Below are 72,089 nucleotides of genomic sequence, written 5' to 3'. Positions count from 1 at the left end.
CCAAATGACAAAAAAAAATCTACTTCTGATCGTACCCAAATAGGACTGTGCTGTATCCCCACAAATGTAGGTATCAATTCTCAAACACTCTAGACCTGTATATATAAAGAAATACCCCACCCCCTTCAACATATCAAACAAAAAAACATTCTGCCAAATGACAAAACCTTTCTGCTTCTGATCATACCCAAATAGGACTGTGCTGTATCCCCACAAATGTAGGTATCAATTCTCAAGCACTCTAGCCCTGTATATATATGAAGAAATACCCCTTACCCCCCTCAACATATCAAACAAAAAAACATTCTGCCAAATGACACGAACAAAATTTACCAAATGAAAAAAAAAATTCTGCTTCTCATCATACCCAAATAGGACTGTGCTGTATCCCCTCTAATGTAGGTATCGATTCTCAAGCACTCTAGCCCTGTATATAGGAATACCCCCCCCCCTTCTTCAACATATATCAAACAAAAAACATTCTACCAAATTACCAAAACTTTCTACTCCTGATCATACCCAAATAGGACTGTGCTGTATCCCCACAAATGTAGGTATCAATTCTCAAGCACTCTAGCCCTGTATATAGGAATACCCCTCCCCCTTCTTCAACATATAACAAACAAAAAAGATTCTGCCAAATGACAAAAACTTTCTGCTTCTGATTATACCAAAATAAGACTGTGCTGTATTCCCACAAATGTAGGTATCACTTCTCAAGTACTCTAGCCCTGTATATAGGAATACCCCCCCCCCTTAACATATCAAACAAAAAAACATTCTGCGAAATGACAAAAACTTTCTGCTTCTGATCATACCCAAATAGGACTGTGCTGTATCCCCACAAATGTAGGTATCAATTCTCAAGCACTCTAGCCCTGTACATATGAAGAAATACCCCTCATCCCCCCCCCCCCACTTCAACATATAAAACAAAACAAAAAACTTTCTCCAAAATGACAAACTTTCTGCTTCTGATCATACCCAAATAGGACTGTTCTGTATCCCCTCAAATGTAGATATAAATTCTCAAGCACTCTAGCCCTGTATATAGGAATACCCCTCCCCCTTCTTCAACATATATCAAACAAAAAACATTCTGCCAAATGACAAAAACTTTCTGCTTCTGATCATACCCAAACAGGACTGTGCTGTATCCCCACAAATGTAGGTATCAATTCTCAAGCACTCTAGCCCTGTATATATATGAAGAAATACCCCTTACCCCCCTCAACATATCAAACAAAAAAACATTCTGCCAAATGACACGAACAAAATTTACCAAATGAAAAAAAAACTTTCTGCTTCTCATCATACCCAAATAGGACTGTGCTGTATCCCCTCTAATGTAGGTATCGATTCTCAAGCACTCTAGCCCTGTATATAGGAATACCCCCCCCCCCTTCTTCAACATATATCAAACAAAAAACATTCTGCCAAATTAAAACTTTCTGCTTCTGATCATACCCAAATAAGACTATGCTGTATCCCCACAAATGTAGGTATCAATTCTCAAGCACTCTAGCCCTGTATATATGAAGAAATACCCCTCCCCACCCCCTTCAACATATCAAACAAAAAAAGCATTCTGCCAAATGACAAAACCTTTCTGCTTCTGATCATACCCAAATAGGATTGTGCTGTATCCCCACAAATGTAGGTATCAATTCTCAAGCACTCTAGCCCTGTAATTATAAAGAAATACCCCACCCCCTTCAACATATCAAACAAAAAAACATTCTGCCAAATGACAAAACCTTTCTGCTTCTGATCATACCCAAATAGGACTGTGCTGTATCCCCACAAATGTAGGTATCAATTCTCAAGCACTCTAGCCCTGTATATATGAAGAACTACCCCACCCTCTTCAACCTATCAAACAAAAAAACATTCTGCCAAATGACAAAACCTTTCTGCTTCTGATCATACCCAAATAGGACTGTGCTGTATCCCCACAAATGTAGGTATCAATTCTCAAGCACTCTAGCCCTGTATATATGAAGAAATACCCCACCCCTCCCCACCCCCACCCCCTTCAACATATCAAACAAAAAAACATTCTGCCAAATGACAAAACCTTTCTGCTTCTGATCATACCCAAATAGGACTGCTGTATCCCCACAAATGTAGGTATCAATTCTCAAGCACTCTAGCCCCGTATATAGGAATACCCCCCCCCCCCTTCAACATATCAAACAAATCAAAAAACCTTCTCCAAAATGACAAAAACCTGCTTCTCATCATACCCAAATAGGACTGTGCTGTATCCCCACAAATGTAGGTATCAATTCTCAAGCACTCTAGCCCTGTATATATAAAGAAATACCCCTTACCCCCCTCAACATATCAAACAAAAAAACATTCTGCCAAATGACACGAACAAAATTTACCAAATGAAAAAAAACTTTCTGCTTCTCATCATACCCAAATAGGACTGTGCTGTATCCCCTCTAATGTAGGTATCACTTCTCAAGCACTCTAGCCCTGTATATAGGAATACCCCCCCCCCCTTCTTCAACATATATCAAACAAAAAACATTCTGCCAAATTAAAACTTTCTGCTTCTTATCATACCAAAATCAGACTGTGCTGTATCCCCACAAATGTAGGTATCAATTCTCATGCACTCTAGCCCTGTATATAGGAATACTCCCCACCCCTCCCCCTTCAACATATCAACAACAAAAAAACATTCTGCCAAATGACAAAAAATTTCTGCTTCTGATCATACCAAAACAGGACTGTGCTGTATCCCCACAAATGTAGGTATCAATCCTCAAGCACTCTAGCCCTGTATATAAAGATACCCCCCCCCCCTAAAAAAAAAAACCTTTATGAAACAATAAATATTTCACACACAAAAAAAATCTCTCTGAGAAGAGGACTGTGCTGAATCCCGACAAATGTAGGTATTAATTCTCATGCTCTCTAGCCCTGCATAAATTATGAAGACACACCCCACCCAAAAAAACCTTTATAAAACAATGACGATTCGGCAAAAAAAAATCTGCCTTTGAAAACAGGAGAGTGTTTCATCAACATTTCCATCCGACAAGTTGTCAGATCTGACAACTTTCCTTGATTTTGATTAGATGAGGTGCACTGTTACTATGGTAACTGCCGTATAAAACGTCTGACAAGTCCTTTCATGAAACACTCCCCAGGACTGTGACAAATGTAGGTATTAATTCTCGTGCAGTCCAGCCCTGTGCGTAAAGATACCCCCCCCCCAACATATCAAACTTTAAGCATCCTGCCAAAAGTAAAAAACTTTCTGCCTCTGATCGTACCCAAACAGGACTGCGTTGTATCCCCACAACCGTAGGTATCAATTCTCAAGCACTTTAGCCCAGCATATGAAGGTTCCCCTCCCCACATATCATACTGCAATACGATAAAAAAATTGATGCCTCTGACCATACCTACATAGGACTGTGTATTTCCCACTAAAGTATATATGCTTAGTCATTATAGCTCTGTATAATTATGAAGGAATACCCCCCCAAAAAAAAAAAAAAAAAAATTATAATGAAGAAACTATATCAAAATCTGGGTGTTGGGGTCGCAATTTGACACATGGAGAAAGGGGTCTGTTCAGGGACATCACGTTGTGGTAATGCATTTAAGTGTGGTATGCAAGCATGGTACCAAGTCATGTATTAGTTGCTCCCCCAACCGAGCATATACATGTATTGCACTGGAATATTCTGATTTTATTCAGAGAAGAAATAACAGAACTCTATCGCGCAATGGCCAATTTCTTTGTATATCATCACAAACATTCCTTTTTTGGAATAGTTTGAAGATGATATACATGTAGCTCAGGAAGAGTAAGGTTCAATACACAAATGTTTATACATATGGTGCATGACAGGAATATTGGAGAAGGGATAGTGGAACGATACTGTCTGAACTGCAATCATTTCCTTTCCACTTCCATGGTACTAATGATTTTGAGGGGATTGTCATGTCCAAAGCCTACTCAGGACAGAAAGGAAACTTATGGGACATTGAGACATTCTCTGATCTTCCACTTATAAGACTTTGTCGTGATAAGAATTTCAATAACTCTGACCAAAAAATTTTAACTCCGAGTAGAAAATTACATGTGAACAAGACTTATAAGTGGTACTTTGCCATTATGGTAACAACCGAAGTATTCAGCAGCCAATCAAAAGCAAGGTTTCTGTGACAGTTACCAGATCTGTAAGTCCTAAATTCATGAGCCCTGGATGTATCAAGTGCTACAAAAGGAAAAAAAAACATCTTACATGTATTTCTTCCATATTCCATAATCTTAATTTTAAAAGCAATTCTTGATAGGTAATTCTCTTTTTATAATCAATCAAACTGTACGAAGTTTATCTTCCATGTGTAGCTGCTATTTTTTCATTCCTTTTCATCCCACATTCATAAGCTTTGAAAGTTTAAGAGTTTCTCTCCATTCTGCTCGCTCCCTTTTTCTTTTACAAATTTTAGAAGCTCATGAATATTTACTGCTTACCTCAGTAATTCCCTGGAGATGTTGTCTGGCGCTACCACATCAATGAAACAGGTCCACCCTCTCTTCATTCAGCTGGTGGTGATAGGACAGCATTCCCTTCAGGGAGCTCCTTCCGCGAGAACAGATGGGATGACGAATTTTGGAGCTGTAAAAATGATGAATATGAAATGATCTCCATGGTTTTGGCTGTTGCATGCACTGAATATATATTACATGGTCTACTGAGAAAGACGGGGAGGTGTCCGATGGTCATACTGAGAATTTAATGTCCTCCTTGTTCTAACACAAGAAAACATGTGTATCGTATTACTATTTAGTAACTACTGCCCTCTTTACGTTTTCAATATTTAAGCTTCTTCTGAGACAATTTCTTATTTCAGCCTGTTTAATGTTTCACATAATTTACAAGCTGTAATGATGAAAGTAACTAGGTTCTGCCTTTCCTTCCTCTCTTGCTGCAAAAGATACAATATTCTTCATGCACATCGAACACCTATTCACTTTCTTAATGAGTAAAAAATATTTATCAATAATTGAATGTATCAGAATTGTGCTGTAATGTCTTTTTAAATTTGAAAAGTAAAATACATGTAGTGCTTGGAAGGATTTTAAAAAATGATTACTTGACTTGAGAAAATTCACAGGAATAGATGGAAGCTTTAGTGCCTGTAGATAGAAAAATTTGGTTGGAAGATACTTGGAAATTTTATTTTACTTTAAAATGCATTGGTTCAGATCTAAATAAAAAAATCAGGACATGGTTCTAAAAAAAGGAAAAGAAAGTATGGAAAGACAAATGAAATGTGAACAGTTTAAAATAGATGAGCAGGTGTGATGTTGTGATGATTTCTTTCACTCGTTACAGGGAAAGGAAACATAATTTTCTCTCTAAGGATAGCCTTTTGACAAACTAATTTACAAATCAAAGAGTTGTGCAAGAAGGGCAACGCTAAAGCCTCAAGATAAAGGAAATTGCAGCCTAAGTGAAGAGTAATCGAGGACATTTTTCTGAAACAAGTTGAAGATCATTTTGTATATAATAGCCAAAATAGGGCACTATCGTATCATAATTGTTGAATTCACACAATTTCCTCAGCATGAATGAAACTGACAGATTGCGTAAATATTTCTTTAATAATCAATAGTTGAATTTAGAGTATTAAAAAAAAAACGGACTTAAAACAGTGAGCTAATAATGGCATGCAAAGATGAGATAGTGTCCTGGGCATGGCTTTACTGGAGGGGGAGGCAATATCAAAAGAATCAAATTACCCAGTATTAGGAATAGGAATAGGTGTGATTTCAGAAATTTTCCAGCCTCAGATTCTTTTGAAGATTACCATTAGGTAAATAAAAAAAAATCTCTGTCATAGCATGGACCTACAATGTTGTTGTAGGTCCATGGTCATAGAGGCCTAGCCTGTGTGTAACTTTCAATTTCATAACACCAAATCAATTCCTTAAAAATGGATACCAAATAATCTGGTGAAATATATACACTGCAAAGAAACTTTTTCTGTACTCTTCCTATCAATTATCATAATAATAAGCTGAGAAACTTGCAATGTCATGACACCAAATTGCCTTCTTTTTCAAGACTGGAAACCATAAATCTATTGAAATATACACTGCTAACAGCAGAGCTAAAGTAAAGCATGGCATGGACAATTGGTACATGTACATATAAATCAATTAATTAATATTGCACTCTCATTTACATAATTTTTATAGAGACACTAAATTCCTTTGATGATTAGTCAATAGGGTGAACAAACTCTGAACATTAATACACTGCATCACTTTCGTTCTTATGCTGTACAATCAGCCCTTCATACGCAGTTAGGATAGAAGTTTAGTTTAAATGTGAGGCTTCAGATCAAAATCAAAAGCACATCTTTAGCTTCAATCCCCCAAATACATCTATCACTATTTTCATGATTGCTAGATTACATGAATGTGTATGCCCCAAAACAATTAAGATGTGGAGGATATGAAATTGAATACTATATTAAATTTTTAAAAAGATTAATTTTGTGATTTTACATGAATGAAATATCTGTATTTTCTTTTTGAAATGAAATCTAATTGAAAACATGAAACAGGCTGGAATTATTAAGCAAGAGAGGGCACTAGATATATAAGACTGTATGTTTGAACGATCACAGAGAATCAGCACTGAGCAGTTTTAAAAAAATTCAACAACTACTATGCTTTGTACAATTGGCATGTTTATGATACTTGATTATAATTCACATTATTGAACTTTACCAAAAAAAGATTTAGCCAGGCTTTAAATGGGGTATTCCAAGCACTTGAGTAATAATCTGAAAGTCTTTGAATTCACGATTGATATATCATCATAAATATATCATTAATATCAATACATCATTATAACTCCTAAGTTATGACATAATCTCTTTTCATAATTCAAGTATCATCTCAATATCTTTCCTTATCATTCTTTTCTTTTACTTTTTGTTTTGTTTAGTTTTTGTTTATTCAAATATTATCTATGTACACCTGTCTTGATGTATCCTTTATGGACTTCTGCATATATGCAAGCTGTTTGGAATACAGTCTTGAATTATACTGAATTGTTTGTATTAATTATTGAACTCATAATTTGCTCAAGCTGTATTTTTTTCAAGTGGAGCTTGTGAAATATTGTTATTTCACCAGCTTAAAATTTTTAGTCAACTTATATCAGAAAAGGAAATTTTGCCAGGAACCAACAAGTTGCTAAAACAACATCCATCATAAGTTCACTTTATTGTACACAAGTATTAATGGCCATATGTTGAAATGAATATATACTTTGAAATGACTGTTGGATTGACTCAAGTATTCAGTATTAAAGCAAACATCCTCGTATAAAGTCATGATACATACTTAAATTATAAATTATAAATCTCTATTTCTTTTACATTTCCATATTGTTCTAACTGGTGAAGCCTGAAAGGTTGATAATAGTGATAGAACAATTGCCAATTCACTCATCAAAACACTTTAAGATCACTAATTGTGGAAGGAAGGCTCTATTGCCTTCAATAATACGGGATTGTCTCACATGGCCTTCTGGGAAGAATGTTCTGACTTGTAACAGTTGCCATTGGTAATTAGGTTTACAATATAACAGGACACTGATAGTGATGATGATGATGATTTGAGGGCTCCAGATGTTTGGTTCTGAATGTATAAGTTGTGTTCAAACAACACTTTTTTACTATAGAGATGCATTTTTCAAATACGTTTTTGCTAAAGCAAACTTCCGTTGATTGCAAAAATAAAATTCTTTCGAAATGTAAGCACAAATGGTGAAAAGGTGATTAGAATACAAGATGGTATCACTTGGTCAATCTAAATCTGCATCTAAACCTGACCTGCATCTGAAAAGGGGGCTTACATGCTTAAATAATACAAAGCAAAGCTAGCTAACGATAGAATAACTGGAGGGGTTGGCACTTGCCATTTATCAAGTAATCATCTATCTAGCTGTAATAACCAACTGCCCCAGCAAAATGACATCTTTCATCTGACTTTAATATCAACAAAATAAAAAAATATCCTTAAGAGATTAAGGAGATGCAAAGAGAATGCCATACAGGTCTTATCATTTCTAACTATTAAAGGGCGTCAATATTTCGAAGGCAGTAGTCTGTCTAGCTAGCTGACTGCACTAGCAAAATCACAGATTTCCATTTGAACTCTAAAGATTCTTCTATTACCGAACATTGCCATGACATGCGATACAAAGGGGTTAAGAACATTTCCTTAGTGCCTGAAAGCATCAAAAGTGGTTTTACTAATACCAGTTTTTCAGGAAAGGATCTTATTCAAACTGATCTAGCTTTCAAACTCTTCTGGATCACATGGCATTGGGGAAAATGGGTTACGGATATTCCCCTTTTTTCATCCAATTCTTTCATGTGAGGATCAATAGCAGGATTAACAGATATTTTTTATCCAATGCTTTAATGAGAAAATCACCAAAAATTATTAATCATGTTAACTATAAAAACTTGAAGAGATTGTGTATTTACTTTAAAAGCTAGTCTTCAAATACTTCTTCTCCTACTAATACTATAGCATTAAGGATCCACACTGAGTAGCAAAAGGTCTTAAGATGTTATGGTCTCATGGATGAACATTTTAGGGTGACCATAAACAATCTTAAAAGAAAAAAAATCTTCTGTCACACACAAACATTGGGAAAAGATCAACATGCTCTGAAATGTATAATTTTATAAACTCTACTTTTTAAAGACTATTTGACATACAAAATGGAAAAGGGTAACTTTGGAGCATTCAAATACCCAGGTTTTTAATCAATTGTTATATTGAGCATGGAGGTTCATAGAAATCGTGAAATCAAGTTTACATGTCATTAAATTAAGTGAGTGAAGCAAGTGAGCCAAAAATTCAACATAATCAAAATTAATTCTTTTATAGATTTGGCAGGTATACTAATATCTTTCAAACTTCATGTATGTTGTCAATGAAATAAACCAATTGGACATTAAATGACTATAACTTAGTATTGCTTAAAACAATAAAGATTGATAAATCATAGTAACATTTCTGAAATATAGTTATTTGAGAATACATTTTCAAGCAACGATATCAAACTACCCATGACAGTGCAATTGTGAGCCCCTCACTTGAAGCATATGTCTTGACATACACATGCCTTATCTCATTCATCACAGCATGCAGACAGGCAACAGGATTAGGGTAGTCTTTGGGAAAGGGATATGTTTGGGGAAAGTTTATGATTTCCTGTGAAAATCATGGATTATTTCTGTCATTAGACACTAAGGATGAGGTTAACTGGTTAGAAAGAGGATTCTGTAGGCATAATGGGAATTTTTTTAGAGTATACAGGGCATTTTGTCCGCCCCCCCCCCCTTTCCTTTTTTTGTTGCTGTTTTTGTTTCTTTGTTTGTTTTTGTTTCATCAAGATTTACAGTAAAGGGAACTTTCCCATTATGGTGACTACTGTATATAATGGAAACTCTTATTTGATTGGGTGCCCGGTCATTATATGTACTTTGGTAGTTACCACAATGGCAAAGATTTTAAGTAATTAACATTCTTTATGAAATTGGCGGGGCCCCAGATCTTGCATTCATGCTCCAATTCTACAATTCAAATTTTCTTGTGAAGTACAATATCTTTCTTGGTCATATCATGGAAAAGTACATCAACGCATAATAAAACAAATAAATAAACAGGGAATTGGAGAATGGAGAATAAGTCTGTGTAATAGAACTCGTAAAAGAATCCACGTCAACTTGTTATCAAAATGCTATAATTTGTAGAGTGAGAGAATTCTTAACAATGAAGATTTATTTTTCTTTTTTTTTCTGAATAAGCTTTCAAATTAACTTTAGTATAAACAGCTTTTTCATTACATAAATGTGGTGTTTATCCATAAAAAAATTATATCATAGTGTTAGGTTGCAACAGCTGGTATGTGTTTTAATTGATTTGATTTTTAAATCAAATCATGCAAGTAACATGGATATAGATCTGTGCCATTACAAAGCTATAAAAAACATAAAATGACTTAGCTTCATTCATCAACATCAGGAAATGTTTACAGTTAACCATCTTAAATTAAACCTGAACCAAAAACCTAAGAGCAATTTCTTTCTAAAAACATGTATTAATAAATTCACTATCATTGCAACCACTTTCTTTTCTTTGTCTTTTCTATCATCTATTAATTGTCTAATCAATTAATGAAACAGCTTCTGAAATGAAAGTGAAAATAGAAGAGTAAAAGTGAATACTACTACCTAAAATCCATGTTTATGCTCACAGGATGGCTACAGGTGATAATGAACTCCCCCTAAAACAATCAAATTGCAATGTATTTATGGAATTATTAAGCAATCTTTGTCTTCTGAGGCAGAAAAGATTGATGAGTCTGTGAGAATGTTGAATGAGATCAGCACATATGGATAAGCTTTGTTCTAATATATCATTTTAGACCAGTTTACAAAAAGTGAACTGAAAAGTAGCCCTTTAAAGTAAACCTTTATCTGGATAAACGTATGCAGAGTGCAATTCACATTTGCATTTTCTCTTTTCTTTGTATAATCAAATATTTCCTATCCATTATCAACTTTTCATACCATCAGGACTGTATTTTATAAATATTTGGGTTTTTTTTCTTCATTTTCATGGAGTCCTTTTCGATGAGGTGTGTCATAATTAAAGTACAATCATTTTGAATGCAGCATGATTTTGCTTCACACAGCTACATACATGTTCTTTTCCGGCTTGTACCATCACATCGGGTTATCGCGATGGGTCGGGCAATCACGTATACCTGACTATCGAGAAAAGGGCCCCCTAAATTCCCGAAACGTTGGGTCTAGTTTACCCGCCCATTTTATAATTTTGCTATAATTTTTGCAAAACATCGGGTAAACTGGACCTGACCTGTCAGAAAATGAGGAGGCCCGTTTTTCGAAAGATCGGGTTTTGCGATTGCCCGACACGACAACCTGATTGTCGGGCACAAGCCTTTTCCCTTATTTGCTTAAACATTAACCTTGATTACTTAATTGTAACTTATTCAAAAATTGTTTTTCTTGGTACATTTCTGTGCTTTTCTGTTGCTTGTTACTGATATAATTTTAATCCTTTTGGGGCATTTGCCTTGTCTAAACGAGGTTTGACGCAACTGTGCCAAGGTACGCATCTCAATTAAAAGAATATCATACTCATCAACAACCCTGGAAGATACAGTCGAATGATCAGTGAACTCCACCATATCATATCACAAACTAATTACCACTCACTGAGATAAATTATCCAAATTGATATTTGGTTACAAGACAAGGACAAAATGTACAGAAAAGGGGAATCAGAATTGACTACTTTAATAATTGCATGGTATTATATCATTCATAAAATGTGCTCTATACAAGGTGCGTATTGGTTACCTTAACCTGAACAAAACTAATTTACCATTAGTTTTTTTCATTCAGGATTCAGGAATACAGATTGGAATGGATATTTTCTTTCTTATTTGATCAATCCTTCTGGAAGATGATCTCTTTTCACAGAGATCTAAATATGAAAATTAGGGACCAACCTTGAATGTAAATCCATTTCTTAAAATATTTCCTGATTTTTACATTCTCCCCCTAACACAGGCATTCAGTAAATTAATATGGTAGAGCCAGACATGTCTGAGAAACATATTCCTAACTGAGTTAGTATGTATAATGTGAGACCAACCATAAGATATATCATTTTTACTATTACATCATTTACATTTAACATAATTTTTGTCACATTTTACAGATCATTATATTTTTTATCTATTCACAATTTAAACAGTTATGTCAATCTCTAATTTTCCTGTATAAACAAATTATTGACATTGAAGTTATGGAACCTATCATTTCATATCAAGTGAGTAATCTAAATGGATTTCTTTCATGATTACAATGTGTGATTGTCTACATTTAAGAAGTAGATTGAAGTATTTTGATCTTTTTTTTTCACTTAAAGGACTAAAAGGAGACATTCACCCTGACCTAAAGTTAAGGCAGAGAATACTTCTTAATCAATTCATCAAAGAGTTTTGTGGTAATATAATTATATCTGATATTTTATGCCCTACATATAACTTTTAACAAGAACACTATCAATGAAGTCTTATGCAACAATTACTACGCTATAAATTAATCTGAATTTATTTCCAATTACACCTTCCACAAGTAATTTGATGCAAGCAACACACAACAGAAAGGATAAGCGGAGCCCCAAGCTATTCTATTGGAAAGCTAGCTCTCAGTTATTCAAGCAGTATGGTTCCATCATGAACCATTATGTTACGGTCCAATGATTCTAATTAGTCAGCCATTAATTGGTTGGGGGCCAGTGAGCCAGGAAATGAATAAAATGCATATAAATTTGGGTGTTTCCCGCTTTTTTATAAAGCACAATGACAAGTAACAACTTTATCCATGGTCATTATACTTTTCAGATAGGAATCAACACCAAATTAATTCTTAATCCCATAATACAGTGAAGTGTGATTATTATTATTTTACAAATTAGTCAAATACATCCGACATCTGTATTTTTGCATTAGTAGTTGAAATTGATTTATTGGTATATTTCCTATTTCACCTTTATCTGTATTTCTTCATTTTCATTTCACCTTTATTTCATGGGTAAATATATTTTTGTTTGGACATGTCTCTGAAAGCACATGATCAAATGCAGCTCAATTTATTTTTATTTTTTGGTTATTAACTGAAATCTCATTTTAAGTAACAAGTGCAACTGTGGTAGAATTCTAGCATTTATCATCAATTGAAAATGTTATGAAAATAGGCACAGGTATATAATTCTTTGTAATTTTAATTAATCAAATATGTATATTATGAATTAAAGTCATTTTTATATTCAAAAGCAATACATTAATTTACCCAAATCCTTATAATGTAGACACAGAGTTTCCTGTCGCACAGTTCCTTGAAACGCATCTAATTCAGAGCCTTTTCTTCTGAAGAAAAATTGCATGAAAATTTTACAAAACCACAAAAAAACCACAAGTTAAACTCAAACCCCCTGACCAGCGCGGTATTATATTAAACAATGGATCAAATATAGGGCAGCCATTGGATCAGATAATAATATAATTGAAATAAGCAGGTGGAAGTTAAGTGTTTATGCAAACATATTTATTCCCTTATGCCCTGGGACTGGGGAAGGTTAATTATTTTTTACCAAATTCCTTTGCAAGAACGAATGGGGAATAATTAAAGATAAAATGATTGGAATAGAAAAAGTGTTTATCAAGTTAATTAAAAAAATAGAAAATAAAAAAGTAAATGCTGATGTACAAAATAATAAAGCTTAAGTAATTGGCATAGTGGTTAAGACTCTTTAATCGGAGGGTAGTGGGCTCAAATCCTACTAGAGATATCAATTTCCTCCATCAAGGAGGTCAATGGGAACCTGGCAAGCATTCCTTGAAACACAAACACAGTGTGCGTAACAGCTGCTCTGCATAGAACAAACATTGTAAAACGCAATAGGGATTTCTGATAAAATAAAGCACTATATTAGCAACTGTATATCATTATTAATAATTAATAGCTAATACTTCTGGTTTCAGTATATGTTCTCAACTTCTCATAAATTGTAATTTCACATCTGTGTGATCCGGTCACTTCCAGTCCCATCTATGTTTTCTAATACAAATGACGGTGGAATTCATCTACCCCCATATTTTTCTCAGATGATTTTTTAAATACTATTCATAGTTTGAATAATATGCATACTTACAAACTTGTTTCATAAATATAGTTTTTGTGATGTACATTGTATTCTAAAAGGGCTGATAAAATAGGATTAGGAAAATGCAGGAATGAGTTATTTTCACAGATTTGTTCCAAACTTCCAATTATATAATCAGTTAAAATTTATGAGAGGACATCATTCCGGTAAATTATGAAAACAAGTCTTATTAGGAGAACTTGAAGAAGAAGGTTATTTCAAAATCCAAGAAAGATGTATTGGTCATATCATGGATCCTACTAGTTCTAGTAGGATACATGGTCATATTCAAGCTTTCACACGAGGAAAACCAAATATTTTAACTCATTAACATTCTCAACTTTGCAGTCAGTCCAACATAATATTAAGCTACAGTTTCTCCAAAATATATATTTTAAGGGCTAACATGTTGTCAACAAATTATTTTTCTTCTTTTCAGGTTTTTTTTTTTTATTGGCAGTGTTTGGCAAATTATACATAAACACCCCTTAAAAGAGGAGATCAACTAATTTCAGATGACAGGGCTCCGTCTTACAAGGAGTTACGATTGATCCAATCAATCGTAACTGTAGAAATCCATCAGTGTCATAATTTTTTTCTACAGGGAATTCGCACAATCTCCTTAAAACAGAGAGAATCACACTGAATCTTCAAGAGAACGATAAATGTATGAATGTACATCACATCTAGAAAATATTTTGAACAAATTTGCATTTTTTAGATGTTGACGTTGCTGGCCGTCCATAGTTGTGATTGATCGGATCAATCGTAACTCTTTGTAAGACGGGGCCCAGACTTTGTAGAAATCTGTATAAACATTGATTAGCCAAATCATCATTTCAAACAAATTCAAATTACACAAAATAAGGGATTGTCAAGTTTCATGCAAAAAATATTTATATTTTCCTTGAATGATTGCTTTATTAAACTGGCTGTTTATAAAAATTTCTACATAAGAGGAATTTATCAAGAGCAGGGGTCTTTCACACAAAGCTTTACCTCCATACAAAGCTCGTCCATAATAGCAAAGAATAGCAGATCAATGTCCAGAACGGGCAAGATGGCAAATTGTACCCAAACGCCCCTTAAATGAAGAGATCAATTGATTTCCAATGACCAGCCTGTATAGATATCCATACAAGTGCAAAGGCACAAAATGAATACACAATAAAACAAAGAATAGGTTGTGGAATTATTGTATTCATGCCTATGTTGGCAAACAGGTGCATGTCGGATAGAGGCACGCGACAAGCTCCAATCAAAGTGTCGGAATTCTTTATAGACCCTATTCACATCAGCAAATTCACTGTTTATTACTGGTAATCAGTCGATATTTGGAAGTCCAGTTTGATATACAAGATCAAAATTAACATATTTTTCATCTCTTAAGTACAAATTGGCTTCAAAAATTAATTACCAGAGCTAATTATGATTTAAATTGTGTTGTAAGTTAAAAAAATAAAAAAAGTGTCTGCCCATTTTCTGCTTCATTTAAATCTTATATTATTGTTTGCAGCTTTCTCAAATGCAATTTGAGGCAATGTAAGAGTATAAAAGTCTTTTATGAGAGAAAAATAATAAAATTACCCAGAGAGAGTGCTCAATGTCCTAACAATTTAAAATTTTGATTCTCACAAATAATCATCATATAAAAATAGATTCAACAGTCACTACATTTTCTTTTTGTTAAGATTTGAATGTTTGATGACACTTCAATATATTTTGTTATTGGCCTTAACCACTCTGTCCGTTTTATCTTTAGAAATTAGTTTTACAATATTAATAAATCAACAATTAATATTTCAGGAATGGCAACAGTATTAATGGTATGATCCAGTGTATTGATATTTCAATTTACTTTACTAATATTACTTGTACTGGGGGTTATGTTTACTGTTGGGGGGGGGGGGTAAAGTAAAAATATAATAGAGTTAACTTTAAGTTTTATCATAAAGGTGATAAATCTTCTGCTCAGTTGCTTGGTAGGTCACTGCAATAGGCCTATGTGTTATTTCCTAAAAATATAAAATACATTTATACAGAATGGATATCTCAAGTGACAAAACTTGTAATTAAAAAGTTCCTGTGGTGTAAATGGGGCTTGAAGATGAGTAAAGAGTGGGAACTGGTGATCAATACAACTATCAAGAGAGCACCAAAATAGGGGGTTGATGGGCGGGAAATGGGGGGACAAAGAAATGAAATAGAGTGAATGGATGAGGTAGAGTTGAGGCCAGTTTTCTCCCTTATTGAAGTTAGGGGGAACAATAGACACTCGTTGAATCTTGTTTAAACTTCACAACAATCGGGCACGTGTCTCGCACCAAATCAAAAGCTTGTTATTGATCTGACCCCTTTTGCACAAGATACTGTTCTGCGAGAGATGAAACTAATACATACTGTATGAATGAAAATGTACATGTATACTTAATTGTAGAGATTGAATTATACTTAGTAATTCCTACTACAGAAAAAGGCAAGTAATATACCATTTTTACAATTTATGAAGAATATAAAAAGAGAGATCGCCTGTTTTATCCATTTCTGTCAAAGTGAGTACCATTTCAAAATCATCTGCAATGTAACAGCTTTTTATTCTACCTGGTAATTATCTTTGGAAATGTGCCATAAAATAAAATATGTGCAAGTAACAAGAAAAATTGCACTAGAAACATTCATTTGTGAAACCAACCCCAATGCCAAGGTCTGATTTTATCAGTCTACCCACCCACCTGTTCATGTTTTGATTCTAGTGCTATTTTCACTCCTACAATTTCACTGCTAAATCTGGAATATTGTTCATTGTTATCAGAGATTCATGTCCATCATTTTTGTCATTTGTACAAATATTTGAGTGATGGTTGAACCTGTCTTTTCTATTGCCCCACCCCCTTCTCTTTCTTTTTTCTTAATTTTGTCCTTCTTCCTACATTAATAACTACGTGTTCTCCATTTTCCTACCTTCCTCTCTACATCTTTTTTTCTTTCTCTCTCCCATATCTTCCCTTTCTCTCTCTCTTTGTCTCGTTTCCTAATTTCTTCTTTCTGCTCTCTCTCTCTCTCCTTCCTACCTTCCTTCCCTCACCCCTCTTTCTGATCCTTCTCTTTGTCCTTCACTTCCTACCCTTCTTCCTCCCTCTTCCTTTATTTTACTTCCACTTTTTATTTTTTACTTTTTTAAAACTTTTTTTCTTCTCCTCCAGCTCTTTACCCTTCTTTTTCTCCATCTCCTACATCTCTTCTCCTTTTCTCCTCTCCCTTCTCCACTTTCTCCTTCACCTTCCTTTCATTTCTCCTTTTCTCTCTCTCTCTCATCCTTCAAAATCAAGATGCAGATAAAACACAATTTTTCAGGAAGAAATTTAAAAAAAGATGACACACAAAGTTTCCACTGATCATGCAGTACTCAAAAATATGTGTGCCAGTCATGTATTCAGTGCGGGTGAATTATCTTGGCAAATGTGCTGCATGCATGCTTGCATCGATCACCTGAGAAAAATGGAAATCTATACCCCAAAGCCTCGCTTTAAAATTTGGACATGCATGTGAGTAAATCTCGGAGGAAAGACACGAAAAATTAGCAAACAAATTAGAGAACTTGAAGCGGGGGTCCATGTCCCCCAGGCACAGCTGTCGATGTAGCAAGATTTTTTTTGTTGACCCTCCCCCGCTAATAAGTCATGTCCACATTAGGGTTAGTTCTGTTTTCCAGACCTCTGGACTGTTCAGAAAGAATTCTAGAAACGAATCATTTGTTTGACATATATATCAAAGACAAGGTTGCATCCTTTTAAAAAGTTTAGTGAGTGCTTGTAAAGCGCACAGAAATAATTGCCATGAAGGAATTCTCTAATTTGTTTTTTTTTAATGTCATTCAGTACTTTTATTTAACTTTTATCAGAGGAATTTTAGTAAAAATATTTTAGGCATTTTCTAATGTTTAACCTCTCAATTACTCCAATGATTAATAAATTGTTGTTGGCAATTTACAACTCTTTGATATATCCCCATATCTAGACAGATTGATCATATTTGATAGATGAGCAAGAAGCTTACTTGTTCTAATAGTAAAATTTTATAGATAAGGAATAATTAGAAAAGTAACAAAAATGGGGTATGCTGCTCAAAGTATATTTAATTGTCAAAAAGTTGTATCTGGATGATCTGGGTCTGAATGAAAGACTACAGATTCTCAGCCACCATCTTTGCAAATTTGCATTTCTTTGCAGCTGTCTTAAGCAAGCTACTTGTGTGTCAATGTGCGGGACGCTTGATTAATAAGTCATATTTGCATAAAAGATGAAATAATTTAATAAATTTTCCAAGCAGCCAAGGAGATTGATAGAGCAAACACAGGGAAAAGGAGAGAACTTTGCATAATGATAACTCTTTTATTTAGAGCTAAATGGCAGAGCAAATTGCTCTTATTCATCTAGTACAAAGGCATAGTGCTTTGATACGCGATAGCATGTCTTTTATAGAGTTGTATCTGGAAACCATTCTTTTTCCCTCCCACATTACTTATTTGACTTCCAGCATATTTGTGCCAGGACAACTTAGAAAATCTTTCAAGAATATGACTTTTTAAATTACCAATTATAAAATCATTTGTTTACTTTGATCATGATGCACTCAAACTTATTATCATGTATTTAGTAAATGCAAAGTTGTACACAAAAAACAAATAAAAATATCACATTTATTTCAATGTCAATGTCAAAATTTGCTTTATTAATTAAGTTTTGGCATCCCAAAACAGAATATGACGATTCTAAAGGCTACAAAAACATGTTCGATGTTCATGAAAATATACTTAAAATATTTTACCTTTTCAAAAAATTACAAAAAAAAAACATTGCTAGGTGTGGGGTCTAATCTATACAAACACTGGTATCATTACCTAACTCAAATAGTTTGGTACCACAGAAATCTGTTAGAATTAGAACGTTTGCATAATCTGGGCCCATAACACAAAGCTTAGCAACAATCATAGAATATCTTTCTACAATTGATTCCATTGACTACAATGTACAATCAATCATAGCGTGCAATTAATCGCCAACCTTTGTGTTACGGTACCCTGGGTTTTTTTTTTATTGCTTTAACTTATGGATGGACAAATTATGCAAATTTACCGGTACCTGTATCTAAATTTGTCAGGTCAGTTGTGATTGTAAAATTCCATAAGTTCAAACACATTTTGCATACTACTGCCCTCTGCAGTTTAAGTCTGTTTATGATTTGGATATTGAGTTACTCACAGATGGGAAACAGGCCTATTTCAATGCAAAACTATATATTGATAAAGACCAATTACAAGCTACCATACTGTCATAAGGTACTGAAAGTCAACACTCTGATTAGCTGAGAGCAATTCGTTGTAAAATATCACGCATTTCTTTATTATAAAATATGTCAAAGTAATGAAATGTGGCACTTTTTGGTACATTCGCTGCTAGGCAAATATTGCTGGATCTATTCTCTATATGGGCTATTTCTGAAAAGTGACCCCCTTTCCTCAGATTTGAATAATTTATATTACTCTAAAATAGAATGGCTGACTAATTTATAATACATTTAATGCGTTTCTAACAAGAATTTTTAAAGAAAATCAGTTAACTTCGCTCAAATGGATTGCGAAATCAAAATTTGATGGTTAATTTAGGAGGGGTATAGTGTACATACACTTGATAGATGGTGTAGTGTTGGAATTACTTGGGTCATATCAAGTGAAAGGATTCTCACAACATTGCAGAAATGATATCTCATGCATTTGCCATCGATTAAAAGTTCATGAAATTTTGTGAACACCAAAAAATATGCGCCATGTACATATGAACTAGACGGAGATGCCATGATTGAATTGGATATCAAAGTGAAACTTCATTGAAAGGCTTGAGGATATTAATTGGGAAGGGGAATTAAACATAGTTTGAGACTTCAATAAGGTTCATGTCTGGATCTCTAAAGTAGACTGAATTGATGGGGCCCATTGCACCTGTGCGCATCACGGGACCTTCTTCAACAGACACTCCACATTCTTTTAGATGAGCCATCACATCCTCCAGTGATGTATCAGCAATGAAGCACAAATCTGCCGATCCTGGGGTTGGACATGCCGCTTTTGGCTCAAATTCCTTGCCGGATTCATGGAGGTTGATTTTTTGGTTGCCAAATTTGAGAGCCTTGCGGGTGTCTTTGAAGGTGATTTCTGTCATTCCAAGAACTTTGGTATAGAAGTCAACAGTGTGAGAAACATCTCTTACTGTCAGCACAAGATGATCCATATGGTTTATGCATATATGTGTATCTCCTGAAGAACGTGTACTATCAGACATGGTGTTTTCTAGTTTCTTCACTTTAAGCAGAATCCTAAAGCAATCTACCAATGGACAATGACACTTCCACAGTTCACAAGACAACAGACTATAACTTTGAAGCCTGGCTCTGTTCCATGGTTAAGCTCTTTTTGGTGGCAATAAGTGGACGGCGTGTTGCACTCGTTTCAGTTTTGTATGTAACTATACATTACAATTTTTTTTTTTTTTTTTCTTCAACAACATTCATGAAGAAATTTCCTCAAAACATTCACAAAATGATAGAAAAGGAGGCATGCACAAACATAACAAAGCGGTGCAAAAGAATCAACAGAACTGTTACTGTGAACAATGAAGGTGGAAAACTGCTGTGCTGTTAGTGTTTGGTGCAAAAACACTGTTTTATACTCACTCCTTTCTTCCTTTCTGCATTTTCTTCAACACGTCAAGTTGAAACCTAAAAAATTTAAATTAAAAAAAATGTAAATAAGACTAGAACAGGCAGATTGTGAGCCAGATAGACCCTCAATGAATGAGGGACCTCATAGAAAAGTGAGGGAACCGAAGATGTCACAAACTCAAAATTTATTTTATTTCATTAAATGAATCAATTAAAGGAAAAATCAAACTACTATGGTCCGATTGTGAAATTTGTCGTCCCTGTTCTTGTTTATGTGTGCTCACCTTGTACAAAGTCAATGGGAGTAAAAAGATGTCATGCAGCATTGATAAAATGAACGGCACTGGTGAATAGTTAAAGTTGAAGTGTAGTCAAGATCATGCGCCTGACTCAAACTCAGCTCAGCAGGAAGCCTGGGATCATCCCCCCAGCATCTCACTTATGCATATTTACATCTTGCATATATATATCACAAAGAGAATTGTCTTGTGCATGCATGTTCTCTTATCTCAATGCGGCTTATTACAATGTATTATTCACGACAAGCTATTACTTTTTGGGGTTGGAGTGCAGTACCTTCTTGAAATTCAAAATAATGGCCATTATCATGAAATAAGTCACCGTTCACTGCCATTTATTTCGTCAGTGCTGGCGACATCTTTCCATGCACTCCCATTGACTTTGTACACAACAACCACATGCACACACACAAGAGATGAAAAATTTCACAAGGCAAAATAACTTTAAACAGAGTGGAAATGACAACGGGCCCATGCATGGCTATAATATAAGAAATAACCTCGTTCGTAGGTAACCCAGGGTGGCCGATCGAGACTAGGGTAGGAGAGGTATCGCGACCTACACTCTAGGTGGACTCCTTCTACCCCAGTCTCGATCGGCCATTTTGTTATGAATTTTGAAAGGAGAGGTACATCGCGACAGAACTTTTTGTTTTTTTGAGGTTCCAGTCTGTGCCTCGATGTCATAGCAGGATGCTGTCACACGATAGACCTTCATCCATATAATCGTGGTAAGTGCATAATTTCTGTTTTCACATTTTTAAAGTAAGTTATTGAGACCCCAATCTACCCAAGTCCTGTGTCTATGTTTAAATGCACGGTGGACTTCGCGGGCCGGAGCTCCCTGGCCCTGGGTTAGTTCGTATCGTAGGATGAGTGGGCCCACCCTTACAAAAAATTCCTGTAGTACTCTGTGATATGTACTGCAGGAAGTATCGCAGGAAAGTACTGCAGGAATTACGTGCACGTAATTTGGGACGGTACTACAGAAATGTACAACAGGAGTACAACAGGTCCGTGTCCTGTGATACTTCCTGTGGTAATAACCGCATAAGTATGGCAGGAAGTATGACAGGACACGATCACCACAACCGCTACAACCGCTACAACCACTACCACACTACTATTAGTACTACAGGACAGTATCACAGGATAGTATCACAGGATAGTATCACATGATAGTATGACAGGACAGTATGACAGGATAGTATGACAGGACAGTATGACAGGACAGTACTACAGGAATACCGCAGACCAGTATCACAGGGAAGTACTACAGAACAGTATCGCAGGACAGTACTACAGGAGTACCGCAGGCTTCTGGTACTGTGTCCTGTAGTACTGTCCTGTGATACTGGTCTGGTATTCCTGTAGTACTGTCCTGTGATACTGGTCTGGTATTCCTGTAGTACTGTCCTGTGATACTGGTCTGGTATTCCTGTAGTACTGTCCTGTGATACTGGTCTGGTATTCCTGTAGTACTGTCCTGTGATACTATCCTGTGGTGATAAATAGTATCACAGGACAGTATGACAGGACAGTACTTTAGGAATTCCGCAGACCAGTATCACAGGAAAGTACTACAGGACAGTACTGCAGGAATACCAAGAGACCTTACCGCAGGACAATTCCTGCAGTACTGTCCTGTGGTATTCCTGTGATACTGATCTTTGATATCTTCTGTGGCATTATTGGTCTCATCCTGCAGCCTTCTTGTGATACTTTACTGTGGTAATCCTGCAGGGGTATTCTTGTTGATTTCCTGTGACAATCCTATGGTATTGTCCTGTAGTAGTCTGTGCGATTTTCTCACGACACCGTCCTGCACTGGTTTGTTAGGCGTAGTAGTTTGTAAGAATTTCCTGTGATCCAGCACAACAACTTTGACATCTTGACTAATGAAAAGAGGCGTGAAAAAACCCACAAATTTGCAAAGACGTTAAAAGCATATTCACATACCTTTATTATGTATGAGCTGTACTATGCACAGTATAGAACATCTTTGATATCATAAATGACTGCTAGAATAATGCAGTAACATTTCATCTTTAGGATAAGACATGTACAAAGATTTATATCCATGAACATTGAGAAGCCACATGAACTACTTTCACTATTCATACATTGCTGCCATTTTGAGATCACATAAAGAAAGCTAGATTCGACCCAGAGTCCTTCCCTCTAACACAACAATAAGCGATTATTATTAATACCTTGGTCACATTCCTTGACCGGTTGCCTTACGGCGAGACAAAATCAGCAGTTTTAGGTATTCCTGTACAAACCACCCACGTGTAGCTGGTAGTAGCTGGTACAAGGATGATTAAGACTGTTAATTTTGACTCGACGTAAGGCCACGAGCCGGTGAATGTAACCAAGGCTTAACCAGTATTATGGTTGCAAAAAAAACTGTAATAGCTGAGCAATTGCATTTCCCCTTCTTGTCAACACCCGATTGGCTTAATACTAAAAGCAGAACATCCTTTACTCAACCATGTTATGAAACAATGGATAACCACTTCTGCATGTACAGATAATGCATGGTGCACATACAGTAAGGGATGAAATTATGATGTGTTGATCACCAGTATAAACTTAAAGTACATGAACGTAATCATAATCACTTCATTTTGCTCAGAATTCACTTAAGTCCATAAATACTGAAAGATATTTTTGAATGAATTTCACATGATTTAGAACGTTCACCATAGGTTAGAAAAAATATTTACATAAGATTACTTTGCCAAAACGTAGATCAAATCTATTGAGACATTAACCTTTTTGACATTGAATAGGCATATCATTTTACACAGTCTTCTTGTCTAAGAATTGCTCCAACTACGTATTGAAGGGTTATATATGAATGTAAGCATGAGCCCATCATAAACACGAAATTGCGGCATGTAATTTGATTTGCTACATGTCATAATTGATAACTAAATGACGTTCAATACTTGATGTTGCTACATTAAATAATTAAGGTCATGTGGCAATGTGAATTCATACCTACTCGAGTCATTTAGTAATTTCAATTAGTATATGACCTAATTAATTATGACATATAGCTCAAAATTGACTTGAATAATTATGACCAATTTGATTGACCTCAATTATTTGAAGTAGCAACATCAATTATTTAACATAAGCACTCTCAATCGAGGTGGAGTAACTCTTCTTTAGGTCATGTTACTATTCGAATTGGAACATGTCATTGTTTAGGTCATGCAGCAATTCAAATTACTTGCTCAAGTAAACAATTACAATTGTAATATCACGCAAAATGAATTAGCTGTACATGACATAATTCTGTTCTTTGATGGGCTTATGCTTCCATATATTAAGTAAATGGCTTTAATTCTTAATGATTATCCAAAAATTCATATACATAAAATAAACCAATATGAAGAGCATCATATCCAAAGTGATCACCAGTTCACCCAATGTTACAGTACAAAAATAAAAAGCTGATTTTCTTATGTACTTTCACACATGTTATACATGTGCACTGTATGTCACTTGACCCTGGCAGACAATAGAATTGACAAGCAGTGAGTCCTACATGTACATGTAGCTGCCTGGTTTGCATACTTTAATGTTATATGAATTTCAATCATGGCCATGTGCTGTTTATACACTAACTGGAGGGATCTTGTCATAATGTTATGTCAATTAAAAACTGAATAAAATCCCAATTATCCTGAATAGCTAGACTAGCCCCCTTGCAATGGACATTGTAATCTTGTTTTCTTTTACCTTTCATTATTTTTGAAAATTTTCATACAACTAGGGCTGGGACTAAAACCCGGGTACCCGAGTAGAAAAATCAATACCCGATACCCGAAAATTGCTCACCAGTATAATGTACATGTATTTGATTTGTATTGCGTAGTGTAAGACATGATTGTAACTCATTACAAAAGTACACAAGCCTCATTTTGAATTTCACCAATTACCCTCTAAATATCCATAAATATACAAGTTTTCAAGTGATGATGATGTGACCGAGATCGTTCAATCATCGCCATGTTTCTTTTGCAGCGCAGTGACGTCATCCAGCCACTGCGACGCAAACCAATTTATGAATGAAAATATAGTAAGCATGCGCATTGCAAGCCTCAGCCCCACGCAGTATTACGTCAAAACAAGTCTGCAATACTCTGTCACCTCATACCAAAATCGACCTACGAAGCACCAGCCAATCACGTTCTTGTTACCATTTTTAGTTCATCATAAACCGAAAATGGGAACACGATCGTGATTGGCTGGCGCATTTGACGCTCCGAAACCCGGAAATCAATTGACTTTGTTCACGTAGCGATACAAACTCACGAACACGATGTAATATCGATGCTACTTCGTAAGATTTTGACGGAAAAGCAAGAATAAAAATTTGCTTACCTGTGCAGTATCGGTGAGAAAACCTTTTATAATTCATATGATATATAGGAAAGTGGAATTCTAGGTCGATTTTGGTACGAGGTGACAGAGTATTGAAACTTGTTTCGATGGAATACTGCGTGGGGCACGGGAGGCTTGCAATGCGCATGCTTACTATATTTTCATTCATAAATTGGCTTGCATCGCATTGGCTTGATGACGTCACCTATGGGGTGTTTCCACCAGTCATATTTCAAGTGACATGATTTTCAGGTACCCACCCGAAAATTACCACGGGTACCCGAAGAGAAAAAACCCGAAAGTCCCAGGCCTACAAACAACTCTTTGTTTTTTTTTATACTTTATCAAAGCTTTTATGATTATAAATGTAATTAAATAATTTGACTTGATAAATGTATATTACTGGTATACTAATTGTGAATTTTTAGCAAGAAACAGTATTTGTGTTGGATTAATACATAAAAATGTTGCGAAATTTCGGAACAGCGTACCCAGGCATCACAAATTTGGTCTCAAAAGATGTGCAAGACTTGAAAGTAAAAAGGCAGCTAACAGCCTCCCAGTTATTAACCCTTAGTTAAATTGGACCAATTTGACCCCCCCCCCCTTCCAAAAATTTTGTGACCATGCTGTCGCACAATTTTTTTAAAACATGCCTCTTTCTAGTCTTGTGCATCTTTTGAGACCAATCTTGTGTCACCCGGTACGTGGTTCTGTAATAACGTGACATTATGTAAGTACATGTCATACCAAAAATTGCTCAAAAACGTGATTTTGTGTACAAAGTCAATGCAATAGAGGAAAAAGTATGATTTTGTATTCTAATTACGCATAAATTAGTATTATCACTTACTAACAATTTGCGTGAAATAATTTACAATTTAATTTTGTAAATTATGCCCTAGACAACCCATGTGCCAATGTTAGACGCGATTGTGCGGTCAAGATCTCAAGGAAGGGGGGGGGGGGGCCCTGGAAACCCCCCCTCCCCCCTTCCCCGGCCATATCAACTCCCAAAATACCCTGGCTTTAGTTGACTTTCTGGCTCCTCTTGAGTAGTCACCATTCATTGGACAGCTTGTTTTTATCCAAGTCTGTATAGCACGAGGCAGCTTAATCTGTAGAAAAAAAAACACATACCATTACGATAACATGAACAACATAAAAATACAAGAAATAAGGTGTTTTGCCCCCATCTAGATCTCTTTTCACAAGTACATATCTATCGGATAATGAGGTCCTTGCGGCTATCTCTCTTAGCATATTCTTGCTTATAAAAGCAAACTAAGCCGAAGAGTGACAAACAATTTATAATGCAAACAAATTGTCACAAGCACATATTGAAACTCTTTAATAAAACAATGAAGAATAAATCTACATCTTCTAACAAGGATTACACTGTATGCCACTGCATGAATACAATCTGCTTAATTTTGTAATTATAATATCTACTGAAGTGAATGCCTATATAATCACCTTTTATGAACTCCAACCGTGTCTTGTACAAGAACATGGCCTTTTCTGTGTACACCTGTAGTATCTTTCCCACATAATGCTGGACTTGCTGCTCGATCATCCAGAGATCCCTCTTTGAATCTTTAATGAAATGAAATGAATTTGAGTGACATAGTAAAATTTTATTTGCAGGTTAATACAAATACATGATGTAATAAAAATACATGATAAAACTTCTTCATTTCCATATTTCAGTGTTACAATTCAGGTGCAAAGAGTCATATTCTTTAATAATATTCAACATAAAATCAATGAAAACTAGTGCTGTCGATAGGCCTCATATCGACATTGATGTCGACATACGAAGGATTTTCAAAATTCCGACATGTCGACATGCACGCACCCACATCGACATGTAAACATAAAATAAAAAGGGGTCTAGCCTACAATCACGAGTGTAAAGATTAGCTGAAAAGTTAGAAGCATTTATCCACAGTAATTGGCGCGATTAAAAGGTTTATTCAGCTTAGCAGCGCATTAAATGAAAAAAGAATATCTGCGAGCTGTGCGGCAGTAGAAATACGTCAGTGCAGGGCCGGCCTGCCCGATCGAGCCGCCCTCGATATCCCGTTATAGCGAGAGTAGCATTCACCGTACCCATCCACGGAAATATGTACCCATCGCGCGCTATTCACCGTGCTTGATAATACGTTGCTCCTCAATGCATTACTTTTCACATAAACGTGAGCAGCAGCGAACACGTGTTTTTGTCAAAGTTGTGACTGCCGCAATTGAGCGCTTACTTCATATCACGAAGTCACAGAAAACTTCCCTTCATTCGTTTGGAGATCGTTGCACGGATCGCCGCGGAAGTGATACTGAAATTATCGGTCGATTTTCATTACTTTTCATTGTCAAATTGAGGAGCTTGCGTTTGCAGCAATGATCACTGTTGTAATTGGTGATTCTCAAATTGGCTACGAGTGTTATTGAGCAATGCTTTCGAAACCGGATCCTGGTACAAAAACTTGATTCTCCAGAAAAAAAATGTGGATTAAATCGGTGATTTTGGAAGCTCAATTCCCGAACTGAGCCTGTATTATATAGATCTAGTGTGGGGATATCACTCGTGTCAAGGTGAATATATTTGATTGAGAGTGTTGTTCCACGATCGAATGCGTTTTTTTTATGTTAGGGAGCCCAGGCTAAATTACGGTCCCTTTTTCATGTCGACATTGTCGATGTCGGGATTAATTTTTAAGCGACATGTCGACATGGATTTTTGTTCCCGACAACAGCACTAATGAAAACATTAAAAGTAGAGGAGCATTTTAACCTTACTCACAGTCTGTTATTGTCGCTAAAGTCTTTACAATAAGAAGATTGGGCACTTTGCCGACATCGCGTAATGCTTTGCATCGATTTACATGTATAATAGTCTTTGTGCCTAGTCTTTTCTATGTAGTGTCTTTAATATGTAGATAAAACATGCGTCCTTTAGCTAGTTAGACGAACAATTTTGGAAATTAAAGACGGATCCATATTTTATCAACCGGAAGAGAAATTAGTGCTTAAATGAAGCTATTTGAGGGATATTGATGATATTTAGGGTGAATTGACTTCACATCTTTTCGTAAGTTTGTCATGTTCATAGAAGGCCGGACTTGATTTTATAGAAACCTCTTTTAAATTTGTGGGATTGCCTACCTCGAGTGAAGTTTGTGCAGGCTCCACTCCACTTCACTATTGCTACACTACGCTCCACCTACCCAAACTTTGAGACCGTGAACTGGATCTGCCGATCTGATATTCCGAGTGACAAAAAGTGGGATCTTATGGGGGGGGGGGATATCAAATTCATGCAACATCACGCTCTTTAAAAAAATTAAAACTAATATTCTTCCTGCACACAAAGTTTCAGTTCTTCTCCATGCCTCTATCCGTCTCAAAATTGATGATTTAGAGCCAACATGAAGTTTCTCACACGTATCAATATTCAATACATCGCATGCGTGTGAGGTCGGTCGGGTCAGACCAGGCCCGGTATCTCGCGAATATTGCATCCGCATGCAATATTTTGAAATCGGCAGCGAATTATAAATATGTGTGAGGAACTTCATGTTGGCTCTAAATCACCAATTTTGAGACTGATAAAAGCATGGAACTAAATGAAACTTTGTGTAAAGTAAGAATATTAGTTTTAATTCTTTTTAAAAATCAAGATGTTGCATGAATTTTATATTCCCCACCCCCATAAAATCCCACCTCTGTCACTCAGAATATCAGATCGAGTTCATGGTCTCGAAGTTCGCGTCTGTAACGTTGGCGAAGAACAATAGAAAACAAGATGGCGGCGTAAACATCGGGCAAGTCTCTTCCGTCTAATCATGATATTTTTCGCATTTTTTGGAATGAATTTCTTCTTCAAAAATAACGACGAGAGCGTAGAAATGTTGGAAATTAAGTTTTATCCCATGTACATGATTTAGGTCTAACGTTAGGCTAGATCTTTTAGAAGGAAAGTAGAAATCTCGGGGCCGGGGGTGAAAGTTTCAAGTTTTGGCTTCCTCTGTGTGGGTATATGAGAAAGGATCCCTGGCTTCATATGAGAGTGACCTTACGAAGTTACGTTAGTAAATGATTTTCACTCTCTAGAAGCCGCCTGGCTAGGCCTACACTACAGCCATTCCCGATCACGATATTTTGAAAAGTGGTGGATATATTGACTTCAAATGTGACTGAGAGACTTGTCATGACATTTGGGAACAAATATTGGTGATGAGGTATGCTGGTATTAATCGGCCGGTGCGAAACTGCATTAGCGCCCACCCCTGACCTGGCTACAATCATGACAATACAAACATCCTCACCGCCGCCATCAATATACTACTAACTTAGCCAGCCGTTGGCCGTCCCCGGCCGCGCACACCGCAGATCAGCCCCCACCCGATAAGCGATCGGGAACAACGGCAGTGCAGTGGCCGTACGGTAATGATTAAAAAGTCGAAGAAATTTAAGTGCATGCCGCGCCAAACTACGAAAAATTGATCTAACTTACTGTTTAGCCTGTTGTGTGAATGTCTTAAGAAGTCGTTGTCCGAATCTGATCCATATTCTGTTAGTTTTTGTTGAAATATTGACGGCCTTCTTCATCAAGCTTCGGGTTCAGCTGAGCAGTTACGAACGTTTTTTTTTCAAATGGCGGAACCGGAAACACGTATACGGTACAGTCCGTGCGTTTGTACGGGGAGCTCGGAGGGGGGGGGGGGGGGTCTTACTTTTTACTTGGCAACCAGACAATTTGACTATTTTCGCCATCATTTATATATCATATTATTAACGTAAAGGAATTGAATAAAGTAAAATTCAAATATTTATTTCTTCTTCCTTTCTTTTTCTTTTCTATGTCTTTTAATTTTTTTCTTTCTCTTTATTCTTTTTTTTAATATAAGGATAGGATTTAAAAACATGTCTCACAATTTTACTGAAAATATGTTATATAGGCCTACTAGTATGCAAGTAGGATGACAAAGAAAGCAATGAGGAAAATCACAGCTCCAATCCTATGTATTTTTAATTTTATTTCTTTTCAAAAACACACATTTTATCCTTTCTTGCGATCGAAGGAAAGATCCCTTTATAAGGTTCAAGTAGTAAAAGAAAATAATCTTAGATCAAGTGCCGGCAGGGTATTTTGATAAGGGGTGGAGGAGCAAGACAAGCAAATATAAAGATACCATTTTGAAGCGAAACATAAGAAAAGATAATAACTTTGCCAACGAGGTAAAAAATAATATGATATCGGTTGTGACACTTTAAGGATGGAAAATAGTTTGAAAATATATAGATACAAACTTCATACAAATTAGAAAAAAAGAAGCAAAATAAACTGCCATCATATGTGAACAGAGATACAAGATTGTTCTTGCAATTAAAAAACATATTTACAAACTATATATAGCTTCGCATCATAAAAATAGATTGAAAATATCCAAATTTATTTGATTTAAAAAGAAATAGATATAAACCAGCCTGGCTAACATATTGCAAGGTGGCAAAGATATAAACCGGGGATATAAAGCAAAAAATAGGCCTTAAAATGGAAATTAAATATCCTATTTTTAGTTTATCCTATTCCACCTGTAAAAAATATTGTGAATAGGAGAACAAATATTGAAGTAATTTTATTTATAATAATATATTTGTAAGAAAATAGGTCCTTTTTACTAAAAAAAAAATAAATAAAAAAATAGATGGGAAACTTGGAAAAATGTATTTTCTCGCAATAAAAACTTTAAGGGGCCAGAATCGCATTAAAACTTGGTTATGAAACGTGTAAAACAAAATCTTAGATAGCATTTTAACTGAGATTTATTTTTTAATCAACATTCAACGCTGAACTTTCTTATGTTAATTGTTTATCAATATTTTGTGAAAACAGATAGTGTGCACATCGTCATGAATATTCATTTGGTGGGCTGATGATGTGACATTCCCATTTTTCTTTTTTAATGTTAGATATGAAATTATGATTATCTATTTTTTCAATACATGTGTAAATAATGTGTCCCCATTGTAAAGTTGCTGCATTAAATAACTAATACGGTTAATTAGTCGTCATTCCAATTGTTTAAGTTCTTGGTAGAAATATGTTGAATAAATCTAATTTCATATATTGTACAAAAGAACATGGGATATGACATCATCAGCCCACCTAATGAATATTCATGAGACATGCCTAAATAAAACTGTTTCATGGGAATATTGCAAATCCTTAAAATTCAACTTAACTTCGATTATTTGTCATCCGATTTTGAATAAATTTTAAGCATTTTGTTTTGTGAATTTTACTCTATTTATTGATTATCTCTAGCGTTGACCTCCCCTTCAATTATTTTCTTGTATTGTTAGAAAGAGATGGATGAAGTAGAATAATACGTTCATGCTTATATTTTTATTCATTACAATATCTCTTTGAAATTCAACCCGGCTTCCTCACAACCATTAAGCTCTAAGAGTGTTAGGTGTGTCCTGTATATTTCAACACGTACCCTTTTAAATATAGTCATTTTCTTATTATTCATCCTGTTTTTTATGAAAAATAAGTGGCGAACAAACAAAACAAAAATGATAATTGAAATTTAAAAGAGCGCATGAAAAAGAAATAACCCTGAAAACGAACAATAGTCCTCAAAATATAAGTTGCCCATTTTGGGGTCGATAATTTTTCGCATTTTTCAGTTCGCGCTTTGCTCCTAGTTTTGATCTAGTACGTATAGTACCCTTTCTCGTAGAAATAGAAGCTATCAAACTTAAAACCTCTGAGTCTCAGTAGGCATAACCCCCCCCCCCTCGCTGATATAGACCTACACAATGGGACAGGGTGAAATATAATTTTGAAATAGGGCCTATATGTCACAATCTAGCTATCACAAAATTAAATTTTCATATAAAAAATTGTACTTTTTAAAATGAATGGTGCCCTTTTAAGCCATATGGCCTTCTAAAAATATAAGACTCAATACGCTACTGACCTCTCCCGAAACTGAAAAAAAAGATAAATCCCTCACTGGAAATAAAAAAATTAGTCTGTGGTACAAACAGGGCTTCCATACAAGTACTGAAGGAAACTAATTTTTTCATGTACTGTACCACAGAAAATACACCAGTAGCGTCTGTGATACAGTTTCAGTCATATTTCTGGGGTGGCTGCATGAGAAGTACCGCAGGAAATTTTGAAAGTATAGCACTGGGGTTGCCATAGAATTTTAGAAGTGCCTATATTGAGTCCTGCAGGAAATTTCAAAATTTTCATTTACCACAGAAGTATCACAGGGTTTTCATAGAAGTGTCTTTAATAGGATCGAGTACTGCAGGAAATTTCAAAATGTTCATGTACCACAGAAGTATCACAGGGTTTCCATAGAAGTGCTTAGTAATAGGAGTACTGCAGGAAATTAAAAAAATGTTCATATACAACAGAAGTATCGCAGGGTTGTCATAGAAGTACTGCAGGATATTTTAGAATTTTCATGTACAACAGAAGTACGACATAACTATCACAGAGTGATATTGTATACAGTTATGTACAACAGAAGTATTACACAGGTACGACAGAGTACCATTAAGGTATTGCATGAAATTTTTATATTTTTATGTACCACAGAAGTAGAACTATCACAGAGTGATACCACAGGAGTCCTGTAGTAATTCCTTATACAGTTTTGTACAACAGAAGTATCACACAGGTACGACAGAGTACCATTAAGGTATTGCATGAAAATTTCATATTTTTATGTACCACAGAAGTATGACAGAACTATCACAGAGTGATACCACAGAAGTCCTGTTGTAATTCTATATACAGTTTTGTACAACAGCAGTATCACACAGGTACGACAGAGTACCATTAAGGTATTGCATGAAATTTTCATATTTTCCTGTACCACAGAAGTATGACAGAACTATCACAGAGTGATACCACAGAAGTCCTGTTGTAATTCTATATACAGTTTTGTACAACAGAAGTATCACACAGGTACGACAGAGTACCATTAAGGTATTGCAGGAAATTTTCATATTTTCCTGTACCACAGAAGTATGACAGAACTATCACAGAGTGATACCACAGAAGTCCTGTGGTAATTCTGAGGTACCGTCGTGTATGACAGAAGTATCACACAGGTACAACAGAGTACCACTAAAGTACTGCAGGAATTTTTTGTAAGGGCATGTAACGTTAGATTTTGTCTTTTTGTATCCTTTGATCTACTTCAACTTCAAGTTGAAATAAAGTAGGCCTAACGTTAGGCCCAGACCAAAAGCTTCGGTCTCTGTGAAGTGTGATATTGGTTGTTCCGCTGAACTCCGTTGGCTCCACTCACCAAATACGAAGTCGAGGAGAAATTTAAAAATTTATTATTTAATTAAACATGTTTAAAAAACTCCTTGAAACAGACGGCTGCCAGCTGTCTAGCCTAGGCCTACTTTAATTTGGAATGCCATACTTTTTGCAAATATTTCCCCATAATTCTTGACCGCTGACTTAAATTAGGCACTGATTGGTTTGACCATGGAGCTAGCGTTACTTGGTCTGATCTCGATCGACACTGCAAGATCGAGACACATTTGAAAAGTAACACGAATTAATATGAATGGGGCCACTAAATTTCTAAAATGAAAACTCCCTCGCTCCACCAGCGGGCTACCGTTTATCAGAATGAAAACTAAAAGAATTGAGCTAATACGTTACTCTAACATAATTCAAACTTTTCATTCAACATGAAACTAAGCTAAAACAATGAAAAAAATACAATGAAAGCTGTTGGAGAGAGTTTACCAACCAGAAAATTAAGAGGAACAGACGACACACACGACGTTTCAAGGCGAGCACTTTAACTGAGAAGGATCAATAGATGGCGCTCCTCCGTAAACGATCCACAGGCCAGGGATACGATCTTACGTAAGCGCCTAACGGATTGAAAAAAAAGAGGAATTAAAAAAAAATTAGTGAAGAAAAAAATCTGATCAAGCTTTCAAAAAAGTGCAGATCAAAGATTACATATTTTTGGAGGGCACAGATGATGGGTAAATTTCCCAAAATATTTTGAGGAGCAAAATAAAGAGAGAATGAACAGTTAACTGCTATCTAGTATGAGACTTGACACCATTGCCCAAAAATCTGAAACTGCAATATCCACACACACAAAATAATCTGAAAAGCAAGAACAGAAAGATTGTGCAGATCCAGCATTTCAAAAATTAGGGAGGGGTCAAGGAAAAAATGAAAAGGGTAAACATTTCGCCTCGGAAATCAAGACACGCAAAATAAATTTTCTCATCTAAACTGGTGAGTGACTTACTCCTTAAGCATGGACCAAGCAAATATATTTTGGCCATTTGCATCATTTTTTTTTCAATACGTATTAAATATTTTAATTTCGCGTTAAGAGAAATGTGGGTCCGAGTACATACATGTTTCTTTCTCATATGACTTAATGAAGCCTTTACCTCCCCCTTCTTCCATTTCTCTCTTCCTCTTACTCCTCTCCCCTCTTTATCCTATACTTCCCTATTCCCGTCCCCCTCTCTTTGCTCCCCCCTCCCACTTCCTCTTCCCTGTCTAGCCCTTCTTTCCATTCACCCCTCAGTCTTTCATTTTACCAACTCCTTTGAACTCTCTTTTATTTGCAAACAAGCACCAGTCTGCATAATATAATAATAAATATGATTTACATTATTTATTGAAAATACAGATTAGTTTTATTCAATAAACATTATCCAAACATATAAATATATAAAACATACAATACTATAGGCAATTATTATAACCAAAAAATAGTGATACCAATCATTCAATGACTTCAATGTATGATGGGGGACCTAAAGCTACACACTTTGTTTACAAACGATAAAAACTATGCCAATTTCAATACTTGAACAAATTATCGCTCACTAAAAAATTGTGGTAAATATTCTGAAGATCATTAACCAAGAAGAAAATATCACAAAACTCACTAATACAAAAATCCTGCCGTGTTTTCGGAACACCTCTTGATTTTGCCGCCGAATTAGAAGGGGTCCTAAAGGTACGCACTCAATTTATCATGCAAAAAATTAGTATTATCTGTGCCTCAATTTCTAAAATATGTTCATGTAATTATAGGAAAATATGAAGTTTAAGTGAATATAACCCCAAAATTCCAATCAGTTCCTGGTTTCCTCTGCATTTAGTGATTTATTGCAGCCCCTGTAGAAAAATTGAATAGGAATCGTTCGTCGCTCTGTCTGCAGTCACAGTTCTGCATAGAGGGCGCATTTTGCAATTGAAATTGCATGCGCGATGAGTGGTGCGTAGCTTTAGGAACCGCGTAGCTTTAAGACCCCCCTACCATACATCCTAGGTACAGGATGTGCTTTTAAGAAAGTAGGGTTATTGGTATGATGGGGAGGAGAAAAGGAGAGAGGAAGAAATGAAGACAAAGAGGTTAGGTATTCAAGGTGGAAAACTATCTTTTGAAAATGGTAGTTATATTATTAAAACAAAATAAGTTCGGTCCCATTCATGCAGTTGTATGTGCGGTGCATATGACTCGGCACACTTGAGTCAGTTTTTAATCATATTTCAGTGCATTTCAAAGTGATTTTAATCAACTTTTTTCCAATCGCTTTGAGGCAGTTTTTTGCATACACATGTAATTCAATATCATTTTGAGAAGTGAAGTGTATCTTTAAAGTTATCTTGGCCCATGCCTTTCAATAAAGCACATCAATGAGATCAAGCTAAAAGGATTCATCTTATTCAACACCATTCTGACTTGTATCAATATTTTAATTCATTTTTTTAATTTTTATATGAAATATGAGCTTAGTAGAAGAGGTTTGACTGTCCTTCTATATATGAGTAAAATTCATTACACATTACCACATAAATATTATCAAATTGTCCTAACTATTCAGTAATATAAATTGACCATCCCAGTTTAATAATACAATATCACATAATATATACCATAATTTTAATGCAGCAAATCTTGACAAAGATGTGAAAGAAAAATTGCAATACACCCTGTATAGTTAAAAATAAGCATACCAGTATACATATATATATATATAAACGTCTTACATGTAAAATTACATATTCACCAACTTATCAATATAAGAAATCATACATATGGAAAGTGCTGTCAAATATTGCCCATTTGTTAATATGTGTATATCAAAATATAAAATTACATTGCATACAAAATATGAATGATATACAGAAATCACGACCTCAATAATAATTGGGGAATCATTTTATAGTTTAATTCCTGTAGGAGGAGAAAGACACAGATGGGCGATTCCTTTAAGTAATCATTTTCTTTTCTTAGTCAGACCCCATTTTTTTCTTCATTCTTACTTCACTTTATGAGGCACTGCAATCATTAGAATAAGAGAACATTTCAATCTTTCATATAAAATAACATCTTTAGGAAGATCCGATATATAGAGGGAAGGTATACTTTATGGAATCACTTAGATATTGCTGATTTCCAAATCACTAGAATCAGCTCCATCATCTATTTGAGGATACGTCCTTTTGTTTCTATGGGGAGGATGATAGATGTAATGCTAGCTAAGATGGTAAAGCTGCCATACACACATATCGCCATGACCAATGACTGCTTGACCAAAATCTGTATGGTGGATGCAAAAGAAAAAGATAAGAAAATTCAAACATTAATTCAGTTTTGCTTGACAGTTCTGAGAATCTTTTGAGAAACCAACTTGAAAAAACAATCATTCCTTCCAATGACACTGCTCAAGCAGGTTTATGTTCATCTTTTAAGCTGCAGAGCCCCTTGAAGATTACAGGAGACCAGAAAAATTCATTTACTTTTCTTTTCTATTCACAGATAGAATCCTACCTTTTGAAAATGACTTTAAAAATACAAAGGAATGGTAGTACACTGGAATATATTGATTTTTTCCCAATTAAAGTATAAAATATTTTTTTAATATAATGACACAAACAGAATGAATGGGTGATCCCTTGTGCTGTTTAAGTTTATTTATGAAAGAGTTCTTGCAATGACACACACCTGGACTTTTCACATCTAAATAATCTTATGATATATGGTTTCAATATAGGATATATATATATCAGAATAATTTATATCACACAATTATCCTACATCTATAAGACATACGTTTGGATCTGAATGCTCTTATAACCAACCATCATATTAGTAGGGGAGGATTATTCACACTGTGCACTTTCTGTTTATTCTAGACAATTTACCAGTACAACAGGATGTGCAATCCTCAGATTGAGTCTTTCACATGTTCATAACTAAGCTTGAATGAATGGCTCGAAATAATTATCGCATGAGCTGTAGCATCCAAATGGTCATACGTTCACTTAATATCGTATAACCATATTCATAAGAATAAAGGATAACTCAGTGAGTTAAAAGTGCTTTTGGTAAAGTGCTATTTGACATATCAAAGAGTATATTATCATAGTGACACAATAACATGCATAAATTTGTTGTCTTGTTTGAAAAGAATATATACATAAACTAAGATAATAATAATAATAATTATAACATTTGTAGGGCGCTTAATACAGGTGTTTCTAAGCGCTCAGTTTTCTGCCTATCAACTAAATTACCGGGGGGGGGGGGGAAAAAAAAAAAAAAAAAAAAAAAAAAAAAAAAAAAAAAAAAAAAAAAAAAAATTTAAACAAACAATGCAACTTAAGATGTGCACCTCAATATAGACCAACCCACAACTGATACCTATACATTAAAAAGGTGGGTCTTTAGCAAGGTCTTAAATTGATCAAGGGAGTTGGCATTATGGATGTAAGATGGTAATTTATTCCACTGGATTGGAGCGAAAACGGAAAAGGCTCGATCCCCATAACTGGTATTTGTACGTGGTCCTAAAGTAAGCTGCAAGGTTGTTGAAGAACGAAGTGGTCTGAGTGAGCTAGAAGAGCGGAGAGAAATGAGATTAGAGAGGTATTCAGGAGCTAGGCCATTGATTATTTTATACGTCATGAGAAGGACTTTGAAAATGATGCGTTGGCGTATTGGAAGCCAATGAAGTGATTTCAGAATAGGTGTAACATGTTCAGATTTTCTTGAAAGAGTAACAAGCCTTGCAGCACTATTTTGAATTCTTTGAAGTGGGCGTAAATGTGACAGTGGGATACCAGAAAGAGCAGAATTGCAGTAATCAATGTGGGAAGATACAAAAGCATGGGTAAGTTTAGCAGTTGTGGGTTGGTCGAGTAGCCTCCTCATTTTTCCAATCTTAAAAATACCAAAGGAGGCAGACTTACAAATATTCTTAACATGCTGTTGAAATGTGAGATTCTTGTCAATTGTCACCCCAAGATCCCTTACCAACTCATTACACATCAAAATACTATCGCTAGTGCTACTTGTGGTTGAGAGCATTGGGAAGGACTCTGTGTTTCTAAATTTGGAGGAGATGTGGATCATTTCAGACTTGCTTTCGTTAAGACAGAGTTTGTTATCATGTGACCAGGCTTTGATGTCCTCTAAGCAACTATTGAGCTTCTGTGCAGCTTCATGTTTACCAGTGGGTTTCAAAGTGATGTAAATTTGTGTATCATCAGCATACATGGCATGTCGAATGTCCCGGTGAGAGTCAATGAATCTTGACAGAGGACTTGTGTACAAGATGAAGAGGAGCGGGCCAACCACTGAACCCTGCGGAACGCCGCAGACCAAGGGGAATCTCGCCGATAGGGTGCCGTTGATGGTAACTTGTTGACTTCGATTGTGGAGGTAAGAACGGAGCCAATCAAGGACAGTCCCAGTTATACCAAAGTCATTTTGCAGGCGATACAGTAACAGTTCGTGGTCGATGGTGTCGAATGCAGCAGTGTAATCAAGCAGAACGAGCACTGCCTCCTCGCCCCTATCAACAGCCAGGAGAAGATCGTTGAAAACTTTCACCAGGGCAGTCTCTGTAGAATGGTGATTCCGATAAGCTGACTGATTGACTGGAAGCATGCCAAATCCTTCAAGGTGATCCTTTAACTGCGAAGTCACAACCCTCTCCAAGACCTTACCAATGAAGGGCAGATTCGCGATGGGCCTGTAGTTGCCGAGATTATTTGGATCAAGACTCGACTTTTTGAGGAGAGGAAGTAGAAGTGATGTTTTCAGAGCTTCAGGAACAATGCCGGATGACAAAGAGAGATTAATAAACTTTGTGATGACAGGGATAAGTTCCTCGAGAGAGTTCTTCAGAAGCCATGTAGGAATCGGATCTAGATTGCAGTGTTTAGATGGCAATGACTTGATGAGTTTCTGGATATCTAGATCACTGATGAGACGGAATTGTGAGAAGTTGTGTTCTGTAGAAGGTGAAGTTGTTGGACCTGGGATAGCAGGATTGAAGGATGATACTAGTTTCGAGACCTTCTCCCTGAAGAACTCAGCAAACCGGTTGGAGAGGTTCTCTGCAGATGAATGATCTGGGAGAACTGAAGAATGATCTGTTGATGAAAGTGATCTGACGATGTTGAATAACTGCTTCGTGTCCGACTCTGCAATAAGATTTCTGAAGTATGTAGACTGAGCATTGAAAATGCACTCGTAGTAAGACTCACATTCTCGGCGATACAGTTCCCTGTCAGCACCAAGTCCAGACTTAATCATGCGGCGTTCAGCCCGCCGCCTTCGTCTCTTGGCTTCTATGATGTCATCAGTGAACCAAGGTGATTTTGGTCTGACAGTGACAGTTTTTACTTGAAGAGGGGCATGCCTGTCAATCAGAGAGCTCAGGCAGGTGTTGTAATGATCCAAAGCCTCAGATGGACATGTCAGTTCAGAAGGTGAATTTAACATGCCTCTGATGTCATTCCGGAAAATGTCCAAGTCGATGCTGCGAAATTTTCTGAAGGAAACTCTCTTCTTTGGATTCTGCAGGGAAGGAAGCTTCATTGTGGCAACAATAGCAGAATGGTCAGATGGGAGTGAAGACAAAACATTAACATTAACTATGTCGCATGAATCCCTAGTAAATAAAAGGTCGAGTGTATGACCTGCACAATGAGTGGAATCATGTACATGTTGCTTGAATCCAAGGGATTCTACTGCACTTATAAATGATTTAGCAAAATTATCATTAGGGTCATCGACATGAACATTAAAATCCCCTAAAAGTAGAGGAAAGTGGTCACTGATAACAGCACCCTCAAGAAGGGTTACAAACTCCTCTCGAAAGACACTATTACTCGAAGAGGGAGGGTGATATATACAGAACATCCTAACTGCTGATGACGGTGTGAGATTGAATGTTAAATCAAATAATTCAAAGGAAGAGAAATCTCCATTAGGATTAACACTACAACGAGTTGTAGATCTAAATAGAACAAAAATTCCACCACCCCTCGAGGAAATGCGGGGTTGGTGAATAAAGTCATAATTTGGCAAGCTTAACTTTAAACCAGCAAGAACGAGACCATCCCTGTTTCTATCACCAGTAAGCCATGATTCAGTGATTACTAAGACATCAAGGTTATTCTCAATCACAAGATCCGTAACTACATGTGTTTTATTGGTCAAGGATCGCGCGTTCCATAGACCAACTCTAAGGCCAGTGGATGGTGGGAAAGAGTTTTGCGACCTGGAGATCTTGCGCCTTTGTCCGCGATGAGTTCGACATCGACGACCGATACCCAGCTCACACACTCTATGCCACACATGTTGAGGTAACAAAGGATGAAGCTGAGTATTCAGCTGATACAAAGTATTAACATCATAACAAATGCGGCCCGATGCGTTATCATTTGATACCTGTAATGAACAATTGACATCAGATTCAGAGTTACATGAATGGCCATTAGAACATTCAGGGCCTGGGTTTAACTGAACATCACCTGACAGTAAGATACGCAGTTGAAAACTTGCAGTGGTATTACTGTAATATAATATATGTTTACCACAATACTTCACATTGGCTTTAACAAGTGTGTGTATGGGTCTTTTCAGCCACCATTTACTTTTATCACAGGATTGTTCAATGTTAACTCTCAATACAGATGCAACTAGAGTTGCACAAAAGAACAAAAAGAACACTTTTAATAGTTAAGATGAGTTAAGCCAGTCAATCTTTGACACCTACCTGGGCTACAAAAGGGGTCAAAACAGCACCCAACCTTGATGAAGCGACACAAGTTCCCATAGCTACTGACCTCACATGAGTAGGGAAGATCTACAGAAAATAAACATATAAGGGAAGGATGGAATTGATTCATAACACACCGTTGAGGAAGACATTACTTTGAACAATCGGTAGGAGAATGAAGGTACTTCTTGTAGAATCAAGGGAGTGATGTAGTTGATAAGCCGGAGTAAAAGAATATATACCTTCTGTTGAAGGAACTAGGCCAGAAATTCAAAAAAAAAATCTGCAATAAGTTGATCCATAATAACTATCACAAATACATTTATACCTTCTGTTGGAAGAAAATAGCAAGCTTAACTATTACAAATCAAAAGATATCTCCAGTTGCAAGAATTAGACCAGTAATTGATTGCAAATTCACATATCTTCTGTTACGAGAATCAAAATAACAACCCGGAATAGCAATTGATTGCAAATCTACAATTTCTAGATAATTGAAAAATAACTATCACAACTCAATTTACAGCTTCTGTTGGAAGAATCACAGAAACAGTTTGCAATTGCATTGAAGTGTATAAACATTGCTGCCGGTGCTTATCTTAAAGAACTTGTCCGAATTGAAATCTCCATTCTGGTACAAGAAATCCTCACTCTCAACTCTTGAATGCTGCACCAGCATTCATGGCTGGTACGAACAGTGCCCTATGACCTGCTTAAGGTTTGATACAGTACCCCAAGAAACATGCTGAATACATCAAAAGAAAGGCAGAAAACTTATAAACACTCTAGCACATTCTTTATGCATCTTTATCTTTCATTCAATTTTTTTTAAAGATCAAAAGTAATCACTAAAATTCTTATGTTGGCAATGCGACTGATACCTAATAATTGTTTAATTTACATGAACTTGCAAATTCACAAATTTTTTACTTGTAAAAATACTTATTTCTAAACAAAGTAGTAATGAAAGAAACATGTGAATGTTGCCAATTGAAGAACATAAGGTAGTTGAATTGCAAAATATTCATCGCCGTGAAATCAATATTCTCACCTCTGGTGTGTAGACATACAAAGCCTGGTATGCTCCTGAAATCAAGCCACGGATTATAAAGATAAAAACAAGCTGGGGCAAACTGCAAAGGATAGAAATAATATATACAATGAAATAAACTCATCTTGTTCATTGCTAAGGGTACATTTACTACAAATACTACGGATTATACTTTTAGGAGCAAAATTAACGTTCTGATTCAATATATCCACCTTGAATATGAAGAAACATGTGATCAGAATCATATTCCAGATGGGTTCCTAGATGATCTCTCTTTATTTTTGGTATTGGTAAAATATGGCAGAATGTTTTAAATCAACACAATGACATTTTCCCCTTTTTTTTCACCTTGAATAAAAAGTTCAATATAATTTTGGTTTGGCCTTGCAACTGACTACCCCTTCCCCACCATTTTCTTTTTAAATATAGACTGTAATGGATTGTGTTTTAAGATCTCTAAAAAACGGGAACCTTTTCATATTTTCCCCCAAAGATGACCCGGGTCTTAGATCATATTGTTCAGTTTAATCAATAAACAAATGTAAAATTTACATGATATATTCACTATTGGCCAAACAAAGCACAATAATTGGGTACCTTATATAAACTTTATGAGATAAAGTTCATGAAATGGTATAACATGAATCCTTATAAAATGATTGGTTGAGGTAAGCTTTGTTGCACAAAAGATACTATCATGGTAAATTTTCTATCGGAATCCTTGATTTTGATTGAATTTATTGCTATTTTGTGTTATTCCATGTAGACACCAGCCAATGTGGAGAACCTCTCAACAGAATTTTCAATTCTTTTAGGTGATCCCCAGGCATTGGCTGGTGCTAAATTTTACATTTCTTTTGTAATGTTTCTATTGCTGTCATGTTTTCTTGCCTGGAAATGAAATAAATAAAATAAATAAATAACAAGTGGAATGCCTCTGGCCGTCTCACCTGCATCACGCGATTCAATATAGCAGCAGTGCTGATTTTGAAAACTACTATAACTCGCACAAGATGTTCAGTGATACTTGGTTACTCTTATTTCCACGTTTTATGAACTAGACCAATACACTTATAGAGATATGATGGCAATTCAACAAATACCCCCAACGTGGCCAAAGTTCTTTGACCTTACATGACCTTTGACCTTGATCATGTGACCTGAAACTCGCACAGGATGTTCAGTGATACTTGATTACTATTATGTCCAAGTTTTATGAACTAGACCAACACACTTTCAAATTTATGGCTGTAATTCAACAAATACCCCAATTTGGCCAAAGTTCATTGACCCTAAATGACCTTTGACCTTGATCATGTGACCTGAAACTTGCACAGGATGTTCAGTAATACTTGATTACTATTATGTCCAAGTTTCATGAATCAGATCCATAAACTTTCAAAGTTATGATGGTAATTCAACAGATACCCCCAATTCGGCCAAAGTTCATTGACCCTAAATGACCTTTGACCTTGGTCATGTGACGTGAAACTCAGGCAGGATGTTCAGTAATACTTGATTAACCTTATGGCCAAGTTTCATGAACTAGGTCCATATACTTTCTAAGTTATGCTGTCATTTCAAAAACTTAACCTCAGGTTAAGATTTGGTGTTGACGCCGCCGCCGCCGTCGCCGCCGCCGTCGCCGTCGGAAAAGCGGCGCCTATAGTCTCACTCTGCTATGCAGGTGAGACAAAAATGGAAGTGGCCCCCCGAAGCATTTTGTCTATGAGTTATAATAGACATACAGTTACAATAAATACTATTAAAACTGTTTGTATATTTCATGTGACTATTTTTGACTTACCCGCCAATACATAATAGTAGGAGGAAAGTGAAGACACCAGCTACTAACATCTCAAGACCCATAGTGATTTTTCTACCCAGTGTGTCAATCACGAGCAGAGTCAAAACAATACCTGACAACAAATAACACAATTTAGATGATTTGAATTATGGAATAAGAACTGATTTACTTTTCCCCCCCATTATTACCCCTTTCATACTGCGCTTTTCCCTGATGAACTTCGCCGGCGAAGTCTGCCAGCGAAGGGGAAAATGTCCAGTATGAAAGGTACACAGCAAACTTCCCCAGCGAAACAGTTTCCCCAGCAAAGTTCGCCAGGGTAATGGCCAATATGAAAGCTCACCGGAGAACTTCTCCGCTTTGATGATGTCCGAGGTCAAATTTCTTATGCCTGAAATCCCCTCAACCAAGATTCCTGGTGCTGAATAAAGCACATTTTTGTTAGGATTAAATCAGTACATGGTTTTTCCACAACTAAATGAAAGTGGCCAGTATTCTGAGGTCAAGATTGTTTCTGTGCTAAAATATATATAGGAAGTCAAAAGTGTCAAATTTGTCTGTTTATAACGTAGGTGTGTTTACCATGTTATTTCCCCATGCTTTTATAGTGGAGGAAACTGTTTTAGTTATTATTCACAGACAGTTATGAATAAAATGAGTACCAAAATGCATTAGCAAATTGAAACTTTACCGTAAGAGAGTAGTATCACAATTGGCTATTGATAGTTTAGCCTTAACTTTAGACCAGAATTAATATCAAACATGGGATCAAAATTTAAGCTATTTGGTTTACCTGGGAATTCAGCTAATGAAGTTACCAGTAAGTCAACATATCCCTGGGTATCAAGAGACTTACAAGTAGAAAGACATTCCAGTTCTGGCTCAGCATTAGCTAGATAAGAGAAAACAAAAATAACAGAGGTTCAATGAATCAATTTAAACAAATCTACAATCCATTATCAAATTAAAATCATATGATTACTTTTTTTGAAGTTTGATAAAAAGACAAAATTCGAACAAGCATGACACTTAAATTTCATCAAACTCAGATTTAAAATAAGGATGTTATGAAATTTAGAGTTCATGACACGGGTGATATTCAAATGAGCGAGTCAATTTTCACACACTTTTCAGAACATGTATTGTTACACAAAACATCAAATACATGTATTTCAATTTTTGTAAATTTATAAATGTTATCATGAAGAAGCTCTTGATCTATAATCATTTACAATGAATGGAGATTCCACATTCCACAATAATTTTTTTTATATTAGAGGAGGAAAATATTGAAACATTTCATTTAATGAAAATATTAAAAGTAGAAGTCTCTGTCACTGTCAATGATCAACTCTGATAAGCATACTGTTATTTTTCTTAATCGAGCAAAATTGCTAAATGTCAAAACTTTCTTATTACACTGATTATAATGAAAATATAAGTGTTGCGTTGTTGGATGCCTTTTCATTCAAATAAACTTTTATTCAAATACACTTGTTGGATTCCTGTTTATTCAAATAAACTAGTTGCTGGGGTGGACTGGGGCCCGTTTCTCAACACCGTCATAAGTCTAACTTCTTGACTAAATCGGAGATAGTGAGCTACTTGTCCGCTAACCGTTTCACGAAGCCCTCTTTACTAAGTTCGTGGACAACATCCTGACTAAATATTTATGACAGCTCCGACCCTGTCATATCTTTTAGTAACCCTCGGAAGAGCGCCTTCAACGTCAATTTTACTTGATTTATGGCAAGCGATGTGTCGTGACTTGCATTTACTGCCGTTTATATTTTATATATGCGATACTACACGATTATCATTGAAAGCTCAATTACAGAAGTGGTACCATAGGAGAGGGGCTCCTTCGATTTTTTTAGTATAGTGGAAAGAGAGAGAGAGAGAGAGAAAAGGAAAAAAGAATGAAAAAAGGGGGAAAAGAAGAAGTATATATATAGGAATAAATTAAGAAAACTAATTTTTCACAAAATTGTATTAAAATTGATTTCCCTTTATTTGTTTGGATATAAAGGAACTAGTTATTGGCAGGTATTCGAGCCCTTATTGACTTTTCTTCATTTCATATATATATATATATGAAATGAAGAAAAGTCTATATATATATATTTATATATACCCCCTCTCCTCTCTCTCTCTCTCTTACACACAGACACTAATCTCGCACCACTATTTTGACAAATAAAAGTTTGGAAATTATTCAATTCTTGATTGTAATCATATAATTTTTGACATCCCATGCTACAATGCACATACATATCTCGTTCTCCGACTCTAAAACTTGTTGCCTCCTCCTTTCATAATTCTCTCATCAATTTGGTCATCTATTCCTTCCCTCTCTCCGCTCCCCTGCATCTCATGCTCCCCCCTCCCCCCAATTCTCTCTATCTTTCACCCGCAAATAGTTACGTGACTCGTCTCTCGTAGTGACTGGTGATATAAAAGAAACCAAAGTTATATATATTTCATCTTGCAACATATTTTTTTAATGCCTAGGTTATTACAGGAATATTGCTCATACATGAAATGACATAATTATTGTGAAATGCACTCAGTGGTCACCATACAGCTGCCGGATAAGGTTGGAGCGGGATTGCCTCCCGTTTCTATCGACAGGGGCCACTGCCTCCGCAGGATGATCATCATTGTCCAGGTCGCCGTCGAACTCCACATCGTTGGGGAGGTTGTTGGTGATGCAGACGTTGTGAAGCACAGCAACAGCCACAAATACTTTGCATGCCCTGTCGGGTGCAAACTGCAATCCTCCACCACTACTGTCAGTGCATCTGAAACGGGATTTCATCACTCCAAATGCTCTCTCTATTACACAGCGCCCTCTTCTGTGATGTTGATTATATCTATCTTCCGGGCGTGATGCCGGGTTTACGAGAGGTGTCAGCAGATGGGGACGCAGGGGATATCCGCTGTCACCAAGCAGGTAGTCTGACCCTCCTTCATATACGTCACATGCAGTCGAATTCCGCCAGATAAAGGAATCGTGGGAAGATCCCGGATATCTGGCGCACACATCGAGGAATCTCATGGCGGCATCACATATACATTGAACATTGATGGAATGAAAGTTCTTCCTATTGACGAACAGATGCTCGTCAGTTGTGGGGGCTTTGATTCTAACATGCGTACAGTCAATCGCCCCTACCACATTCGGAATACCACAAAGATCATGGAAGGACCTCTTGACTTGTAAAATGTCCTCTTTCTCAGTTGGAATACTTATGTAACCATTGGCTCTCCTTGCCAGTGCCCGTGAAACATCTCGCACAGAGCGGCTGACAGATGCCTTGCTCAAGCCCTGAAGATCCCCTGTCACAGCCTGGAAACTGCCTGTTGCGTAATATCTGAGGGCAACAGTTACTTGGAGGGAGACAGGCAAGGCTTGGGAGCGGGTGGTCTCTCGTTTTAGGTCAATATCCAAGAGCTCACAGACATTGAGAATTAGGGGCCTCGAAAGTCTGTACCTAGCAATGAGTTCATCATCGTTGTACACGTCTAAGGGGTTCGTCCTATCCCTGAATATTCTCTGACGCCGTCGCCTAATATTGTAGCGATGTGCATAGTATAGCATTGCCATGGTTCATATCAACGTTTAGCACCTTTTTCTGATTTTATTCAGAGTAAGATGATTTTACACATATTTTCCCTACTTATATACCCTAAATGTGATGGGGTGGGGTGGGGCAGATGCTCAATTTGCAAAGAGGCTCGTTAAGTGGTATGTAATTAGATAATTAGGTCTGTATACCATGAAAATTCCTTTGCCTTAAAGGTCTATCATGAAACTTCATTTGGGATTGACATTTTCATTCCTTTTTCATCTGGCAAACCATTATCATGTATAGGTCGTGACATAATTGGCAATATCGTCATACACCTCCACAGACACTTAAAAACGCGCGCTTTCGATGGTACTGCACTCGAATAAACTTGCAAATTACATTGGTGAATCATTTAAGTGTCCCAATTGAAATACTCCCCGTTGACACTTGACAGAAAGAAATAAAGAATGTTTCAACATTATGTTCGTCTTATACCTCGGTCACATATTTTGCCCTACGGCCTACGGCGGCCATACGGCGAGTCTAAAACAGCCGTTTTATTAATTTTATTTCAAACCACCTATCATGCCTATATGTAGCTGGTACACAAAAATGTAAAAACGGCTGTTTTCGACTCGCCATACGGCCGCCGTAGAGCAAATGTGACCAAGGTATTAGTCTGGGGCGCTTTTGCGTTGAAAATGAATATTAATGATGCACTCTCTGAACTTGTGCTCAAGTGAATTAATATGTCCCATTTGCGCACAACATCAAGTGCGTAAGGCAAAATACATTCACAATGCGCACGATTTGTAAGAGGAGGAGGAGTTAAGCTGAAATCGATTGTCATGATTTGAAAGAGAATGTGCATTCAAATTTTTCAAAAAGGAAAGAAAACAAATCCCAAGCACATTGACCATTCCTAAATAGCAGAGATTTCAAAAGGTTTGGAGCACCATACATATTTTATGGCAAATGCAATTTGTTGCTATGTCAGTCTAAATGTCGATGAACCTCTTGCAATGATTTTCGAAAGTAAGACTGTTCAGAATTGTTTTCATGATAAATTCCAACCACAATCCTTAAGTATGTGCAATTTGAGTCCTATGATTGTTTTCAAAGATGGTAAGGTGGATCGGCCTCTATGTGAGGGAAAATTAAAAGAATTTCACTGTCGTAATTCTACTCAGGCTGTTTAGGCAGTACAAATTGGGCTGTTTCTACTCTTAATTTCATCATGGAGGCAAATATCGTGAAGGGAAAACGAAAAGCAAATTTCTCTGCTAACGAAGTCCAAATACTTGTTGACGAAGTAGAAGCAAATAAGGGGATACTTTTTAGTAGCTTCAAAGATGTTAATTCATCAAAAGTCAAACGAGCAAAGTGGGAGGAGATTGCGGTAAAGGTTAATGCTGTTAGTTCAGGAATGAGGAGTGGAGAGGAGGTAAAAATAAAATGGTCTAAGTACCAGTCAACGGTAAAGGCGAAAGCGAGTCAGCTAAAGAAGCATTCGCAAAAGACGGGCGGTGGGCCTCCTTTGGACGATATTCTGGATGAGGTGGATAAGAAGGTTCTTGGGATGCTCGGGAAAACTGGCCTGGAAGGTGTGTGTTAAGCTGCCACAATCTGGAGTTGTTGTCAAAAAGAGTGTGAGGACAACCTCTTGTATTATAACCTCATAAAAAAGGCAAGATAAAATATGATTATAGAACGGGAATGACACCGTAATGTATACCCTTATTATGAACTGTACTGACACCGTAACTGGTGATTTCAGCGTCCCTTGGCGCTTGTTTCCGCCTAATACGACCCATTTGAATGTCTTTTTATAGACATTTTTTTACCCATTTAAATGTCTTTTATGTCTTTTAGCCTTTTTATGTTATGGTTGTCAGTTTTCATATTTCTAGTTTGTTTTTATGTTTACTCCCAAAAGCCAACGGGTCCGTAATAAGTCAATTTTCTGATTTTGCTCCCTTTTAACAAAGGTATTGAAGGTGGAGTAGATGTAGCAGCGGCGGTGCCAGAATCATCATCTGTAACAGTTGCAGAGTCTCTAGCATCCACATCCACTGCTACGTACCAAGCAAAGCAGTCAACAATCGGTCAATCCACGAAAAGGTTCAAACGTCAGGAGGAAAGTTTCCCCAAGCAGCTCTTAAAAGTTGAGAAGGAAAAATTGGCTCTCCTCCAACAGCTTCTGAATGTAAGAAATTTATTTTAAAGTTTATGCTTGATTTTGTGTTATAATATAAGTATTGTCCAAAATTCCGCCCATTAAGTGAATTACTGTATGGCCTTATAACAGTTATGATGTCAATGATGAAATATCAAATATATTTCCTTGAGGTGACGTTGATCGTATCGGTTCTCTTTTCATCGTAAAGGGGTATCATAGAGGGTAACCGAGATCGACCACTCCTTTTTCAAGTTTTCTTCCGTAATTTTTTTGCCCTAAATAGCTCTCTTTATTATTTCATTTCCATCCCCTTTTCACTACTAAAAACATTGTTGCTCCTTCTCCAATGGCTTGGCCTCTAGATGCTTTAGACTCGATGCATTTTCTGTCACTACACTAATTTGAAACTTTTTTTTGTATTATTATATTCTAACAGGTACAAAAAGAGAGACTTGCCGAAGAAAAGGGCAGACGCTACATGGAGGAAGAAAGGCTAAAAATAGCGAGAGAAACACTTGAACTTAAAAAACAAAGAATAAATAAATTGTTGAAGGGGTGAAACAATTAAATCTCTCTTCACATACTTTCTTTCAACTTTTTTTTAAAGTAAATGAGGAAAGAAAAAAAGATGACAAAATGGATTAAGTAGAAAATGGGAGAATAACAGAGGAATTAAGAGAGAAGGAGAGAGGTAGAGAGAGAGAGAAGTGCATGGTGAGGAGGGAGGGGTTGCCGGGATGATGATGATAATGTTGTTTTTGTTTGCAGTTTTTTTTAAACAGGTAGTTCCTTTTCCAATCAGGAATTAATGTTGTGTAAAATAGCATACGCGGCTTACCATTAAAACTTTAACATTCTGTAATAACAGACCCATACGGATTACGATGGCAGTAAGATTTCTGTGTTTGTCCAAAAATACTCCAATAAGTGACATTCAATAGATATTTCTACAGATTCTCAGGTATTCTTGATCATTATGGATTTCTCATTGAACAAAAAATATTTGCAAAACCTCAATTTTACTAAGCATAATTTTTTCATGGTCTGTTTTATGACACTATCGAATTGGAGCTTGCGGGGGTACCCGTCTTGTATTACGACGTGGTTTTATAAAATTTGTAATCAAAGCATTGTAAAATATAAAGTGTGTGAAAATTTGCAGTTTAACACATACTATGTAACTTTTAAATAGTTTTTCAAGCCATAACACTATTTTTTTAGTCGATTTCATGAGGTATATTTGGGGTAAAATTGAAAGTTTTGCCAAAACATAACTTTTAAATAACAGCGAAACCGTGATAAAGGCTATCACTCGTTGAAATCTCCTCCGATATTATCGATATCACTAGTCATCTACCTAGAAACTCTTCGTGAAACAGATTTAGTCAGATTAGAACTAACTCCGTGGTTGGTGGATAAAGATATGACTAACTTGTCCAGGTGTTGAGAAACGGGCCCCAGGTCTTTAGTTTTAAGAACAGGACAACAGACAAGAGGGATATGTAAAGGATTGCTTAAATAATCAATAAGCTTCGCAACAAAAAGCATTTTCTCTTTTTCTCTTTTGGGCAACTTACAGGTGGTTTTGGGTTGGCAGGTCACATATTGACACTATGGCACTCATATTATTGTTGGTAGTATCACTCTGATTAACACAAAGTCTCTGATCTAACATGACCTCAGATCTTGACTTTTTTTAAATTCATTTCTTTAATTAATAATATACATGTAAAGCGCTTAGACACGTCGTTCTGATGTATTAAGCGCAATATAAAAAACGGATTATTATATTATTAATATATTAATAATATAAAAAGTAATGTTTGATCTAAGCGCAAGCCATTTGTCATCAATAAAGACATTGCTACATCATGTAAAAGGGTAGATTACCATATTACATAGGATTTAAATGAGCCATGTCTTAAATTCTCCTGAATGATTTAGCTTATGGTGTTAAAAATTAAATGTTTGTCCTCTCATTAGCATAACCAACACCACTACCATTTTCCTTCATACAGAAACCCTATATACCGTAGTTGCTGGACTGTTAAACCCTTGTACTTTGGAATGTAAAAATGTTGAGAACAAATCAGAAAAAGATCAATTTTAGACTCATGACCGATTAAAGTGGCAACATACTTTTGCCTAAACAAGTTCTCGGCAGGAATTAGGCAACTATTTTGAGACCACCATTGACATATTTATAAAATACTTTTCTGAGCTGCCCTGAACATTTCCAAATTCTGCAATACAAGGTTTTTGCAGCCCCACAACATGAAACCAAAGCCAGAAGACAAGAAATTTTAATGAAAGAAACTATTTGATATAAAGAGAAAATCAAAGCCCAAGAGAGCAACAGGAATCATTGAGGAAATTCCATGTACTCACAAGCACACGTATCTCCAGATGAAATCAATTCCGTAGATAAAAGAACATTCCCATAATAGAGGAATGCATTACAAAACCTGAAAAATAACCACACATCATCCATTGTGGATTCAAATGCATAAATGAGTTTTCCTTTAAAAACTAACAGGGTATTTGAGTATGAACACAAGGCCTTCAGGAACCATGGAATAAGAACATCAGACATTTTGTCAACATAACAGCCCTCCCCTCTTCTTTGTTGACCTAATTTTTCATAATAGCCATGCAGTTTACAATCATGAAAGTTCATCTGTGTTGGGTGAAGATAAGAAAATTTTGAACTGCAGCTAGTAGCCACAAATTTTGAAGTAATTATTCAAGTTTTCTTTGTGTGTTGTGAGCAAGAGTTCAAAATTTTCTTAACCAATTTGTTTACATTGAAGGGCTTTGGGAAAAGAAAAATAAATTAATAGCTCTGTCAACTCTACTAGATGTGATTTACTGTCTACACAATACTTATCATATAAGATTTTGTAATAAAAACAAATACAAAACAAATAGGCAAGTACTATGACTTCTCTAAGTCAAATTTGAAATATTCCATGGGACCCATGACTCTTTAAAATGGACAGCAACGACTAATAAAGTTTAGTCAAGTAGTTTGCTGCTGGGTAAGGTCCATGGTAATATAAAAAAAAATCTCAGTAAAATTTATAAAATACATTGACAGAAGTTAGCCTTACTGACAGAGTTGCATCATGTGTTCATTATTAGTTCTTTAAAAGATTGCACAACTGCATTCATAACTTTGTTACGTGTTTCTCTGAGGATATTGCAAATGCACTTACCATAAAATAATCAGAAGAAGAGTGGTGGTAGCTAACAGTTTGGTCTTAAATACTTCTCGGAATGATCCTTTAGGTTTCTGTGAAGATAAGAAAAGGTCAGAATCACTTTGTCAAATTAGAGACCTATCCTTTTTTAATTCTAAATGATGTTAATTATAAAATCACCTGTATATCCTTTTCTACTTCCATATTATCCCTATCTAGGCCTGGGGGGGCCTCCTTTTTACTTTCAATTCTTGCGCAACTTTTGAGACCATTTCTGTGACACCCTCGTATGCAGTTCCAAAATTACACAACATTTTGTAAGTGCATGTCATACCAAAAATTGCTCAAAAACGTGATTTCGTGTACAAAGTCAATGCAAATTGTGTTTTCAACCAAGAATTATAAATGTATGATTATTTTTAGTTCTGCTGGTCTAAGTGGATTTGTTTTATGCTGTTTATGGTCTCAAAAGAGCCCCCAACAAATTTTATAGAAAAAACAATGAAAAACAAAACAGGTCCAAAATCGGAGAAATACATAAGAAATTGAAAAAAACAATATAATACATAAGAAATTGATATGATATCGCAATATTTTCCATGTACACTTAATAAGAACACCACAAAGAGTTTCTATACCAAAAATTATAACATTTGGAGCTTTATTTAGGTATTTAGAGGAAAAAGTATGATTATGCATACTAATTACGCATGAATTAGCATAATCACTAAATAGCAATTTGCATGAAATAAATTACTATACAATTTTGTAGATTATGTTCAAGACAACCTGCGTGCCAATTTTTGGCGCGATCGCAAGGTCAACGGCCGAGATCTCAAGGGGGCCTGAAAGGCCCCCCATGCCATATGAACTCCCAATTTCCCCGGAAAAGATAGGGTTAAATGTATTTAATGTATAAAACTGCTTGAAAAAAATATATCATTGTAAGAGGGGCTATACATTAACCCTTAAAGTGGAATCCAACCCAAATAAAACTTGTTTTTATAAGGAAAAGAAAAATCAGATAAGTTGAACGTTTGAACAATATTGGACAAACAACAAGAAAGTTATGAATTTTTAAAAGTTCTAAATATTGGTAATCACTATACCCATGGAGACTTCAAATTGGTCGCATATGGGATGTCATAGTGATGTATTAAAGGCAATGACTACTCTTCCATGTACTCCAATACATATTATGGCTAAAATGTCATTTTTCCCAAAAGTTTTATTTCAAATTATATTTTTCTTTCATGAGGACATAAAACAATATACTACCTGGGTTATATTTAGATTACTACCCCAGGGGAATAGGTACTTAGGAGAAAACCACAAATCCCTGATAATAAAGAACATGGCCTATGAAAAAGTTGTCCTTGCCCCTTGTCATAATTTACTTACCCAGTTGCCAATTTGAAATCTACATAGTATTAGTGATCTCAATTTTAAAGCAGCTATAACTTTCTTATTGGTGGTCCGATTTCTTTCAAACTTTCACAATTCTGTTTAATTTATTTTTCTCCTTCCCAACACAACATTTTATGGCCAAGGCTGGATTCTCCTTTAAGAAAATTCTGCGACTCAAGTTTGAGGGATACTTTTATTTCTTTGATGATAATAATATGGACCATTTACATAGCGCAGCTACTGTATTGATATACTCTATTGCGCTTTACATTTGGTATCATAATATTATTACCCCAGCTGTAGCTGAGCCGCCATATAGGCGCTCAATCATTCAAGGAATTTCTTCCTACCAGGTACCCATTCACCTCACCCTGATTGAGTGCAGCACAATGGGGGTAAATTTCTTGCTGAAGTAAAACACACCATGGTTATGGAAAAAATAAAAAGTTTATTTTCATGTGTATGCTTTGGAAAAAAATGGTTGAAAATTATGTCTTCCATTCTGTACCAAAATACAAGAAAAATAGTGGAAAAAAATATGCCTTATTACCATTTTTATATTGCAACATCATACCACTTTATATATTTCTGAAGTTTAGATGAGTCAAATTACTTAAAATACACAACTTTTCAAGTAAATTTGTAGTACTCATTAAAAAATTAAAATTGTAACCCGCTCAGGTGATGTAACGTGAGTAACCAAAAAAGCTGACTTTGTTTTCCGAGAGAAAAATTATTCACAGTTAATTGGTGGGATTTTAAATTCTCTTCCTTCAAACAATCTGTGACATGGTGATGACCATCAAAATAAAAATAAATTTATTTTTTTTTATAAAAATGATTAAGAAAAACTGTAACGTGAGTAACTGTGTAACGTGAGTAACCATCATGTAACATGAGTAACCAGTAAAAATTATGAAGTTAGGTAACATTTTCTGTGAGATGTCAAGTTTTCAGTCTCATGGTGAGTTGTGAAGTTATTTTTGGTTAATTAAAAGCAAAATGAGGTTACACCTCTTTGATGTGACTCTTTTTTTCATCAAAATATCAGTGATCATACAATTACACAAAAAATTGAATAGAAGTATTCACAATGCGAGAGGGCATTAGAAAGACTCAAAGTTTAGATAAACCAAACTTTAAAGAGTGTTCGAACAATATATTGAATGCCCTTAAAGTGGATTACAAGTATACCACTGTGCATTCCGGGGGGGGGGGGGGGGGGCCAATTACATTGACGAGTGGATACCATGCGCGACCAAAAAAACACGCAAAAAGGAGGTCTTTTTCAAGATAGGGCACGTTACATACGTAAAGTAATAAGGTTGTCAAAAACACTAAAATAATGAAAAAAGGGTATCTATTTCGCTAGGAAAGCTACGTGTTTAAGGTCAAATTTGCGAGGGTATAAAAAAGACTAAAATGTTTTATTAAGGATGTACCTTTTGCCCCAACATTACATGTTTAGAGTACGATTTGCACAAGGTGTGGGACAGTCGGGCCATACTAAATCCAATGGTGTAGGTTAAGGTAAAACCGACGTCCGTGACACAATTATCAAAATATCGCTGTACTTGTTTAGGGGTTCAATTCAGGAAATACTTGCCAAGAGTATCGTTTTGTTTCCAATACTTGTCAAGGGTAGGGTTTCACACGCTAATACTTGTTAAGGGGGTGCATTTCAGAATATAGAAAATACGTGTTTAGGGCGCTTTCCGAGACCCCATGGTCGCGCATGGTATCCACTCGTCAATGGAAGTGCCCCCCCCCCCCCAGGTGTGCCATAAAAAAGCAGGGAGGTAAAGAAGGCAGGCCATGGTCAGGATCAGTTTCAAAGACGGTGAAAGAGATAAAGGGCAGGATATGCCGAGTATAGAGGTAGGTAGGACCATGGACCTACTAGGTCCATGGTAGGAGAAAGGGGCATCTCCAAATCAATGGATGTGACTACATTCTTTTGTCTCTGTGTTTATTTACCCCTCTAGCAAAACTCCATTCCATCCATATCCTTTTATCTTTGCCTACAGCCTGCTTTATTGCTAAATTCCATTCAAGAAATTCTGGTACCCTTTGGCTTATCCAAAGAATCTGCTCCTTATCTAATCCTGATATGATGGTGTGATTGGTTGATCAGTTTCTCAATGTGTCGTTGTACTGTATAGCCCATCTGAACTGTACATTTTAATTGTGTTTGCCTTACTTATACTTATTGCTGGTTCTTTAATTGATGTTGAGGGCTTGAGGCAAGAAATGGAATGCATTTGTTTTACATTTTGTGATTTACACAGCCCAAGCCAGATCTCGTACAGTAATAGTGAATACATTACCAATATACTGACCAATATAAAGTAAAAGAGAGGAGAAAACTTATTCAGAATGTTACCTTTAAACATAAACTGGTGTCTGAAATCCTACTCATATTATTACAGAAACATGAATCTTACACACATTATTGAATTTTTAGTGACATTTATGTTGTTAACCATACATGGACAAAATGTAACGTGAGTAACCGTAACGTGAGTAACCACTTTATCTGCACCCCTAGTAAAAACCATGTGTTCTTTATTTTTTGAATTATATACAAAGTTTGTCTCCCTAATATACTTCTTTGAAATGGATATAATCAACATTCATGAAAGCCTTGTATGAGGACACTTTTCACTTATGTCGACTTTTCATTTTATGCATGTCCAAATCATGCAACGTGAGTAACCGACACATTTCAAAGATTTGCCAGGAGCATAATAAAATTTCCCAAATTTTTTTTTATACAAAGGATAGTCAGACTGCGTACTTTGTTGTGATAAAGAGATGTTTAGTTCCTATCAATAATAATGGAGTTACAGCTCCAAGTAGGAGTCAAGGTGTCTCCAAATGTAACGTGGGTAACCGTGGAATAGCCCTAATAATGAATCAGGGACTGGCAACACTTTCAAAAGACAACAGGCAATGAGAAAATAAAAAACTTACAAGTTCAGCCTTTTTCCTAAGCTTTCCTGGTGGTAGTGGCTTCTTATTTATGCGAGAGATTTCTTCTAGAGATGCCATGGCACCACTCCAATTTCCTGATGCTTGCTGATAGAGCGCACTCTCTGGTAGAAACTGATCAAAGAATTAAAGACAATGAAAAACTATTTGATTTGTAAATAGCTTGTTGGAGATAGAAGGGCATTTATACATACTACACCCTAGGATTCATAAAAAATGAATGATCCACATAACTAACGTAAACACTTTTTTATAGACCATAACCATCCATGGTGTAAAAAAAATGTCAAAAAATACATCATGTTTACTACTAATGTATGGTGTCTGCAGTCAAAAGTAACCTTAGCATCAGTATCATTTTGTTTTAACTATTTTCAATTGAAATTAGTGAGCAATGCAACCTCTTGGATTTTACTTTCAGTTTATTTCTAAAAAAATTTCATTCATTGGAATTCACTCTACTGATTTATTCTAAAATTACTTACCTTGGCAAGATATACAAAGATGAGAAGAGGAACTGATGAAAAGACAAGGAGATATCGCCAACCTAACGTGGGTATGACGAGAAGAGCTAATGAGATCTCGAGAAGAACACCTATTACCCAGAAAGCCTGCAACAGACATGGGGTATGTGAAATTAGCAATAAAGATGATTATTCTCCAGTTAATCATTGTTGCATTTCAGGACACTCATTTTTTGTTGGACATGTGGATTTAGGATTTCATGAACAAGGAATAAAAACCAAACTAAAATCATAGACCTAGTCTTTCCAAGATTTAAAACTTTGGCACATAATCCTTTTCTATCACAAAGTAATTCGTAAATTACTGACTGGTATAATTGTATTTCACTTGAACCCTTGTGATTTCATTTACTCCTTCAAAACCATGAATTGCCTATGTGGATATCTGTCATGGGTTGGATAATTGACACATTTTTACATGAGTCTGAATTGCAACCAATTGGATGGAATCAGCATACAAATCTCATAAGGATATTTTAACAGTAAAATACAGATGAAATCAATCAATTTTGCTATACCCATCAACGTATGACTTAACCCTAAATAGACTGGGCTATTTCGACGCCTAAGAAGACGGGGGGGGGGGGGCTGATTCAGCCCCCCTTATGATCTCGGCCGTCGATCGCGCGATCGCGACGAAAATTGACACGCACGTTACCCATGGCATCATCTACAAAACTATAATATCAAATTCTGCGAAAAATCTCATTGCTCATAAATTATGTTAATTTATGCGTAAAATCATAAGTTTGCTCTAATTAACAAAATAATGCCCTAAAATGCTAATTTTTGTTTCACATACTCTTTATAGGCATCTGATTAAATTTATTCAAACAAAATGTCAACATCACATTCATTTCTTTATGTATTTTATTGTTTTCTAAATTTCTTATGTATTTCTTAGTTTTTCGACTTTTCGTTTTTTATTGTTTTTTCAATGGAAATTGTCAGAGACTTTATTTTGACCATAAACAAGATGAAATTGATTGATTTTAAGCAGTAAAAGGAAAAATATGATACATTTTATGAATTATGACTAAAAACACTATTTGCATTGGATTTGTACACAAATTCACGTTTTTGAGCAATTTTGGGTCTGCATGCACTTACAAAATGTTGCGTAATTTCAGAACCGCGTACCCGGGGTCACAATTTTGGTCTCAAAAGTTGCGCGAGACTTGAAAGTAAAAAGTCAGCGAATGACGCGGTCAAAAAAATTCGCGCTGCGGATTAATCACGAAAAATGTCGAGGGGGGGGCTGAATCAGCCCCCCCAGTCTTCTTAGGGTTAATTGTTAATCCATAGGGTTACTAACCCTAACCCCTTTTTCCTGTTTTTTTTTTAGTAGCAATCAATTTCTCATGACTGGAGAGAAAACAGATTAGGATGAATTGCTCAATTCAATGCATGTAAACCTCACTGTTGTTTATTCCTTTTTTTTTTCAAAGAAATGTCATGCATGGGATTTGCGAGGGCACGCAACAGAATTTATCAAAACTTCATTATGAAATGACTGGGATGGAATAACACTTGTCATAAGAGTCTTGCGCTTAAACTTTAATGTTGACCTCAAAATGAACTTTGACCATACCATGTGACCTCCCAACACAATAACATGCAGGTCCCCTAAGTACATCTACCATCCAAGTTTGGTTGGAAAGTGACCTACGGTTGCAGAGTTAGGTGCCATAAGAGAGTCTTGTATGTAATCTTTAACGTTGACCTGAAAATGACCTTTGACCTTACCATGTGACCTCCGACTGCAGCATATCATGCAGGTCCCCCAAGTCCATCTACCATCCAGGTTTGGTTGAAAAGTGACTTACGGTTGTTGAGTTAGGTGTCATAAGAGAGTCTTACATATAAACTTTAACGTTGACCTGAAAATGACCTTTTACCTTACCATGTGACCTCTGACTGCAGCATAACATGCAGGTCCCCCAAGTCCATCTACCATCCAAGTTTAGTTGAAAAGTGACTTACGGTTGTGGAGTTATGTGTCATAAGGTTTGTGACGGACGGACGACATTTGGATCCCTAAGTCTCGCTTTCACCTCTGGTGGGCGAGACAAAAATGAAATTGTACTGAATGTAAATAAATATTTCCTTCTCACTTCAATAAATACAAGACATGATCCTCTGCTCTTCGATGGGAGGAACTCGGCCAAGATAACCACACTGTAATGGCAAGAAAAGATTCACAGATGTTTCACCTTATGAAGCAATAAGGTATTCTTAGTAATACCTCAGTCACATTTGCTCTATAGCAGCCGTAAGGCAAGTCGAAAATTTTTTTATTCAAACCACCTACAACGTACCTGGTACCAAAAATGTTAAAAAGGCTGTTTTTACTGGACGTACGGCTCCCGTAAGAGAAATTTGACTGTGCCATAAAACCCAAAACTACAGTAATAATCAAGAAAAACATACTTTGCCCTAGGTCCAATCTAGTCTGCAGGCACAGACCCTGATTGCAATTTTGATCAACAATTGGGCCTCCATGCAAAGACTAGCACACAAAAAACTTTCTGTTTCAATTCAGGGCATTAGTGCACATGGCTGCACATTCAGACTCTTAACTCAAGTGAAGGGTTTGCACAGCAGACTAGGTCCAATCTCAGGACATTAGGTCCCCAAAAGATACGTTTCCAGGGTTACATTATACAACTAGCACATCAATGATGTGGAGCTCATCCGGCATCTCGCAACAAAATTTAAAACAATTTTAATTTCAGCCCAGTTGACACTGTAGTGAATTACATTGGTGACATAAATTGAGGATATAGAATTGAAATTGATGAAGAAGCATTTTTTGTGATCTATGAATAAATTTCATATAAATTAAGCATAAATAATTTTCTAGTCAAAATTTCTAAACTCTGTGAAGAACCTTGGTGAACCTCATGTAGCTCTCAGATGGAACAAAAATAATCAAAATCAATCAACAAATAAATAAGTATTTTTTGTGAGTTTTGAAAATATATGAATAAATTAGCATATTTAATGAGTTTCAAAATTCTGTGTTGAAATTTTGTATCTCCACCTCGAGCTATCACATAAAGCAAACAAAATTGAAATTAATCAATAAATGAAGAAGAAAAAAAAATGTTTTTTTGTGATTTATGAATAAACTAGCATTAATAATTTTCTAGACAAAATTTCAAAATTTTGTGTACAAGTTTGGTGAACCTCATGCAGCTCTACCAGATGGAAGAAAAAAAATCAAAATTGGTCAACAAATAAAGAAGAAGAGACATTTTCTGTGATTCATGAATATATTTTGCCTAAATTAGCATAAATAATTTTCTACTGAAAATTTCAAAATTCTGTGTAAAAGTTTGGTGAACCTCATTAAGTTCTAACAGATCGAAGAAAAAAAATTAAAATCGGTCAACAATTAAAAAAGAAGCATTATATGTGAATTTTTTAAAATACGCATAAATTAGCATATTCAATGAGTTTCAAATTCTGTGTAGAAGTTTTGAATCCCCCACCTAATGCTATCATATAAAGCAAACAGAATTGAAATCAGACTTGAAATGACGAAGAAGAAGCATTTTGAAATTCAGTCAACAAATAAAGAAGATGCATTTTCTATGATTTATGAATTTTGCACAAATTAGCATAAATAATTTTCTACTCCAAATTAAAAAATTCTGTGTACAAGTTTGGTGAACCTCATGAAGCTCTACCAGATGGAAGAAAAAATCAAAATCGGTCAACAAATAAAGAAGCATTTCATGTGAATTTTTAAAAATATGCATAAATCAATTTTGCATAAATTAGCATAAAAATTGTTCTAGCCAAAATTTCAAAATTCTGTGTAGAAGTTTGGTGAACCTCATAAAGCTGTACCAGATGGAAGCAAAAAATTCAAAATTGGTCAATAAATAAAGAAGCATTTTTTGTGAATTTTGAAATGTCGAACCGGGGCCCATGGATGTGTTGGACTGGCACCGTGCTTGAGGCATTTCCCCCCTCGGCACCAGGTAAAGTTTTTAGTGCAGCTGCCCTTGCAGGGTATCATATTGTTCTGGGTTAGTATTAGGTCTTGGTGTAATTTTTGCTTTGTATATTATTCAATGCCATTATTTTTGTAATTATTTATTATATGTTATATATTGTTCTTTGTATACCAACAGCCGGAATATGATTTTTGTGCCAATGTAATTTTATTTTGAGCATGACAATAAATTTTGAATATCTGAATATCTGAATATCTGAAAATTCGCATAAATTAGCATATTTAATGAGTTTCAAAATTCTGTGTACAATTTTTGAATCCCCCACCTAGTGCTATCATATAAAGCAAACAGAATTGAAATGGCGAAGAAGAAGCATTTTGAAATTGTGGACGGACGACAGACAACAGACACCAGACGACGGACGCCACGGCATAAGCTCATCTGGCCCTTCGGGCCGGATGAGCTAAAAATAAATTCTTACTGACCTACAGAACTTTGTCGTAATATAAGAATTAAGCTCACTCTGTGTTTAAATCAATATAATGTCTCCTACCTAGTGTAGGATACAGTGCCGTGAATCAAAAAGTTCACTTTAATGTTGGCCTTGGCCCTTTCCCTGAATATTTTGAAGAAAATATTCACCTTATTATAAAGTCAGAATTATGTATATTTCTGGTATTACACCCTCATGAAAATTTAATACCAAAACTGCAATATTAAGCAGCCCAAACAGAGATTATTGATAATATTTTAACATGTACAGCAATTATGTGAAAATTTGATAAATCAATTGACCCAAGAAATTCATTACAGAAAAAGAATCAATCATATGGTGAATTCAATACATGTAAATAAGAGGCGGGACGAAAAATCTGCATATTCATGTGACCCAAATTGGGTGTGAAAACTTGAGTAAAAGATATTTTTCAACCCACAGACTACAAACCAGATTTGCTTGAACAAGTGGTATTTTACATTTATTATATAGATGACCATATACATTCCATGGCAGTATCACAACACAGGCTTATATCATCCCTTAACGTGCCATGAACACATATCTGTGCATCCACTGGAGTGCCACGAACACATTTTGTGCAATGGTCATACAGCTATTGTTATGCCTATTGCATTTTGAGGAGTGCATTGCATGCATGAGTGATTCCATTGTTCAGTTCGGCTTATGGTCCAGAGGTTTAACACTATTGTCTCATGAGTGATTCTCTTTTTTTATAAATAAAACATTTAAATATAGACTCTTTGAAAAAAAATTGGCACTCACTGATTACAGTGAATGGTACGTTAAGAGTTATTGTACTTACGCTTGAGATGTACCACCTAACGACATTCCAACAAGTCCTCTTAAAATAAGCAGCCAAGTGAGGTTAGGTGAAAAGGAACTCAGGAATCCAAAGTAGAAGATGTAGAAAGAACAGAGCAAAAGAGTCTGGTAGAGAAGATAATTAGAAGATTGGATCATGAATATGACAATGAGATTGAGAACGCAGCATCAAGGGAGAGAAGATTCTGTATCATACACTAAGTTGCAAAATCAAGAGCTCCCTTTAAACATGCCATCTGGAATACCAACAAAGAATTTTCCACTAATTCTTAAAACATTCATATAAAAAAACTTTCGGTTTGCTTCCAAGCATTTCTATTGTTTGATAAAGATCAGTGACCATTGTTTATTACTGATATTCAAAAGATAGGATTATATAATAAGACTTCCACTAAAAGCACAAGGGCCTATACAGGACACCTACTGTGTAAATAAATCATTGAAGGCAGTTAGTTACCCGTTGAAAATATTAGTTCATTCTCAGCTATATGAATTCATATTTCATCTGATAGGATTCCTAAATGAAGTTATTTGAACTCGTATCAAAGATTGGAACACAATTACTGAACCATTACAAAATATCTGGATATTAAAGAAAAGAAACATCTGCATGATATAGGTTTAAAAATACACATAATGCTATTCACATTCATTTCATTTTTCTTTAAATAAGATCAAAAGTACAAGACTTACCACTTTACGTCCAAACTTATCACCCATCAGCCCCCACAGGGGTGCACCAAGGAAGTATCCCGAGAAGACGATAGTTGTGATTATTGCCTGTTGGTAAGGTAGCAGGTCCCATTCACATTTGAGCTTGTCTGAGAGTACACTAACTAGCATAATCTCAAATGCATCCGCCATCTGAAAGGGGTTTGAAAAATACAGACTCACTTTAAAAGTCAAATCTACTGGGTGTGATAAAATATAATTAAATAAAGTTTGCCTTTAATAAACATAAATAAAAACAATTGATGGTTAAAGATGTATCTACATGTTGTTTTTTTACTTTAGTAATTGTGCTTGCAAAACATTCCTTTTCGGATGTACACCACTAAACAAAATACTTATTTTAAAGGAAATTGAAATGTTCAATTATCTCTACCCGTGATGCAAATGATTTCACTGCATTAGCTCCTTCAAAAGCGCTGAATATTTAAACTTAGATGAAAAATCTTCAAATATGAAAGTATTCCAGTTCTTCTGCACTTGATAAAAAATTGAATATAAATACATACCCAGTTGAAGCCAACAATGCAGGCTACCTTGATCTGGAACCATCCAAACCCCATAGCATTGACGGCTTCTTCTACAGAATACTCCACATCCTCAATACCTACAAAAAGAGCAAAACCAATCTACCTTGTAACGTTTTCTGTGGATCTATTTCTGTTTATGGTAACTCCCGTAGGAACTTGGAAGGACAGCATTTTGCTGGTAAACGCCAAGCAGGTATTTAACCAATTACCTAGGAAACATTTTACCTCTAGGTTAATTAGTCATAATTTATGGCTGACCTTATAAACAACAGATATTACTCTCAGGCCTAAGTGGAGACAATGGCAGAGTGGGGATTCGAACTCACAACCTTGCGATTATGAGTCTAACCACTGGACCACAAAGCATTTTTTCTTGGGGGGGTGAGTGTTTTCACAATCATTATCTTTAATTCATGGTGCATTCAAGACTAAAGTTAGACCGGTATGTAAAACTTAGGTCCCACTGTAGATTAAAAATGAAGTTTCCTTTTCACACTAATACAAGGTTATACTAACCTCGCACAGCGATGTAGTACCTGAGAATTTGGCTTCCTGTGTTATTGGATTGACTTTACTCATCCAATGCACAATGTTATGGTCAGGAGTCATTTATCACATACCTTATCCAAGGGCTAAATAAATTCATAAATTTTCTTTTAACTTTCTTTTTATTTAATAAATTAGAATAAATGAAATTTGTCAGCCCCATTAATATAGGGCCACATAAAAAAATTACAGATTTTGAATGCTGTAGGCCTAGATCTAGTGAAAAAAAAGATAATCAACAATATTATTGTATGTGCCAATCGATTCTTGTAAAAAATGAACGAAACTGCTGAGAGATAAACAAAATATTGTAAGAATGAATGGCATTTCAGCCAGCTGTCGGGTCTATTCCCAAAGAAATCGCGTTCGCCATTTTGGATTCAGCGGTGAATATTTGCGGGGTACTGCAAGTTGACTTCAAATCACCGATCTTGAGACGTTTACAAGAAAGGGCAAGGAGTCTGTGTCCGATAGTAAGTTTAGTCAATGTAGAGTACGCTCAATGTTTTTTTTGGTCATATGTTGCCTTTTTTACCATGAAGTGCCAGTTCGTCACTGTTTTTTTTAGAGATAATTTCAGTTCCCCGATGGTTCGGATAGGTGGACCGGAGGGTAGCTGGGTTATGTTGTTAGTGAAGTGTAGTGCTAGTGGTGGAGCCTATACGAACCATCGCCTGAGGTAATTAGGGCTATGTTCTCTAAGTCTAACTCTAGAAAGACCAAAAGCTTTGGTCTTTGTTTTATTGGTTGTTCCGCTGAACACCGTTGGCTCCACTCACCAATTACAGAGACCAAAGTTCTAACTCGATCTGTACAGGGACTCAATGGCCACGTTTATGTATTAAGTTTGGATAAACCAGGGAGTGGCACTCATTCAATGAACAAGGTTATGATAGAACCTTGTTCTCAGTTACATCTCCATGTGTTGCAAAATAAGGGTAGCAATGTTTGGCTTATTTTCTCTTTTCCTTTTGGACAAATGCTTGATTTTTTTACACTGTCTGTTTCCATTACAGCTATTCATCATATAACTTGGCTCTAAGTTAAGTCTTAAGTAAATTTGATTCTTTAAATTATTTTTTCCTAATTAAAAATAGAGATTGAAAAATGAAAATTGTCTTATCATATTACTTCCCACCAATAGAGGGCGTACACAAAAATATGCCCAAAATTTAAGTTTTCGAGCGCTCTGGTGAATACAAAAATTATTCCCTGATTACTACTGAAAAATTAATTGCAACTGTATGGAAATGAGTAATTTTGGTCACAAAAGTGACATTTTAATGATTTTTTAAAGCGTGTGCTGTGTACAGCATTGGCATACCAATAGTCCTACCTGTAGATTCCCCACACCACAGGCAGGATGGTTGCAGTGAACAAGTGGGAAGTGGGAGTTGCGCGACAGCCAAAATGGCAAAGTAAGTCACTGTTTTTGTCCAAGGTTTAAACTTATTTTTCCCCCGTTTTGGTGCTTTTTTTTAGGCCAAAACGGAATAATAATGTTTATTTTGGTCCAGTTCTTTTTATATATTTTATGAAATAAGGACAAAAATCGATGAGCCCCGCCGGGGGCATTTTGCATTGCCATTGTTTACCCCCTATAAATGGCGGCTGCACTGTACTATCGCGAGCCGCCTGTGTAGTGTGTACAGACATTTTTTTTTTTTATTAAAAACTCCTCGAAACAGACGGCTGCCAGCTGTCTAAACTGTAGACAGCTGGCAGCCGTCTGTTTCGAGGAGTTTTTTAACATTTTATTTTTTTTTAATTTCTCCTCATACACAGACGGCTCGCTAGCGTGCAGCCACCATTAGGGGACTTGCAATGCAAAATCCCCCCGTCGGGGCTCTTCAATTTTTGTCTTTAATGAATCAATTTTTTTAAAATTAACGCGACCGAAATGCAAATTAATATTCCCTCTTGGCATTAATTGCCAAAAAACGGGGAAAATCAAGTTAAAAGGAACAAAAACAGTGACTTACCTCGGCTGTCGCGCAACTTCACTGCTCTGTTTTATCCGAACTTAATACACATAAACATATGGCCTTTGAGTCCCCTGTACAGATCGCGCTAGAACTTCGGTCTCTGTATTTGGTGAGTGAAGCCAACGGAGTTCAGCTGAACAACCAACATAACAGAGACCGAAGCTTTTGGTCTATCTAAACTGTAGATAGATCTAGATCTAAGACCTAGAATATCAAAGTATTGTCCAGACACACAACAACTGGGTGTACCACCATTTGAGTGCCCCGCACCCCGCAACCCCCCTCCCTCGAAAGACCCCCGGCCGGAACTCGATCGCGACAAGTATAGGCTGGAAAATTGTTCATACCGGTACCGGTGGCAATGCCTGCAGCCGCTTCTTGCCGAGGCTGTGGCTGAGGATCTGGCATCGCTGGCTCCTGCCCTTGTCCTGGGGTAGCTCCACATCATCACCGACATCAGAGTCTGAGAGGGTTTCTTCCTGAAGTTCGACATGATCTTCATTCCTGATTATACCATCAGTATCCTTTAAGATGGCACCATCCAAAAAAAAAGATGTCATTTTGATTTGCTTCTGGGCTTAATTACCCATAAAAAGGCAAATTCTTCACACTCATGTACGTCGTGAGTGCGTTTATAAATCGGTATCATAACATTACCAACATGGTAGTTTCAATGCCAGACGTCTGTCTTTACCATTGCTTCCACTTTTCAAAACGGAACTCCCTGGAATTTACTCTGAAAGTTCTTGGAATTTTACAAAATATCCTGGAATTTTCCGAGTGTTCTCCCGTCTTCCAGATGTTACAATTCTCTTCTATACACACACATACAATTGAAATATTGGACCCAGTGCCGTAATTGAGCCAAAAATGTTGAGGGGGCCGGGCGATACATGACGTAACGGCAAAGTTTATAAAGAGTTGCGAGCAAGGGAAGCGAGCGAGCAAAATTTTGACATTTCAATTAAAAAGATCAAATTTTGTGATAGGATTTGACATTCAGAAAATAATATCATTCCCGAAAATGATAACTTCCTGGAAAACTTCCTGGAATATTCCTGAAAAATAGGAAAAAAAAAAACTTCCTCCTGGATTCCAGGAAGAGTGGAAGCACTGCGTCTTATCACGGACCTAGTACAATAGGTCCATGGTCTTATACAGTGTTGCAGGAGTTAATCGCAATGCAGCGTTTTAATTGATATGCCAAAATTAGTGACATAATTCGCATAATTTATTTTCAAAGTATTTTTTGTCCATTTTTTTTATTAAAATGGCTTTCGTATGGCTTCGTCACATTAGCCGTGAGATAATTAAAGACTGTAACAAAGACGACAACCTTGTTTTCTGCCAATGATAACACCCACTTTAACCATAAGGCAGTTTTTTTGTTTGTTTTTTTCATTCTAATTCCTCAAATTCACTCTTCTCTGAAAGGAGAGAAGAAGAAGAAGAAGAAAGAAGGAGAAGAAGTAGAGGAATGAGAAGACGCATGGCGAAAATCTCTCCTTGAAGGTAGGGGGGGACGCAATTGAGTTTGCCGTTTTTATGTTCTACAGAATTAATAACTCAAACACACACACACATTACCACTTGGCCTCATTAATATCTTCTATGTCCAACACGCGGAACGTAATATCGTTATATATACACATATTTCGAAGAGGGGAGGTATTCCTAACTAAAGATGAAAAGCCTCAATAAATAATGCGAGCGCGAAGCGCGAGCCCAAATATGTTAACATTTCATAAATTGTGACCTGAAAATTGAACATTCTGAACATTTTTTGTGATCATGATCTAGATTCGAACCTACCTTAACCATTAATGCGAGCACAAAGCGCGAGCTGAAAGTTTTTTATTTTCCAACCTAAAAACTAGACATTCGTAACACTTTTTCAAATCATGAACAGGATAGGAATTACCTAAAAACTGGACATTCGTAACACTTTTTCAAATCATGAACAGAATAGGAATTCAACTAAATAATAGATGCGAGCGCGATCTAAAAGTATTTTATTTTTCAACCTAAAAATTTAAAAAGAATATGAACAGGATATGAATCTAAACAATCAATGCGAGCGTGAAGCACGAGCTGAAAGTTTTTGATTTTCCAACCCTAAAAATTGGACATTCTTGACACTTAATAATGAACGGAATAGAAATCTAAACAATGAATGCGAGCGCGAAGCGCGAGCTGAAAGTTTTTTATTTTTCAACCTAAAAACTGGACATTCATAGCACCTTAAAAAGAATATGAACAGGATAGGAATCTAATCAATTAATGCGAGCGCGAAGTGCGAGCTGAAAGTTTTTGATTTTCAAACCTGAATACTAGACATTCGTAGTACTTTAAAATAAACTATGAACAGGATAGGAATCTAAACAATTAATGAGGGCGCGAAGCGCAAGCTGAAAGTTTGTATTTTCCAACCTAAAAACTGGACAATCGTAACACTTTTTCAAATCATGAACAGGATAGGAATTTTATTATGTGTGCTGAAGATATGTCATTTCCGGCCTAATAATTGGTATTATTAGCATATTTTAAAATAAAGGACAGGGTAGCTATTTAACTAAATGTGAGCGCGATGCGTATCCTGATTTTTTTTCCGACCAAAAAAGTCATGTTCTTTTCACCTTATAGCAATAAACAGGATAGTATCTGACTCAATCATATTACTGATGCGAGCGCGAAATGATTTTTTTTTATATTCAGATCTGAAAACTGGATCTTTCAAGCACTTTTGAAATAAAGAATAAGCAGTTTATCTCAATAAGCAATGCGAGCGCAAAGCGCGAGCTATTTTTTTTTAAGATTTAAACCTACAAATTATGAAAAAGATAGATATCTACCTAAATAAATGATTTGATTTTATATATTTCGATCTAAAAAGTTTTTTTTTTAAATAAGCACGTTTTAAAATAAAGAGATGGGTGTGTATTAATGCAAAGCGCGAACGATTTTTTTATTTTTATACTATGACCTGAAAGTTTTTTTAATTATTCCCCTCCCCTTCCATCATTTAATTTTCTTCCTCGTCCTATCTTTCTTCTTATTTTTCTCCTTACCTTCCTATTTTGCGCCACCAATAGGGGATGGGCCGCCGCTTCGCCCCCTTAATCTACCTATGATGACCCCTCCCACGGCAGGAATTTTGTGTAAAAATGGAATATAAAAGTCTCGTTAATAGAGTATTTAAAAACAAATTTTGGGGAACTAAACATAGTTAGAATTCACTGTGAAGGATTAATCATAACTCTTTTTTTTTACTTAGTACGCGAACAATGAAAATATTATTATATTCCAAGTAAATTTTGAATAAAGGGAAAATGAATTGCTTAAACAAAGGCATGTTTTTACTGGGTATGGAACATTCTCGTCTACCATCTTTGCACTAATTTTTTTTTTGTAATTTTTATTAGTTATGAAATTGATAATGGCCATCGATGTCATCACTCTTTGGCTGGCATAGGGCTAGATGCGAGTTCGAGAATAGTCGGGCTGGTATGCCTTTTCTTTTCCTATATTTCAAAAATTCGAGAATACATGTGTATAATTTCGATTTTAAGTTATGTCTTTTTTTCCATAATAAAAGACCACAAATAGTAGGGGGACATTTGATATTATGTCCCCCCTTTCCAAAATGGTAGGGGGGACGCGTCCCCCCTGAGATTTGCCGCCCATGAGAAGACGAAAGAAGAAGCGAGCCAGAGGAGGAGGAGACAAGATGAAGAAGAAGAAGCTTAATATTAGGAACTTTGTTACTTTTGAAAGCACATTTTTATAAGAAGTAATTTTTGATGTTTTTAAGTAAATACTGAGTTTCAACTCGACACAAAAATAGACTGTTTTATAAATTTCTAGTTTTCAAGTTATATCAAAAGATTTTAACTCGCGCTTCACGCTTGCATTATCAGTTATCTACTGACGTACATGCTCATAATACCTGGCTACATGCAGTCGTCCCTAAATTAAGGTTTGTAGAACAAGAAACTTCAGCTCGCTTCTTATCGTATTCTTGTCCTACACAATAAAGTGCTTAAACATGTTAAAATTACCATCTTCACGTATACGTTAGTAGCCTATATTATAACGAAAATTCAACCCGCGCTACGGAAAATGTCACATTATCATTATAGGCCTAATAAAATACCTTATTCTTTATCGAAACAAAGCTAATTGTAATCATGGGGCTCATCCCCGGGGACTCACCCCCCTACCAAACGCTCTTCAGGGGTGGATCCAGCTTTCGCCAATAGTGGTGGGGGCTGAAAAAATTCCCCATCTTTTCCCCGATCGGCCGCTCAAAGTTGATTCTTATTCGTTTCTTTGAAGGGGTAGTCCTATGTTTCTTATAGCTTTATTCTCACAAAACATAAAAATAATTATCCCTTATTAGTCCTAATCGTATAGTACGAGCGCGAAGCGCGAGCTTATTTTTTAAGAAATTTCATGTATTTTGTCCTGAAAAACATTCTGAGCAATGATTGTGATCGTGAACAAGATGTGTACGCAGGAGCGTCGATCCGTTTTTCAGATTGGGGGGCAAAATCATGAATCAACGTTCCAAACGCGCTCGACCACACAAAACAAACAAACTCACCCACACACACTCACACATATACACACATAGGCCTATATATATATGTATATATATATATATGTATATATATATATATATATATATATATATATATATATATATATATATATATATATATATATATATATATATGACTCATGAGAAAGAAATTAATGTGAGCGCGAAGCGCGAGCTGAATTTTTTTAGTTACTGACCTGAAAACAGGAAAAAGGTACCCGTTTAGGACTGTTTGTAGTGACTCATGAGGAGGATACATAGCATCTCACTTCACAGATAATGCGACTGCCGAGAGCGAGCTGTAATTTCTTTATATTCTGACCTAAAAGC

The 72,089-nt window shown here is 36.0% G+C and overlaps 2 protein-coding genes and 1 long non-coding RNA gene across 3 annotated transcripts; all 3 read right to left on the bottom strand.

Annotated features, from left to right (window-relative positions):
* Window positions 1-19,731: 19,731 nt before the first annotated feature.
* Window positions 19,732-20,148, bottom strand: LOC129275155 (glyoxalase domain-containing protein 5-like). The gene has a single exon (XM_054911945.2). The coding sequence runs from the start codon at window positions 20,146-20,148 to the stop codon at window positions 19,732-19,734; it is 417 nt and encodes a 138-aa protein (XP_054767920.2).
* Window positions 20,149-22,765: 2,617 nt separating this feature from the next.
* On the bottom strand, window positions 22,766-29,872 carry LOC135156800 (uncharacterized). The gene is made up of 3 exons (XR_010295838.1): window positions 29,738-29,872; window positions 26,701-26,820; window positions 22,766-26,342 (listed from the first exon to the last, which is right to left on the bottom strand). It is a non-coding gene; the product is annotated as an uncharacterized LOC135156800 (long non-coding RNA).
* A 5,055-nt stretch (window positions 29,873-34,927) lies between these two features.
* LOC129254764 (synaptic vesicle 2-related protein-like) lies at window positions 34,928-67,978 on the bottom strand. The gene is made up of 14 exons (XM_054893281.2): window positions 67,507-67,978; window positions 64,608-64,705; window positions 64,063-64,233; window positions 63,350-63,474; window positions 60,177-60,240; window positions 58,024-58,149; window positions 57,521-57,652; window positions 53,156-53,232; window positions 52,329-52,405; window positions 44,983-45,081; window positions 44,190-44,301; window positions 42,383-42,464; window positions 41,329-41,418; window positions 34,928-36,857 (listed from the first exon to the last, which is right to left on the bottom strand). Exons 1-14 carry the CDS (start codon window positions 67,565-67,567, stop codon window positions 36,741-36,743), a joined length of 1,431 nt encoding a protein of 476 aa, XP_054749256.2. The 5' UTR covers window positions 67,568-67,978; the 3' UTR covers window positions 34,928-36,740.
* Between the last annotated feature and the right edge of the window lie 4,111 nt (window positions 67,979-72,089).

Source organism: Lytechinus pictus, chromosome 2, assembly GCF_037042905.1.
Source record: "Lytechinus pictus isolate F3 Inbred chromosome 2, Lp3.0, whole genome shotgun sequence".
NCBI classification, from domain to species: domain Eukaryota; kingdom Metazoa; phylum Echinodermata; class Echinoidea; order Temnopleuroida; family Toxopneustidae; genus Lytechinus; species Lytechinus pictus.
Note: the sequence above shows the minus strand (reverse complement) of the source record. Positions and strands in the feature narration are given on the sequence as shown.

Excerpts from the sequence above, each read along its gene's own strand:
- LOC129254764 (XM_054893281.2), bottom strand. The coding sequence starts at position 67,567 with ATGCCAGATCCTCAGCCACAGCCTCGGCAAGAAGCGGCTGCAGGCATT. Across the intron at positions 63,475-64,062 it reads ATAAGTTTGGACGTAAAGTG|ACTCTTTTGCTCTGTTCTTT; the intron begins GTAAGTCTTGTA and ends CTTCTCTACCAG. Across the intron at positions 36,858-41,328 it reads TGACCCCTTTTGTAGCCCAG|ATTTTGGTCAAGCAGTCATT; the intron begins GTAGGTGTCAAA and ends TCCACCATACAG.
- LOC129275155 (XM_054911945.2), bottom strand. The coding sequence starts at position 20,148 with ATGTCTGATAGTACACGTTCTTCAGGAGATACACATATATGCATAAAC.